This window comes from Chlamydotis macqueenii, chromosome 17 (genome assembly GCF_036417535.1).
Source record: "Chlamydotis macqueenii isolate bChlMac1 chromosome 17, bChlMac1.mat, whole genome shotgun sequence".
Lineage (NCBI taxonomy): Eukaryota > Metazoa > Chordata > Aves > Otidiformes > Otididae > Chlamydotis > Chlamydotis macqueenii.
The window spans coordinates 9,691,430-9,754,247 of record NC_141572.1 but is presented as its reverse complement, the minus strand read 5'-3'; the positions used below and the strand labels follow the sequence as shown (position 1 = coordinate 9,754,247).

Genomic DNA, 62,818 nt, shown 5'->3' with positions numbered 1-62,818 from the left:
GTATAGGACAGAGGATTGTCAACAACAAATACACTAAGCATTTATTCATTTTTTAAAATCCATTTTAGCTTTAACAACTTCAAGTGAGAGACATATAATTATTTAAAGCATTAATTATTTTTATCATTTTTTTTAATCTTAGTTGCTGCTGGAGATGAGCTTTGCCCATGGATTACAGGTAGATCACTTTAATGTGTTTTGCATGAATTAGAAGAATTTTGAAATCTGAGTTCTGTCTATATTCTGCAAACCAGCATATCCAAGGAATCCTGAATGTAGGGAGTGTCCTGTTGGACCAGAGCAGACGTCCATCTAGCCCGGTGCTCTCTCACTGTCCATGGCAGTAGGTGATGCGCTGTTTAGGAACCAGCATGCAAGCCCTCAGTCTATTCATCTCGTACTCCCAAGCATCCATCGTTATGACTAGGCATCAATTAGAGATGTTAGATGATGATTCCATGCCTGCTCTATTTTTCCTCTGTTTATAGACCTGTTACCTAGTTTGACTGGTTTCTTTTTGAACCTGCTGACTATTGCCTTTACTATGGCCTGTGGTAGGGAGTTCCAGGCACTAATTACCTGCTGTGAAAAAAGGTACTGACTTTTGGCTGTTAGTAATGCCTGATTAGCCTCACTGTGTGCACCTTTGTTCTAGTACTGTAAGATCTGATAAATAACAACTTTGTATTCACCTTAGCCACTGCCTTTGTGACCAAGGCTTATAAAATCATATCTTTTCTCAGCCTTCTCTGCAGGTGCAAGAGCCCCAGCTATTTTAGTCTCTCTTAATATGGCACTATTCCACCCTCTTGATCGTTGCCTGCCCTTCTCTTTACCTTTCCTAATTCTGTTGTATTCTTTTTGAGGTCTATAGACCTGTCCCTCTTGTAAGCAAGATGTGGGGGTACCAAGGTTTCGTACAGCAATGAAAATATTCTTACTCTTTCCTCCTCCCCTTCTATTTTCATGAGTCTTTTCTTTCAGGTGGCTATTTCATAACAGTAAATAAGCAAGGAGATTTTTTTTTTTCCCCTAAACTTTTCGAGGGCTGGGCTGGGTTGTGGCTCACCTGTTCAGAAAGTCTGTTTACATGATGTCTTTCTTCTTATGTTCCTTAAAACAGTGGAAATCTGATAGAAAGTTATCTTTGGGAGTGGGCAGGCATAAATGTAGTGTCCAGTCCCTTGATTATATTGCAAGGTAAGCACTAAAACCTGTATTCTGGATGCTCTTAATTGTCAAGTAAAATAATAGATACAACCTGGAAACCACACACACAAAAAAAAAAAGGTTAAAAAAATGCAGAACCATCTGCAAAACTCAGTATAACTAATGGCCTGGGTCCTGTCACTAACAGGAAAGTAAGCGGTATAATTGATGAAATTCTGTCTGAAAGGAAACTCCTGCTGCTTTAGCATGTCGTGACTGCCAGTAACCAGCATCCAAGCCAGATCCAGTAGTGAGTATGGCTGCACAGCCCTTGTTCATAAACAAACTATACATCAGTGTTAGCATCATGCCATCTGCTCTGGATCCCATCTGAAACAGGACACTGAAAGGACTCAGGATACTGGTGGCGGGTAGTGAAATGTGCCTGCTTCGGTGTAAACTTCTCTAACACCCTGCTGTAATAAAGGATTTCAACATGAAGTGGCAATTTGTGAGGACAGCTACACTCAACAACTATTTCTTAAGAACTGGCTGGGCTATTGTTAGTTATAGTGTGGGTGGTATTTTTTCTTGTCAAAGGAAATACGGATTATCTTATAATTATCCCAGATACTTCTGACACTCTCTTACAAGCTATAAATTCATGGATTAAAATTAGAGATAGTAAATTCAGAATTCCCTGTGGCGCTCTTAGTATTGTATCTTGTGTGTGGCAGCTGTGTGTCTCAGTGCAGGTGTGAGGGCCTCAATAACTGTATTTTGATGAAAAAAAATATTTAGAGAATACTCGGAGACATATGGTGGTCTTGCAAAATTATGCAGTCAAATAAAGAGGAGATGAAGATATGAATAGAGTTTTGGCAAATAAAGAAATCAAGTTAATATCTGAAACAGCTTGTTTTTCATATTTGTAGACATCTGGAAAGTAAGTTGTAAGAACTATTCTTCCAAGTTACCATGGTATCAGATTTAGATATTTCTAAATTTCAGAAGCACATAATCCGAAGTAGCCCTTTTGTCATATGCCAGCATTTTAAAGTCTTCACCACCAGCATCCCATTTCAGCAGCACATCATGAATCCTCAGAGAGTCTCTGCAGCTCCTGTATTCACACAGCATGTACCTGCCTGGCACGTGCGAGTTCCCTAGCCAGTCAGCACGCACGCTTGCTTTACATCTCTCTGCTGCTGCACCAGGGTGATCTGCCTCTTTCATTTTCACTTTGCTCTGACTCTGTTTTCCTTGAGTGAAATGGATGCAGTAATCTTTAAATATTTAATAGAATACAGTTCTCATAACATTAAACATCTTTGATCATAATACAATTATTCATAAACTATTCAAAAGTACCCATATGAAGTAGGCGAGTATTAAGTCGGTTTCTGTAGGTACTCTATAGCTTACTTCATTAACAAATGTTAATTGAGTTTTGGAGCAATAGGCACTATATTAATACAAAACGTTGATTATCACATAGCTGTTTGGGGAATAATTTTAAGATAGCAAACTAGAATCTTGTGCTTCATAATTAATTTTTGTTGCATTTTTACAAGTTTTTGAAAGCCTCTGGTAAAAACCACAACATTTCATTTTTAAGGTTGTCTGAGTCTTTAAAGCTTACTTTAGAGCTTAGAACTTTTTTCAGGGGACAAAAGTAGCTTTTCCATAGAACAAGTGTTAGATCAGATGAGGACATCAAGTGACATGAGGGAGGGGGAAAGGGGACGTAAGGCCATGCATGGGCAGAGCAGAGCTTGGAGTAATTCCTGAGTACACTGGGCTGACAGATGTTTCAGGGAGCAAGACAGGTGCGTGGACACAGATGTCAGGTGGCATTTTAGATGTCATATAGTATAGTAACTTATGTCCCATGCCATATCTGCCAGCCCTGTGTCTTGGGTACCCGAGGGCACCTGAAGTGACGCTGGATGCCTGTGGTGAGACATCCGAGCTGCTCCTGGAGTGGTGGTTGCTCGGGGCCAGCTGGGGAGGATCAGAGCTGGAGAGCAGCTACAGTTAGAGCTCCATTAAAGAGCTAAAAAGCACATGGCAAATTGCAGTCTTGATTAACACTGACAGTGACATTGTCTCCTCTCCCGCAGCTCGAGGAGGTTGCGGCAGGGCACAGCGGGCGGGGAGCTCGGCAGAGGCAGGGCTGCTCCTGGTCAGGTAAGGGCAGCGACGCGCTCGGGGCTGGGGATGGCTCCTGGGGGTCGGGTGCCTCTTCTGGAACCGGGAACGGCCTCCTCTCTCTTCTCAGAGCGTTTCTAAAGAAACTGAGAAATAACGGCTGTGAAGGGCTCCGAGTTTATTTGATAAAACCTGTAACTACAGGTTGTCGTCTCTTTCCCCGCAAGGAAGGGGATGTGAGTTTGGGGTGATGCACAGTCAATGAAATACGCCACACCAGCATTTTAAAGCAGCGATCGACGGTTAAAACGCACACTCGGACAAAAGGCGTCACCGAGCGCAGGCAACCGGCCTTCAGAGCGGCTCCGGGAGCCCGCGCTTCCCGGGCGGCACGGGGGCTGCGCGGCGGGCCCCGGCCCGGCCTGGGACCTCTCCTGCCTGCCGTCCCCGCGGGACCGAGGGCTGCGCGCCCAGCCGCCGAGAGGAGCGCAGCCCCAGCGCCGCCAGCAGCCCGCCAGCCCCCGGCAGCCGGCGGGGCGGGCCCGGCACCGCCCCCCGCCGCCCCAGGAAGCGCAGGGCTTCAGCGCCCTGCCCGCCGCCGCCATGCATTGTGGGGCGGCAGCAGCAGAGCCAAGATGGCGGCCAGCAGGAGGCTGATGAAGGTAACAGGCAGCGCCGCGCCGGGAAGGGCCGGCGGGCACCCCGCTTCCCCCCCCGGCGCCCTTCTGGGTGCAGGGGGTCGCCTTCCCGACCGCAGCCCGGCGGAGCGGCCTCCTCTCCTCCCCTCGGTGGCACCTCGGGCTGGAGCGACCGGGACGGGAGCAGCCGGCACCTAGGCCGCGGCCGTGAGGGGCCGCGCTGTCTTCCCCGCCGCCGCCCCGGGCTCCGGCAGCGCCCCGCGGCCCCCGGCCGCCGCCCGGGGCTGGGCGGGGGCGTTCGGCAGGCGGCTGGGGCCGCCGCGGGCCGCCCCGTCCCCCTCCCTCGGGGGGCTCCTGCGGTGACTAAGCAAAGACGAAGGGCCGGGGGGGAAGGAAACGCCGCTGCCCGGACGCCTGGGCCCGGGGCCGGGGCAATCCCCGGGGCGGCGTGAGGGGTCGCCCCGCCGCCGGCGGTGCCGCAGCCGCGGCGCGCTCCCCGGCCCTTCCCGCGGGGAGGGCTCGGCCGGGCGGCGGGGAAGCGCCCTCTCCTCCCTGCGGGTGGGGGTTCGCCGCTCCCCCCGCTCTCTCGTCGGTGAGGAACCCTCCCCAAACGCCCAAGGGCGAAATCATTTCGGTTTTGCTGTTTCGGAGAGGAACCTCTTCCTTGTATGAGTAAGAGGTTTATCGCACTGAAATATGGACCTGGGTTCAGAAGTTTGCTCGTTCACTGCAGACGTGGTAATGTTTTTGTCTTCGCTCTATTTGTTCTAAACCGTGGATGGTACTTGTAAACTCGGCCTCGGTTGGGTTTTTACCAAGAGCAGGTATAGTTTAATGTAAAACACTGCTTGGGATTATGTTTCTCATCCTTTTCCTTGAGAAGTGAGGTACTTCTTAGAAAGAAATTGATAACCCTTGCCCCCAAAGCATGCAAGTTTTATGTGTTGTATATAATTGCCAATTAACATAACAAACTATATGCGGTGGGATTTGCTTAGGACACGCATACAGAGTGGCATAAAATATAGTCGTCTGTAAAACGCTGTGGCAGTACCCTGCAATGTTTGCATGCAGAGTGCCTGTAACCTAAATCAATGAACTTTACAGGCTGGTCCTGTGAAACGTAGGGGAAAGGCCCTGCCCCTGCGAGGCGATGCTTTAGCCTTGTTGAAAAACCTGTCCCTGTGGGGTGCAATGTAACCACGCGCTAGGATTTGACAGATACTCGGGCAATTCTCTTAAACTTAGTCTAATATCGGATTTGCAACTGTCTTTGAGGGCTGGGCCCCTGATAGGGCTGGGATTTCACTAGGACATGCAGGTGGCAGGTTTTGAATTTGCATTTCCTTAATTGTGCAGGTACGTAATTAACCAGTATGATTTGGTCGTTTCTGAAGAAGCCAATAGCTCAGCAGTGCTTTCATAAGGCTAGTTTTGTTGTTTTACATGTGCTGTCGGGCGATTAAAAATTTAGTGGCAAATACAGTGTGCAGTGTCATTCGTATATACATTAAATCAGTAGATTTAAAACTTTAGCTGTCCTTAAGGATCCTGATGAGAAGGCATTATTTTTTTATTTCATTTTTGATAGCTGTTATGTTTTGTCACAGTTTTAGTGTCACAATCAATATGTCTGTTGCTTTATCCTCAAATAAGGTTCCCTTTAGTTTTACATAGTAAACAAACATTTAATTGTATCTTTTTGTAAGGCAGCTTTTCTGCCGGTTCTGAAAAAATCCATTAATTGTTCAAAAGCACCTCACTACTACTTTGGTAGGAGAAAAATATATTTCCAATTATTTTTTCTTTTTAAGTTTAAAGTGGAACATAAAAATCTGAAAGGCAAGAAAAATAGTTCTTAGTATCTGCAGTGCCTCTTGCTTTTCAGCCCACCCCTCAATTCCACTGTACTTCTAAAACGTTAGCATTTTAATCTTTCACTAAAATGCCGTAAAAGTGTTTTTTGACGATGTAACCTCCTTTTCTAGAAAAACGATGTGGCAGTTGCTTTTGAGAGGGAGTGGTGTAGGAAGGAAGGAGACATTGATAATTTCCCTCTTACATTTTTACTTTCATTTTTATTGCCTGATGTTTGTGCATGTTGCGTGTGGTTCTTGTGCCGGCTCAGAAGCTGTGAGATGCTGTGTCACACGACTTGTAAAGGCTGTTAGATAAGCAGCTACCTTTGTGCCTTTTGCAGAGTCGAGTCAGCCCAAATGGCTTTGAGTTTTGCCGTTCACCTCAGTAGGAACAAAGTAGAGCTCTCATGCGGAAGATGTAATCTGGATTGCCGCGGTGTGTTGTTTTGAAGGCATAAACTCGCATGTGTATCCACCTCGTATCGTTGCTTACGTTCCAGATTCACAGATCCACTTTAAATAGTCTTGCACTCTTGAAGTTTTGCGATATAGAAGAGTCTGTGGTGTGTCTTTCTCAGGGTCGTAGAATGATGAGTGATTGTAACTAAAGGAAACAGAGTGTTTCAGTGTGTCACTCAATTATATTTAAAGTAATTTAGGATGAGCATTAACTGTTCGGGTTTTTTGGTTTTTTTTGCTAAATATCAAGTTTGTCTTTGGTAAGTGAGAATAAACTTTGAACCTTTTATAGGTCACATAAAATAAAGCAATTCCCATTTCCTTAAGGCCTTGCCAGCATTTTGAAGTACCGCATTTTTTCTGGACTTGTGTCATGCATCATAGTTATTCGTATTAATCACAGTGGCTCAAAGAGAGTGGATGTACTAAGGTCATAATAACACACTGGCTGCCTGTAGAAAACTAGGAGTATGAGTATGCTTTCTGCTTTCCAGGTGGAAATGGGTGTCCTTGTCAGATTGTGGAAACCACTTGTATCTTCGGTTAGCGAGCTTCCTTGTGAAAGAAGTAGTACATTTTGTCGTTGTACTTGTACAGTTCAATTTTAAACGTGAAGTCAAGTTATAACAAGAATAAGATTGTCTTGTTATCCCAGACTCTGTTTGAGCAAATTATATTTCCTAGGCCAAAGACCATATTTATGGCCAATTTTTGCAGAGCTTTGTACCGTCAAATAGTCTAACTGAAATTTTCTCTACTGATTTACAAAAAATCAGTGGAGGTGTGCCCTTGCCAGGAGCACACCTAAGTTAGCAAAATGTGAAATAGCTAGTGAATCATATTCCAGCGACATCTGAGGTGGAGTTTTGATCTATGAGCCACCATTACACCTCTTCAAAGAGCCACAGTTGTCAGATCTTGACTGCTCATGGAATGTGAGAGGTGCGAATAAAGCAGTCTTTGTCAAAGATTTGTTGTTATGGACCATCTCTCAGGGTAAAAACAGGCAAATATGGAGTAGTTATATTTAGGAAAGGATCTAAGCCTTCGCTTTTAGGGGAGCTAATTTGCTTCATGACCCTTTCTCGTAAAAAGCAGGTTATCTCCAAACGTGTATGATGGGGGGAACATAGACCTCTCGGAGACATGCAAGCGGGTTCAGTGAAATGCTTTTCACAGTTACTACCCACTAACGTAAAACAAGCCGTTTTCCATGCGAGATGTGCAGCTAAATGCGATGTGGAGAGGTAGTGGGTAGTTGCAAAGGGAAGGCTATTTCAGTGCTGGATGCTCGTAGTAGCGACCTGGCGGTGTAGTAACGTGTGGTACTGGGATGTACCTTCGGTAGGCGGGCTGAGGTAGTGTTTGAGCAGGCTGTCCTGTCCCGTCCCGTGTGTGCAGCTACTCCCTCCTGTGCTGATCGGCGATACAATCCAGCTAAGGCGTCTGCAAGGTCCATGCTTTTGTTTCCCGGTTTTGCGATGTTCAAAAGTGTCTTTAGTCTTAAAAATTGAAAACAGATTTAAAGAGTAAATAACACTTCACATATAAAGTGAGGTGCATAGACAAGTATTTTAACCTTACTGTTTTTACTCTGCTTCCGTAATTGCATAGTCAAACATTTGTGCAACTCCATGATAAAACACAAACACAAGGCCACGCCCAGGTACCTGCTGTAGATGGCCTCCAATCCCCAGTCTGCTGTGGTCTTGTAAACACCATGGCCCTTCCAAATAAAGGGGTTTGAAACAACTTCAGTATTTGAAAACCAGTTGTAAATTGATCCAAACACGGGTTCTCAGTAACAAGGGAAGTGTGATTTTGAGCAGTGTGTGGTTGTCCTTATGCAGAAGTGAGAATACTGATTCATTTTCCCTTTTTGAAATTGAGAATTGATAAAAGGATTTTTAATCAAATGAAAATAGTTTGCCAGTAAGTAGCATTACTCAGTAAATGAAAGGCATGTGAGTATAGAGGGTTGTAACGTTGCAGTGGAAACTTAATAATAGTTCATATAAGAGCTAGAATCTGGGATTTTTTTGTTGTTTTTTTTTTTTTTTTAATTAAATTGGATTGTAAGATGTTTTAACGCTCCTCTGTACTGTACAAGATTCAGACAGTGAAACTGGCCAGTTCCTTATCAGTGTTTTGGAGCATATTTAACTCTGTCACACTTGTCTTAGTGTATTTATAAACAGGCAAACAAAAATTGTAAACAGTAGAGAAACATACTTTAGAGTTATTTCAGTAGACTTTTGTTTTTCTTTGTGCACTTAATAGCATTTTGGGCTTGCTGAAGAATGTGATTAAGTCAGCATGAGCTCTTACACATATTCCCATGTTCTTGGATTGCACTGTTACAAGTGTTTGTCTTCACTACGTTTTCCTATCTGGCTTGGGTTTTTTTGAGAAGTCCCAAAACTTGAAAGGTGCGTGGGCAAAGCAGTTGCCTGGTTTTTAAAATACTTACTACATTTTAAGCTGATGCCACTTTTCTTTTTAATTTCAAACATTTAATTTTTGCTTTCAACAGCACAAATGATTACACAATATTGAAAATCAAAACTTGAACTCCTTATTAGTTATATACGAGCGGTTGTCTGTACTTTTGTGACTACCTTCAGCATTATACTTGAAGATCAGATAGCACCTCTGAAACAACGTTTTCTCCATTCTGTGTGCTGTGTGTAACACTTCCTCTGAGTATATTCGAACGGCAAACAGCGCATCTCAAGAGAGCCCTGTGAAATAAGACATTTCTGTTTTACGAATGGGGAAACCAACACAGCAAGGTCACGTGCAAGGTTGATAACAGAGTGGGGAAAGAAGACTGATAGAAATTCTTACTGCAGTCTTCTGACCTTTAGTTACACTCCTCCTGTGCTCCTTTAATTATGTTACTTGACAAAATTAAGGGGTGGAGGACAAGAAAATGAATTAATCTATTTACTGTCTGCCTAGACTCTTAAGTATTATTTTGAAATACGTATCTGGACTATATTCTTCTACCTCTTAAAGTAATTTTTGTCCCTTTGGAGTCACTCAAGCTCATGTTAAATGTAGTATTAACTTTTAATCTGTGTTGTTTGAAAGTATTTAGTAGCTCATTCACTTTTGTAACAGTACGTTTATACCGTAGTTGTGTCCGCCTCTGTAGCTCTGAGGCAGTTAGATCTTTATTATGGCTTTTGGCAGTTGCCAGAAAAAAACAAAACAAAACAATCTCCTCTTACACCCTTAAATTGTGAATGCTGAATCTCTTACCACTCCTAATTCACTAAACACCAAAACCCTAAAAGCATGACCTGCAAGTGTAGTATTACATTGTATTAGTGGGGATAACAGTATGAAAAAATAAAAGCTATTTGTAAATAAGTCTAATGTGGAATAGGTTAATTTGGAGTGGCATATGGAATCTTAAACACTTATAGTATAAGAAAAGTAATTTCTCTTATAAATTGGAACCTGTCTTGAGCACGTAGTTCAGGCAAGCCCTCTGCTAAGGTAGGCTTGATTCTCCACGACCTTTGCAGTCATGCCTGTGTGCAGGGAAAATAATTGTGTGGTTTATACCTCTCTTCCCTTTTTCGGTTGTCGTTTACTACCACAAGACCCAAGGCAGCAGAAAGAAAAGCACAGAATATAGTCCTGATACACTGCAATAAATTTACCACTTGTTCGATTTTGAAAGTTAATTCCTGCAAAGGCCCCACATGTCAGTTTGAAGAGGAAGATGTTCTGAATAATTTTTTGCTAGTTCTTTAGTGTCTTCTAGGCAGTTTAATTTGCTCTCTAATGTGGTGGACTTGAGGGAAAATGAGGAGCGGTTTGCTTATTTGTTTTAAACTTTTCTTTGCTGTCATACAAAGTTTTTCTGGTTTGTAATGATCTCTGTCTTGGATTCTTGCGTTTCTTAGTTCAGCATAGACTTTTTTAACCTGAATCTAATTATAAAATGTAGGTGTTTAATTTTCTGGTAGTGTGAAGCCATGCTTTTCTAATTTGTTTTATTAGCTTAATAACATACCTGAATTATACAATCATAGTCCTCCCTGTTTCTGCATCTGGGCAATTGTTCTCTGGGTCAGAAGCAGTGTAGTGCTATCATCTGAACCTGCGATAAAAGCTTCTGCATGGAAGCTGCACTCCTGCTGGGACATTACGGGGGAGATTTCTGTCGTATGTATAATGTTTTTAATGTAGTAACCAGCAGATTGTCTAAACCCATTTCCTTTCCTTGTTTTAGAGTGAAGGCAATTGTAATGCATGTTTATTCATGCTTAAATACCTACTGGTTAATTATCTTATTTTGTTCCCAATGTTTGATTGCTCCATCCAGTGTGGAATGGGATTTATCCCTTTTACGTGCTGTGGAGTAGTGGTTTGCCAGGACTTCACAGTTCTATATGTGAAGAGCTCACTGTTCTGAGCGAGTTACTCTGCTGACCCTGTCAGGGAAGAGTCAGCCTGGTATCAGACTCTCCCTGAGCTGCTGCTGCTTTGTGTACTGAGCACTGGCAGCCAGCTGTAAGGCACTGTCTGGATTTGCAGATTCAGTCATCGTAAAGGATCTCTTGCAGCTGCGATAATAAAGGTTATTTTCCTTTGCATATGTTGGTTTACTCTGTATCCCTATAAATGTGCTTCATGGGATTATTTTTATGTGGTTTATATATGTTTTCCTGCTTTACGGAAATAGGATAATCCTCTTACCATTTGAAAAAAAAAAAAAAAGCCCAAACAGCAAACAGTCTGTGATATTGCATAAATCTAGCAGCAGTGGAATCTGAGGATTAATCCACAGATCTAGACTAAGTAGTTGGTTTTAGAGTCGTGAAGATTGAGTTGGGCATCAATTCAATATCCAAGACTCCAAGGTTAAACTTCAGTATTCTGAGTATGCTCTTGCTTTTGTTGGTGCAGTGGGTGGGGATGTAAATGTTCATCTTCTGATGTGTGACTGTCATGTGATTTTTGTTTCATGTGCAATTAGAAATCTCATTTTCCCTTTGGGTTAGCATTTTATCATGATGCTAAGTTTATGCAAGAGATTACTGCGCATATTAAATCTCTGCCAGTCAGATGCAGAAAGCTTTGATCTAAGATGAATATAGAGATATTTTAGAAAAAAAACCCTGGATAGTGCAGGACTTGTACCAGGAAAACGGATCTTTTTTGTTTTCAATGTATAGTACCTTTGGCTGTAGTTGGTGTTTTTATCATGATAATATACAGTCCAGTTTTGCAAATACGCTAGCACCCAGTGAAGAGCTCTGTGCTGGCGGAGTGCACCAGTGTTGCTGTATAAGCAACATTTTTCCTAACCTATGTAGACACACAGGCATGTCATTCATTTTTGAAAGCACTGGGAAAGTTTTGTATTTCACCGTGGATGACTTCTGAATTTGAATTCAGTTAAATTCTCTTTAAACTCTTGAATTCAACAGCAAAGGGCTGTAATTGTTACAGAAAAAAAAAGTGGAACCTTGAAGTATTTCTTTTTTCGTCTTATGAAATACTCCAGGAAACAGTTGCTACACTAGGGCTTAAAATGTAATTTTAAATATAAAAATGGCTAAATACTTGATCAAAAATGTTTTGACTGGTGATTGACTAGTGCAGAAAAAGACCTTGTTCAAGAGTGATACAGCTATAAAGAGAGGTATCTTAACATAAACTGGTAACTTTGAGGTTCAAAACAGAGATAAAGCTTATCTTGTCAAGTTATTGGTCTAAAGAAGGCCAGTTTGGCTTAGATTGATGGAAACCCAGAAAAATATCAATTTAAATTGGTAATGTAGGAGTTTGTTAGTTTTCAGTTGAAATAATTGGCCTGTTCAGTGAGTTTATCCATGTTCAAAACCATTATGAAATAATTCTTCCAAATCACTATTTTCCTCCAGACAAGTCCTAAGATGCACTTTATTTCTGTGCTTGAGTTATCAGTAGTCTGTTACCAAAGGCATTGATTTGCATTTGAGATATAAAACCATTTTAAATGCACTTTTTTAATACTTCTACTTCATTGTGTCTGTAATGATGCTAATAACAAGGCATTTTTGTATTTTCATGACATATCAAATAATGGGTTTTGATACCTTGTCTTAGAGAATTGTACTTCTCACAGGTGCAAAATTTTCTTTCTTATTTGTGTGGGTGGCCACTGTTAAAACCTCAAGCTTCTTTAACATTAAAGAAACCCACATTGACCTCTAAGCATTTTGGGGGAGGGAAAAAAAAAAAGAGCATCTTGCTTAATACTGCTATTAACTTACACTTTGCTTGCTTTTCAGGAGCTTGAAGAAATCCGCAAATGTGGAATGAAAAACTTCCGTAATATCCAGGTTGATGAAGCTAATTTATTGACCTGGCAAGGGCTTATTGTTCCTGTGAGTATAGACTACTCCTTATTCTAATGAGCTTTAAAATAAAATCAGGATCATTTGTATGTTTTTAAATCCACAGTTTAGTAGTGCTGCTGGTGACCATTAGATAATTTTTGCACTCTGACAAGAATCTCTTTTATTATTATAAAACCTGGCTTTCAGAGTTGTGGTTTTGTGCAGAAGCTAGTTGTTTAGGAATACAGCATAAGTTTCTACAGATCACGCTGCAGCATCTTAAACATACTCTGGGCAGTGAAGTGTCGCCCTGGACTTAATTCTTCTCTCTCTTCAGACATCTTGTGTAATCTTGGGCAAACAGTGTAATCTTCCTGTCTCGTTTTATTTGAGTGTGTTCTGTTTTGTTTTATCAAAGTCTGATAGTGTAGTAGATGTTTCTTATAACTAGTGTGAATTAAAATCCATACATAATTGAAAGGTCTTCTAGACTTCTCTGATCGATACCTGCCTGGATGCTTCATAATTGTAGGCCTGGTCCAACGCACGGTTGCAGCTGGCGAGGGCTGTGGACTTGGCAATGGCACTGAGTTACTTGGGAGAGGTGTTGGAAGGGGAAAGCAAATGGAATTTGTAGTTTTATTGCATTAAGGTTAAAGTACAAAATCTGTATCATCCTAGGAAAAAAAAGCTGAGGTATGAAATACTTTTGTTTACTTGCTAGTATATATATATATTTTTTTTATTGACTAGATTTGTTTCTAGGATAAAATTGAGTATTGGAAGAAGTTTGTGCAAGGAAAAGGTTTGGATTTTCAGAAGGGAACTCTTTGAAAGACAGTCTATTTATTTAGGCATTAATGAATGCAATCCTTCCTGCTTTTTTTTTTTTTTTTTGTTAAAAGCACTGCAGTCTTTTAAGAGAATGTTCAGTAGAAGTAGATAACCACTGTATTAGTCAGATAGAGAGGGATTTGTTACTAAGGGGAAAGCAAGATACCCAGTATGATAAATTCCTTGGTGGGAAGTCACTTGGATTTTCACCTCCATTACTTTCCGCTGGCATACCTCATGCTTCCTTCGTTACCTGAGCTACTTTTAATTAAGTCTGCAGCAGTGGAGGCTGTGCCACTAGAGCATCAGTTCTGTTTTTCCTTGGGTGCTACCTAAAAGGTCCCCCAACCAGTGTAAATCTGTCTTTTTACGATAAGACTTGGAAACATCTCTGTAGCAGTGCCTCTGCTTTGTTAGCTGGAGCCCATTCCCGAACTCAGATCACACAGGCTGAGATAATGGCCAGGCCTTTGCCCTTCAAATACTGCAGAATACATGCAGTTTACTTATGTTCCTGCAAGTAATTCCTTTGAGTGGTTCAGGCTACTTTTGTGAATAAAGGAAGCGGGATTTGACATCAAAATTTGACAGAGCTGAGGAACAGCACACTTTAATAAGCCACTCAGATATTTGTGGTTCATGTATAACAGTTTATTGCTTTGATTATACTTTGAAGCAGTATAAGGTTGGTAAATATGACTAATAAAGCAAAATACTTGTTTATTCCTGTCAAAATTAGCGATATATGGTGTATATAATCTATTTTTAACAGTCTCTGCTCAGCAGAGTATGAGCTTAGTGTTTGTTTTGCAAAGGTTCGCAACATCACAGGTGTTTGAACATTGCAGTGAAGGGTGCTTCATTCCTGCCTTCTGGTTTAGAATATGCCCTGTTACAGGAGAAATAGCCTTAAATTCACTGCTGGTGTACACAGGAGGGAGTTTTGTCATGAAATTATACTACCTACAGTGATTAATAAAGTGTTGTGTTGTACGTATTCAAAGAGTAGTGTAGCTTATTATTTTGAGGATATGCTATAGAAGATGCTTTAGTCTTAGCATAATTTTTCTTTTTTTTTTTTTTTGGTATTGCAATGCTGGAGTTGATGGCTCAAAAGTATAATAATATACAAGCTGGTAGCGAGTTTTATTTTTTTTTCTGAGTTCTTGCTTTTCAAGTTTTACATGCTGTTTCCAGTTTAGAAAATGTTCTTGCTCAGGCTTAAAGACATTTTACTTATACTTTAGTAGGACTAACCTGTTACAGATTATTAAACTCTGTAACTAGGCATTCTTTTGATCGGCTTCTTAATGAAGTTGTGAAAGATACAAAGGTTACTATTTTTAACAGTGTTGATACAGAATTACTGTGAAAGATACTGCTTTTAAAGTTTCTGTTGTATGTAACATATTTTGTTCTTCGGAACAACTGTTAGTTTTTAAGGGTGTTTGCTCAATTGAGAAGCAGATTAAAGATCGCTTGTCAGGTTTGTTTTTTTTGTCTCTGTGAAACATGAGCAACCCTTTACATATATTTTTGGTTCAATTTATTGATGAGTTATAGTGAAGAATTGTTCTGGCTGAAAGTCAAGCAGAAAAAGGACATCTTAAAGCCCGGTCAGTTACCGTGTCAGTTCACTGAACATCCTCTCAGATTATAGCATGTGATGGAGGTAAGCACAAGTGAGGAGGGCACTAACTGCTTAAGTTGTCACCACCACAAAAAAAGTTGTTTGTTACACTTAAAGCTTTTAGGATTGCTTGGATAAAAAGTGGTCTTAAAGCCACTCTAGTTACCCCTTCCCTTGGCTGCAAAAATTACGCTGTATTTCTTAGAAACACACAACCAGACTTCTGCATATGGATGAAACTAAAATTAAATGTTTTCTGTTGAAGAATATTTTAATAGAGCACTCCTCACCCCCAAATATTGGTAAATCTTTTTTAACTTCTGGAGTGGGTTTGATTGCAGGGAACGGTCTGGTTGCTAACGAAGAATGCGTGTGATTATACTTTACACCAACTGGAAACTCTTATCCTTTGTTTCTTGTTCCCAGAGTGTTCGGAAAGGCTTCATGCCGCAGTTACTGTTTTCAGTGCAGAATGGTATTTTCATAAGCTTTAAATGTAGCAATGGTTTATTTTCCTTCTGCCTTTCTTCTGCAGTTAGTAGTTGAAGCAGTATCGATAGTCTGATGGGTTTTTCTAAATGAGGTTCTGGGCGTTGTTTTTTCCTTTCAGCGTGAAGAACTGCTTTGCTTGCTTCACAGTTCTCTCATCGTGCTCCTTCAAAAATGATCTGATAAGAGCGGGTGCTAAAACTGCATACAAATTCAGAATGTTCTCATCAGCAGACACAGTGAATATCTATCTTTAGTACCAATGAATGCTCAGCAGATTTTTGCGTAGTCAGCATGAAAACGTCCTCAGAACATATAGGGAAACCTGACAAATCAAATTGCTTTGCTGTTTGTACCACCATGTTGTGAGAGACATAAAATAGCTAGGTTTAGAGAAACCAGTTTTCCTTGTCAGGTTTCCTGTTTGTATCTCGGAAAGAGTTTACAGTGTTTTTTGAAATACAAAGTTGTGAATAAAATAACTTGTTAGATAGGACCTTGAGCTTGGAGTAAATTGGATTGGATGCTTTCTTACCAGTTGAAATGTCAGACAACTTCAGAACAATGTTAATCTGCTTTTTCCAGGGTAAATACAAATGCTGTAGAGGTTGTGTTGTCTCTGTCTTACCAAATAGGTTTTGATGCTTCGTGACACATAGACTTGGTAACATGCATTGGAAGAAAGTGCCTTTAAAAGATGTCATTTGATAGGTTGAAGTGTGGAGGGTGCTTTTTCTTAATTGCATCCGTTACAATGTCAGATTCTTGATATTCTGCCTTCTTGTTGCAGGACAATCCTCCATATGATAAAGGAGCCTTTAGAATCGAAATCAACTTCCCAGCAGAATATCCATTCAAACCTCCTAAGATTACATTTAAAACAAAGATCTATCACCCTAACATCGATGAAAAGGGGCAGGTCTGTCTGCCAGTAATTAGTGCTGAAAACTGGAAGCCAGCAACCAAAACTGACCAAGGTAGGACTCCATGTGGAGAAAGAACTGGATATCGAGAAACTTTGTATTGTATTTAAATTTAAAGCTTGTTTCAGCTTGTCAGCTCTTCAGTTCTCTTACGCTGTATCTGTTGTGATTCATGACAAATGACATGTTGTGAGCACGGTGTGCAGCTCTTTGGGAATCTCACCTTGTTACTGGGATGCAAGGTAATGGCACTGACGTGTGGCATGTCCATCTCCAGGAAACCACAAAACTCTTCATGACTGAAGAGTTTATTAAGGTGGTGTCCTCAGCGTACATTAAAATTCTGGTGGTAGTTTGTGTGGGGGTTATTTTGCGTTTCTTTTTAAACAGGGACTTTATAGTCTAGAGGTGTTCGGTACGTTCCTGGATGTTTGAAAGAAAGGGTAAGAATTTACATTAAGAATGTAAATATTTTAAGGAAAGAAGTTTCATCGGCTTCGGTGGTAGACTAAGAGTATGATCTGAGTAGGTTTTCTTCTGTTGTTGTTGCTTCCATTAGTTGCTGGGGTGAGAATGTCATGTTTTCTGGCAGGTAGTGATTAGTTTGATAAGCATTTATTATTGTACATACAGAAAGAGCAATCATCCTTGCAAAAACTACGTGTTTTTTAATAATGTGAATTCAAATGAGAAGCAGTTCAGTGCAGGAGCGTCAGTGAAGTATCTTGCTCTGTAGGAGAAAGTACTTCCTTCTTCCAGACTCCTCTTTAAGGTTGTTTTCACTTGAACTGTGTTCCTGATAGTAAACCACGCGGTACTTAAGATTTCCTTTTTCTGTGTACTTCTGTATGCTAATAAAACGACTTACAGTTTGCATGATCTTGCCCCAAAGACAAAATAGGAAAATTCCTGTAGTTGTTTCAGAAAAGATCAAGCAGTTGAATGTTGGGGGGAAGCGGACGTGGCAGCAAGAAGAACCTGTTAAATCAACAACAAACCATTAAAATTTTCACCAATCTATTTATCTCAGATTAAACAGGACAAAGAGCCTTGTGAGAGATTAAATGGAAGCAATGTGTAGAAGGTTTCTCTTAACAGCTTAGCAGTTGTCTTAATCTTGCGAGCCTTCTCCAGTTAAGTAAAGGAACAACATATTGTCTCTACCTAGACTGAGGTGCTAGTTGGTATTAGTTGAACTGCTGAAGCAATCCTTTGCATGCAGGAAGTAGTCAGTGTCTCCCTGAGAAATAGAAATTATCTTTTTATTGGAGAGAATTAATAGAAATTTTGCTAAAATCAGAATTTGGAACAAACCCTGGGTACCAAAGTATTGTGAATCTCTCAATTTCTGTTGTTTTGTAGTCTTTCGTGTGTCTCTCCCCTCCCACCCCCCCTTCCTTCAAGAAGTCATTTTAGTGTCAACATCTGTTGTTATTACATTGTTGTATGAACCCGCAACAATATAATTACAGCTCTGCTGAAGTGTCTATTCCTGTTCCTCCAGAACTCTTCTGCACTGAAAATGAACTTCAGTCTCTTTGCAACTTAGGCCTTTCTCAAGGAAATAACGTGGCTGATTGGTTTTGATCAGTCAGATGTCAAGAAAGTGGAGAGATTAGGTTTATCATAAATCATTAACTCACCTTTCATGTAGTGCATCTTGCTGCTGTACTATTTATTAATTTATGCGTAATATTAGAACAGACTGTTGTGACAGTATAGTTGTAAAATGCTGTGGATATTGAGGCAACTCTTGTTATGACAGTCCTAATTTTTTCTGGCTGGTGTGTTAAATAACCTTAATAACACAGTAACACTTGCTCTGGAGTGTTGTAGCTCGTTTTACTGAGTGAAAAGGGATTGTCATGTGCAGTATTGATGCTAATTTTGTAAGTAGCCATTAATATGATGACAGTTGTCAGAAATCCAGGACTGGTGAGCTCCTGTGAATTCAGCTAGTATCAATTCTATGTTCCTGAGATGGTTTGTTCAGTTTAAACTCTGATTTGTGGTAACAAATGTTCCTGCTTTGCAATATAGTGACAAGCGTATTTCTCTGGCTTTTCAGTATTTGTTTTGAGGTACGTTCCCCATTCCTAGCAGGTAAGGGTGGGAAAGAGTATGAGCATGAAAAGGTTTAATGCTGGGAAAGAAGCCACTCTGGTGTTCTAGCCTCTACCCGAGTGGCGAGTACTGTATGAACTCTACATTGCAAAACGAGGGAGAATCCAGTTAAACTGCTAAGCAGCAGCTTCAGGACAAACGATAGACTCTGACCTCTAGCGCAAGATGTGGCTGAGCTGTGGAACCCCCTGCCGCTGGCTGGGGTGGGTGTCAGTGTTTTATGTGAGCTCCGGAGGAGGCAGCTGGCTCTAGTGTGCAACGCATGAAGTTAAGAGTTTTGTTATACTTGCTTAAAAACTCTTCAGGTGCTGCTTTGTACTGCTCTGGGCAGCCCAGACTTACCTCACACAAAGTTATTAATGTTGTCGTACAGTGAAATGTTTTTTCTGTGTACCCACTTCCTGTAGACTTGCCCAGCTACACATACACCTCTTAGGGGATGGACGTGAGAACTCCCGATTGTTGGAACCAGCCCAGCTTTCAATGGGTGTGAGAATGTATGTGAGGAAAATGTAGCAACAAATGTCATTGTAGTACGCAAGGCTCACTGCGTGAACGTCAAGTGCAGTTCAGTTATTTTAAGAATGACATTTCCTTTGAAAGTGATAGGGGAACACTGACGAAGCGGCTGTAAACAGCGGGGTGACAAGCATCTTGCAGTTCTTACTTGTCTGGAGTATCTCTACTAGTGAATGTATTTGGCGATTTAGAATAAAAGGACGAATTGTCTGTCTGCTGTTCCTCGGGGAAGTAAGAGTCATAGAAAAATAAAGCTAAAAAAACCTGTTTCCAAAAGCAGGCCCTGCCTGCATCATTTTGACAGGTGTTGGGAAAAAATGTTTCACGATGGAAATGCCACCTTTACCCAATCTCTCTCTGACTAACTCGTTTATGAAACTTGGAGTATTTCAGATAGGATGCCAGTTACATGGGAAATAATTTGTGGTGCATTTCGGTCTCTATTCAAGTTGATTTTGTTTACAAATATGACTTTGTGGTGTTCATTCATGGTCATTGAACTAAATCTTGGCATATCGCTGTAGCTTATTCATGCTCTGCTTTTGAAAAGACCCTACGTTTATGGGAAGTGTTTAAAGGCAGTTAAAGCTCTTTTCTTACTGGGGAATTCTGCTTACATTTTGATTTTTAAAAATTAACCATTGTGGTCTCTGACAGTGTTTATACTTCTTTTGACAGTAATCCAGTCCCTCATAGCGCTGGTGAATGATCCACAGCCCGAGCATCCCCTTCGGGCTGACCTAGCTGAAGAATACTCTAAGGACCGTAAAAAATTCTGTAAGAACGCTGAAGAGTTTACAAAGAAATATGGTGAAAAGCGACCAGTGGACTAAAATCTGACACAATTGATGTCAGCAACGTGTGATAGAAGATCGGAGCAGTGCATTTGAGACACCCCGTAAAGCAGGACTCTCTGGAAAATTGACAAGTGCCACCTTTCGGTGTTAACTTGTGGCCATTACTAACTTTCTACAGTTTTCTTAATCAAAAGTGGGCTAGGTAACCTGTAAAGAAAGGATTAAAAATTAAGATGTTCTAGTTCTGCTTTCTTTGTTTAAAAATCACTGCTTCAATATACTTTAAAGTATGCTGTTTTCTTTTTCTTGTCAGAATTTATCAAAAATATCTTAGACTTATATTCTGCCCTTAAATTGAAAAGGTTGTGGCTGTCATTTCTTATTTTTCCTTGCAGTTCCCACTATCTTGAGTTCATTTAATTCTTCATTGAATTTTATCCCCCTCCCCAAACTGATGTCTTAGAAAAAATATCCCAGTTCTGGCAGAAAATGGTTGAGTGTTTGGCAGTTTTGTTTACTTTTCTTTTTAAATGTTGCACTGTGCTTTGTGGGACTTGTTCCAAGTTCCCCTTAAAATCAGTTTGTAACATAATAAACAACAAACAAACAAACCCCACAAAAACAATCAGAAATAATGTCCAGGTCTTATGTAAATCTGGCTGATGTTACCACAAAATGTTTATTAAACGGGGAAACCCAAGTTTTTGTGTGCGTCATTGAATTAAAATATGAATTATGTCCTGCTTTTGGAAAACTTTGGGAAAAAAAATCTGTAGCAAATGAATAGTGGAATGTGGTTACAAACTTACTTCACTTCTATTCGCAATGCCTACGCAGAGCAGCTAGGGAAACGTGCACAGGACAACATTGCAACCAGTTTAGAAGAGTTTCAGAAACTGGGGACCAAGAGGTACCAAAGTGATAAACTGGTTTTTGAGTTAAAAATTGGTATTTTGGAAATGTTTGTTTTTAATTTGAGTACTAAATCTGGTAATCTTAGAACATTTTTCCAATGGAATGCGTAAGAAACATCTGTGTTTTATGGGATGGCAGTCGTGCCACTTCCCAGCGCAACTGCTGTACAGTTCTTACGGAAAATGGTATGAGAATGGGATTCAGCAGTAACCTGTGGTAGGGTACTATGGGCCTCTGTTTTAACAACACACAGGTTAGATGATTTAATGAGTACTTCAGGTATCACTCTGTCATTCTAATTAATCAGGCAGAGCTGTTTTCCCGTTGCGGCAGGGCACACCTACGCGTGCTGAAGGGAGCCCTTTCTGTTCAGAACCGAGCATCCTTTGCTGCGTCTCTTGCTTTTCCTCTGCCTGTCTGTTCCCCGTTCTGAAGTGTGATCATAGCTCCACAGTCAAACTGCCACACAGTCAAACTGCTGCCTCTCCCCTGCCTGGGTATGTCATAGAGCAGACAGATTTACCTCCAGAAATCCGTAGGTATCTGGGAGCACGTATCATTTTGATGTGCGGGAAGTTGAGTTAGCAAATCCCTCACACCCAGACGCTTGCCTGTGCTCCTAAATTCAGTTTTAGTGCAGCCTCTGCCTTTGCAACCTTTCAGAAGCAGTGTGGCAAGTGGTAGGTCTCTTTTGGTTTTAATGTCTTGTATATTTGCTATTTCTTCACCCATCCCTCTCACTTGGCTTTCGTTTCCCATTTAGTGTAAACAATGACAGCCCAGTACCTCACCTCTGTTGAAAGTAAATTTTTTTTTTTATAAGTTAGGGAGCTAAGAAATTTTATGTTTAAGTGTTCTTAGACAGATTTTTTTGGCAGGTAAATAAAGTTAAACCACACTCACCTTATTTACAGAAACTTGCATTTCCGAAGTGTTTTCAGGCTTGCGAGAGCACTGTCGATTACCAAATTTTCACATCTTTGTGTCTTCATTTGCAGAAACTTGGTACTGATTTTGTTTCATTCACGCTCACTCGGATTCATAATAAAATAATGCCAAATTATCTGTCAAACTGAAGTGTGTGTAACTTCTGCATCACATGAGTCACTGTACCTTTTGATCATGTCTGTTGGCATGGAAACTTGCCGTTTCTTTTTATTTAAAACAAAACTGTAGCACTAGTTTGCTGCCCTCATTACTACTAAATAGCATACTTTCTGGTTGTAAGCCTCAGGTCAAAGACTGCATTTATCTGAATCGGTGTGACTTGGAGGCCACGGAAAGGGAACTGGAAGGGCTGTGTAAGTCGGAACTCCAGTCGCTTCATACAGCGCTGTGCCAGCTGTGCCGCTGTCATCCGCAAAGGTCCCAGGGACGACAGACGTTGCTATCGGTTCTCTGGGTGTGTTCTTCATAGCGCAATTTCTAAACTCCAAGATGTGTAACCTAAGTGATGGCTTTTGTCTGTAGGCAGCCCTCGGAAAAAAGACAGCAATCAAATACTGTACTGTATGGTTGAAGTCTGAGGAGGAAAAAAAAAAAATCAAAAGTACAAAGTCTTACGTTAACTCAGGAAATCAAGCTCTTGTTCTCTCTGGTTCCCTCAGCCGTGCTGAATTCTAAACATGCAGTTTAATATCAAAATAAAAACAACGTACTGGTGAAACTACACCCAGGAGTACTGGTATAGGCTTTCTGCAATTCCATTCTGCTACCCTAATAAAAATTGCTCTCAAAGGCTTTGTGGCATGGTTTTATTTCAGAGAGATTTGGGGTTTAGACTTCTTTTCTGAAGTGTCCTGGTACAATGACAGTTGTTGGTAATGGTCTGAGTGTGTATTTAACGTGAACTCAGTGTTGTCTTTAAAGCTTTCATAGAACCACTGAGAAACTTCCCTCCTTGTCTGTGTACATCTTAAACAATTGAGAGGTTCCCTATTTAGAAGTCTTCTAGAAGTTCTTTATTCGTTTCTCCATTTAAAACTCCTTTGAATTTAAAAAAAAATTGGTGTTTAATGCTGTTCAGTGAAAAATATTAAGTTTGCAAAATATGGGGTTTTTTATTCACAATAGAGGACTAATTCAGGTAAGGCTGCTGTCATGTTTGCAGGAAATGCATGCAACGGTCCACAGCTGTGGAACGTCCTGAGGACTGGGATCAAAATTCCTTGGTTGGAATATGGAGAAATTTAAATGTTAAAAAATATCCATCAAACTGCGGTTTGATGAGATCTGGTATTAAGTAACGGGTGTTGCTGTCAGGCTTATCCCTGCATGTAAATAAAATATCATCAGTCACCAGATGGCACTCACGGGTCTGACTGCGCTCTGGAGCTTCAGCCGCTGTCTGCAGGTCCGCCGGCTTGGGGCTCTTACTCTCTGTTGTCACGAAGCAGGAACTTTGCCGCCAAACACCGATGGGACAAGGTTCCGAAATGGAGTCCGTCCAGAAGGTAACTACTGCTCTCATCCACCTTGGCTGTGTGCTGTGGCACTTGCACAGTACAGCGGATGGTTTTCTTAAAAAACAACCTTGTCATATATCAAATTAATTCTGTGACAATAACTTAGGAAGGAACCTGGAAAAATATTTTCTAAAGCATCCTTGATATTGTTTTTCCTATTTGTATGTAACAAAAACTTCCTCGGATGTTTTATAGGGAAGGTCAGATGGTTCCTGTGAGTGACAGAAAGAGGCATCCTTTCAGCACTCCACAGGTGGTCGCAGTGGGAGCCGATGGTGAGTGGGTGTAGGTTGCAGGTTGCTTTCCAGCCAGACCTAAGCCCAAAAGCCTCCTGAAGCATCACAATAGAAAAAGGCCTGAGTTTATTTTTCACTTAAAAGAGTTAATGATCATATTGAAAATTTTAATATTAAAAAATGCTTAACCGAAAATGATTATGTTAAATAAATCACTTTTTGCACAGAAAATGAGCATAAACAACTTAAAAGATCTTTTCCCATGTGAAAGTTATACGTGAGTGACAGAACTACAGTTAAGAACGCAGTTAAAGGTATCGGTATTACCAGGGCTTGTTGAAATCTGAATGCTTTGATGACAGGAATAAAAATGGACAAATACAAGGACCTTCTCCACTTGAGAACTTGAAAACTCGTAGTGGGTACACAGCCATCCCACGCGTTGTTTGTGAGAGGCAGTGGGCAGTGCAGAACAGTTGCTGGTCAGCTCTCGTATGCAGCAGTTACTGAAATAGCAGATGGGTCAACAGTTGCTGTTCTTGCAAAGTCATCAAGAAAAAAAAAAAAATAAAGCTTTTACTTCGCTTACTTTCCTACGGCAGCTTAGTGCCAAGAAGGAACATGAATAGGAAGAGCCGTAATGGCTGCGGGCTGAGGCTGTACATGGCATACAGCTGCAGGCACCACCAGGTGAAACCCATGATCCAAGTTCCCTGACCAGAGAAACGCCCCAAAGGCTGCCCCCGTGCCCCTTGCCACCGCTGAGCACGCATGAGTGGTGGGGAAGGGGCCAGGACGGAGTGCTTTAGGAAAACCAAATGCTGAAGGTTGCCAGGCCCCCCCACAGGCAACCTACACCGAGCGGTTGCTCCAAAGCAGCCCTTGCACCCCAGCATGTTTCTTTTTTTGCAGTTAAGTCCAAAAAGAGAAACAATCAGAGCCCTCAGGGCGCTACTGTGCTCCTTGGTCTTCGTGCTGCTCACCATCAGGTTGGCAGGAACTGAGCCCTGGAAGCGGGGCTGGCCCTTGGCTGCCACACGGTGCTGGAACGGTGTGCAGGTGGGTGACACAGAACAGGTTTGTCACATTCAGAGCAGATGCTGTGGCCTAAAAACTCCAGTCAGGGCTCTGGGGTATTGCCTGTAGCTGCTTGCAGGGCGCTGCTCTGCCATGAACATCCTAATGCTGTTCCCAGCTCCTGTCAGCTGTACCAGCAGGTATTACACTGGTAACTGGTCCAGCTTCTCGGGACATTAGCACCTGCTTGTCTCAGAATATGAAGAAATGTCTGTTACATACGTATGCGTGTTTGCTTAAAGATCTTTGAATGAACAAAGCTGGATGTTCCTGCTTTTGTAATGGCTCTGCAGCTCTGGCTTAATTAACATCTGGAGCTCATGGAGGCGCTCCCAGGACTGTGAGAAATCATCTGGTCCTTCCCCACAGCCGCCGATGGGTGGGACACTGGGGTACCCTGGGTGCACCATCAGTTCAATCGTTACTGTCCTGCTCTGCGCCGTCGGGTGCGCGGGCACCTTGGATGTGAACTCCACGATGGCAGCGTCGATGGCGCTCCAGATGTTGCTGACAGACATGTTCTTGCCCATGGTGCTCAGACCTATGTAAATGTCTGGCCACCTGTAGCCAGAGGAGGGAATGCTGATATTAATGCTAACGAGGCAGTTAGAAAAGTGTGTTACCTCCAGTGGATTGGGAATCAAAATGTACCTAAAACTTAAGATAGAAGAAAGGGGGAGCAGGAGGAAGACTTTAAAACTTTTGAACTATAAACAAAAGTAAAACCAGAACTACAAGCCAGTGTTGCTTTTTCTTTCCTTATCAAAACCAGCGTTCTATTTAAAGCAGTGGTTCTTCAGTCTGACAGAAAGCCCCAGCAGTGGTGCCGCTATTATTACTGTTTGGGTCACAGCACAAGGTTGGTTGGCACCTGTGAGCTTACAGAGCAGAACTAAACTGAGAAATGTGACGTTACCAAAATAACTTCATATTGCTGGGGCAAGTAAAACCTGAATAATAACCATCTCTAGATGATAACCCTCGGCCAAGTGGAAACAAAAATTGACTGAAGTAAAATGGAAACCACCCTGCTAACGAAGCATTCTGCTAGAATACGTACATCAAAGAGCCCCAATAAAAGACAGAACACTGGCCAAAGGGTTGTTACTGCTGAAGAGGATGCAGCTGAGAGGACACCAGCTAGAGGCTGTTCGTCTGTAGCCTCCACACAGTTCTCTGTTCAGCTCTGGCTACAAACCTCAGTTCCTCCAGCACGGTGCGTACAGGCCCAAGAGGGTCGTACAAATGTCTGTGAGGGCAGAATGAGGACGTTTTTGGAATACGCCAAGGCTGGGGTCTTTACCTGCATGATCAAGGACGAGCCCAGCTGAACACTCAGCTCTGAGAAGGGTTTACAGGACTTGGGGTCGGGGGGGGAGTTTAGCTTTTTTAAAGTGTAAAACTTGCTAGAGCCTCATTGCCCTGCAGTAAGTGCTATCTTGCACTCGCCAGTGACGAGACCGATCCAGGGGTTCAGTGCGGGGCCTCTTCGCACAGATGCTGAAATTGAGTTTCAGAGTTGGGGGTCCTGTGACTTCACCTGACCGCACTCTTCTCATTTTCCCGGGTTTCCTCCTCTCACACGTTTCCTTCGTAGGCGTCTGTCCCCCTCGCCTCCCCCGGCGCCAGGCGGCGGGGCGGGGCGGGGCGGGGCGGTGCCGCGGGGGTACAAACGCGCAGGTCCCGGGGCGGCGGCTTCTCGGAGGGAGGCCGACGCCGGCCCTGCCCCTTCGGTACCGCGGGCAGCCCTGCAGCGAGCGGGGTTTCCACCGCGCTCCCCCGCGCCGGCCCTGGTGCGAGCCTGCCCTAAAAGGAGGGTACAGTCTCCGGATGAACTGCGCTGTGAGTTGCTCTGCCCTTTCCCTCGCTGTTCGAGCGCGGCCCGCGTGCTCTGCCTGGAACGAGCACGGTGAAACGCCGGCCTTCTGCTAGTGTTGAGACCAATTGATGGTTTAAAAAAAAAAACCCAGATTTTCAAGAAAATATCTTTTTCAGTAGACTGAGTAAGTAATGAAATCTGCCCCCAAGGACAGGTGACTGCAAGGGTCTCGAATGAAATGTCTTTAAGCTATAAAACACTACCTATCTGGTTTAAGCTTTTAAGGAAAGTATGTTATTGGGGGAAGGGCTGAGCTTTTTGGGTTTGGCCCCTGAGATGCAGGACATTCCCAAGCCTGTTTGCTTAGAGCTGTGATCACCTGCTGTAGCACTGCAAGGTCTCTGAGTTTCTTGCCTGTCCTTTAATAACAAATACTTGTTTCTAATTAGTCTCTTTCCTGCTACTCAAAACCCTTTCTCCAGGAAGTTGAAGAGTTACTTACTGAAAGCTTTCCCTAGATCCTGCTGTTGAATTCCAGTGCTGATACAGCACTTGAGCCTCCCACCATGCCAGGTGCCAGGCTAATGCTGCTTTGGGGAAAGGCTGAGAAATGCCCTGAAAAGAACAATCCCCTTCAGGTGGGAAGTGAGTCATCTCTGTTCAATCAAAACTTCTTACTAAGCTTTAGTGCCCCCAGCACTTTTGTGCATCTCCTGAACCTTCTTGCAAAGCCCCAAACTGGAAAAAGAAAGGTGCTGTTCCATTCTGAAAAGATGCTCTCAGGAACTGGTAAGATCTTAAAGTTTTAGTACAGAAAGGATGAGTAATGCCTGTCTTACCTTATTCCATGCCTTGTAAACACATCCACTGTGTTAAAAGAATCTTCTTCTACTCCCAGATAAAAGTCCATCAGGGATGGTGGAATCCAGTCGCAGTTATGAAGGCCTGGCTCTATGGGGACACGTGTGTACTTAATCCCATATTCTTCCAACACCTCTGCAAATACGTGCCTGACCTCTGCAAGTGAAAACAGAGACACTGTAGTCAGGAATCGCATAACCAGCTCATTGTGTCCCCTGAAAGCTGCTAGCACAGAGAGGTCTTTCCTTTCCATGTTTAAGAAAATATAATCCCATTTAGCTTCTCTTCTGCTGAAATGGTTTTCTTCATCTGGATGGGAGTCTCCTTCAATATGAGCGGGAGCATGGAATGAGGATGATGAGGTGAATTATTAGTCCTTGGAGAAAAAGGTGTAACCTAGGCCATTTCTGCTCTTAATCCCCTTGTGCTGTTACGGGAGGACCCAGGTGCCCAAGGAGCCAATTTGGGCCCAGGCAGGACTGCCTCCCCAGGGCAGGTGGGAACATTCAAACTGCAATTGTGGAGGAAGTATCTTACGGTGAGGTTGATTGCCCAGGCATGATTCTATGAGTCCCCTCTGAGTGGAGATTGTGACCCTCACTGTTCAGTGCTGAGAAGAGGACTCCCTTCTTACCTGGGAGGACGTGAACGTGCTGGTGCCCATCCATGTGAGGAGGTAGGTGACCTGTCAGCTCCTGGAACAGCTCCACCTGGGCCTTTAGCTCCTGCTTCACCTGCACAGCAGAGAAGGGTCAGAGCAGGACCTGTCAGCAGGCTGGGATCAGGAGAGTGCAAGGGGGCTGCCGGAGACCTTGCTGGCCAGTACTTGGGACCTGGCCCTGGGAGGCACAAAGTGCTATGATGGATAAACAGACATGCAGTGTTGTTGGGTTGGCCAGAACCTCCCCTAGGCATGAGTTTCTTTATGTGAATGGTGCTGATACTGAGATTTTCCTTAAATACCTAGGATATTTTAATACCCATTTCCTTTTAAAATTAATGGGGAAGTGGGTTCTCATATCTCACAGGCAGTTTTGATCACCTGAACACATTCATCCTTATTCATGGGGCAAAAGCAGCCATCTCCCTAGAGAACAAAATCCTCTCATAAGGTGACAAAAAGCCGACAGCCTACTTGGCATTTCTCTGGCATTTTCCCTTTACTGATCTCTAGGGTTTTTTGTCTCATCTGTTCCAACGCCTCTTCTGCCCCCTCAGATAAGCAGTTAAAAGGACATTAGGGTATGCAGGCACTGAAGCAGGGAGGAATGGCTTCTCAAAGGCTGCAGAGCCTTTGGCAGAATTAGGCCCAGGACCTAGAAAGCGAGCTCCAGCTGCCCAGGCAACAACAGAGATTCATTTCTAAGCTTACTCACAGTTGGAACCTGGGGAAGATCTTCAGCAGTCATGTGCTGGGATAAGTGCAGGCTGAGCTGCATCAGGAAAGCAAGCTGCATGGTTGTATGTAGCTTTCTCTTACCTCTGACATATTCAGAAGACCTTTTGATAGAGCTGTTCTGAATCCCATTTTCCCATGAAAGAATCCATGCTGGTTGAGCAGAGAAGAGTTTGTCTTGAGCACCTCACATACAGGAGAGCCCTCAGAGAGGTTGGCATGCAGGCCTATTGGGATGTTATATCTGTAACAGGAAGGAAATATCTGTTAAACTTTGCACCTCTGCCTCCCACACTGCAGCCAAATGAGTAGATTTCAGTGAAAGACCTAAAAAGTTATGTTGTACTCACTGGAGTACATCTTCGTGCCCTTGCTCTTCTAGAAAGGAAAGCAGAACAACACCAACCAGAGCAGAATATCTCCAGGTAACAACCCTGCACGGTCTGTCGAGGGCCAGTCTGTGAGACGCCCCCCAACTCTGTTCTCACCCTGACTCGTGTGGAGAGAGCAGCCACGAGGTGTCTCGGGCTCAGTGCTAGCACTGCGTTAAAATGCTGTAACTGCCCTGCAGTCACCAGTGACGAACAGAGAAACCCGGACCTTGCAACCCTTTTCTGAAGCACTTCATTAGCCCTTGCTGGGTATTCCCTTGAGTTGTTTACGCTATTAAAGATGCTAGATTTATGAGACATTTGAGTTTTACTTGACAACTTCTAAATCTGCCCTGAAGTAGAACAAAGTCATAAAACAGTGCCCAAGGCAGCTGTTACGGCAATAGCATAGGCTACAAGTGTAAATACTGCCTGAGTTTAAGGGTTTCCTGGTCCAAAAGGCTGCAGCAGTGGCCAGGTTTCTGTCACGCTTCCTGAGTGACAAGGCTAAGCTGTACAAAGTGGCATCTCTTTGGCACAGAGGAAGGGTTCCTGCAGGGAGGTCAGCGTGTAAGTGTAGAGCCTTGCTAAGGAGTCACAAGGGTGCAATTTATTAACTAGTTGTACACTGCAACATTAAAAAAGGAAAACAACAAACAAACTGCAGAGCTCCTCTCAGCCACAGGGCTCTGCTGAGTGCCAGTGTTTCCTTCTGGGTCCATGCTGTGGATTCCCCTCCAATAAACACAGGACCTGTGAGTACTCAGATTTGTGCTGAGTTTCGTTAGCACTTCTGGAAATCTTCAGAAACAGTGGCCAAAATTATGCTTTGAAACTCTTTCCAAGGCAACCCCTGGCCTCTGGCTGACCCAGTAAGCAAATGACAGATCTGCAGCCTTCCTTCTGTGCTGCCCAGTCTGAGTCATGGTGCAAAGTTAATTTCAAGGCAACAAGTCTGTGGTGCTTTAATTCCTTCCTGGAACTTCTGCATGGAGCTGCGAAAACTGGGCATGGCCTGTCCCTGTTGCAGTGCTTACACCACAACAAGGAAAACAAAAGCGATCTCCATGTCAGCAAAGTGTGCAAAAACTAGATCTTCCATCTGCTGCCCTGAAGCTGACCAGTGAAGAAACAAATTATGGGGCACAGGAGGATTGTGGATGGATGGGACCAAATCAGAGTCATTTAGCTCCTTCAGGTTCTAAGGCTTTGGCCCTTGAAGTACTGAAATTCTTTTTTTTTCCTGGCTCCTCTGCGTCTTGTGCTCTGGGTGGAAGGTGTAGTCTGTTGCTAGATGCTGCTCATTCTCAAAGACATAAATGTTATGAGTCAAGCTGTATGGACCGCTCTGTGAAACAAAATGAGTGCATGTTTTTCCAGTTCACTGTGTGATTAGGGAGACTGAATGTTTGCTTAATGGAGTCAAGCAGGTTGTGGAGAGAAAGATCCTCTCTGGCTTTTCTGATTTGGTGATTTCTCTGCAGCAGGGTCTGATTGTGTAATTGATGATAAATGTTGATCTGGCTTTCATACACAAGGCCTGAGCACATGACAAGTGCACACTGACTCCTTGTTCATTTGAGAAGGAGTCAGCATCAGGAAGATGCTGACATTGGGAGTAGGGGCCCTTCAGCAGGCAGCTGATGGCAGGGCAGGAGGCAGCTACAGTGCTGTGGCAGGAAGGCTTCCCCTCCATCCTATGACCTGCTTTGTAACCTACATGAGCCTAAAAGCAGAGGGGAGCCTGTGGTTTTGTTTTGGTGTTTTGGGTTTTTTTTTTTGGGAGGGGAGGTTGGGTGGTAGTTGTTTTTTCCCCAGAAATCTGCCTTATTCTTTATCATGTCTCTGAGAAGCTGTGACTGCATCAGCTGACAGCATTATTTGTACCACAGCCACTGCTGTCTGCAAGAAAAAGGATTCATGTGTTACCATGAATCAGCAGATGGAAGACTTTTTTTTTTTTTTTTTTGTTGAGCACTTTCCTCATGTGTTGTGGGAGGGCAAGAAATGAACAGCTGAGCCTCTCAGTGTTGTGTCCCAAGGGCATCAAATGAACTACCTCCAATTGTGCAATGCCTCAAATGCTGTGAGGGAAGCTATTTCCAGGAACAAGCAAGCCCCTCTGACAGGTGTGGGACACCAAGGAGCCAAGCACTGCACTGTGTAACCTTAGAGCTGCTCCTCTGCCTGAGCTGAAACCAGCCCTGGAGCTGGGGAATGTGCAGAATGTGGAAGTGCAGAGAGAGCTGGCCTTGTTCTCACTGTAAGGGGAGAGCCTGACTGTAACATTAGAGCATGATTCGGAGCTTTGGCTAACACCAGCTGAATAGCTTAATAGTTTTCTCTTGGAGTTAGTCCTGGCTGGTTTGACAGACTGTCCGTACTAAGGCATCTAAAGAGCAACTGCTAGTATTTAATGGCTCTGGGATACCAGGATTGAAACCAAAACTCAAAACGCAGCACACGAGAAACGCGCTCAGAAGTATTAATCTGTGCGAGCTGCACCACAGAGGCAGGCATGCTGGGAAAGCTGTACGGATATGGGAAGGAGGACATCACAGCGACCACAGCGGGGTTCTGCTGCTACCTAGCGTTTTCCTGTACCTAAATACGTGTATTTCCTCTGGATGCAATGAGCCAGATGATGCTCCTATTCAGTACCAAATGTCCTGCTGCCCAGTATTCATTCCTAACAGTCCTGACACTGCATGAATATCTGATGTCTTAAGTGCAATTAGAAGAAAACAGGAGCAAAAGCATTGTAATAATTAGCTGGGCTGTACCTTGGAAGACAGGGCTTCAATCATGCTCTGACCAGATGCTTGAGCTTTAAGACTGAACCAACTGGCTTTTTTTTCCCCACTGAGTACTACACACACTGGACTGACTCTTGTTCCCAAGTGCCTCTCAGCACTGAAATGTAGCTTTGCAACCAAAGAGCAATGCCAAGGCATGCTGCATTGAAAAGACAGGGAGAAAAGTCAAGTTATGGGAGTATCTTGGAAGGGCCCCACATTTAACAGGGGGAGGGTTATCATTTCTGCTACACAAACATACTTTATAGTTGTCCACATCTTTTCAAAGCCTGTAAAGTTTCTGCTACTTTATTGGCTGAAATACTGAAGCAGAGACCAGCAGCTCAAGCAGCTTATATAGCATGTGATGCTACACACTGGAACAGAGCTCAGCTGCTGTGGGTTTGGCCTCATACCCACTCCTCTGCCTTAGTCCTTTATAGACGGAACAGGGTGAGCCCTGCTGGTCACTGCCACTCCAGTCTAACTGCTAATTGCTCCAGCCAAGATTCAAAGTAAAAGGATTGGCATTGAGCTTCAAGCAACAGTTTAGTTTCTGCAGTAAAAGCACTACAGTAACAGCTACTGTTGCCAACACAAAATTATGCTGAGGAATCTGGTTGGTCTCTCTAAACTCATTTTGGTGGTTGTTTTAATCATCCTTCCACAATCTGTTTGGAGAGATCCATGTCTAGGTGTTTGCAAGTCTGTCCCACTGCTGTGGAGAAAGCACAGATGTGAAGGGGGATTTAGCACGAGGGCTCAGCTCACCTCTGATAAAGCCAAAGAACAGTGTCCAGAAGTGCGTGCTTCTACAGCATAAGGAGCATTAGGCTGGGCTGTCTGTGTGTTTGTTGAGAAGATGTTCAGGCCAGTAGCTTCTGCAGCCACTAAGGTTACTCGATTAATGAGCTGTTACCACCCAGAGGAAGTTGGCTGTTAAAGCCAGCCTGGCTCTGTGGTTCTCCGCTCAGCATCTGCTGTGGGGAGGAGACACCCTTACAGCAAATGCTACAAGGGGCAACAAGGAATTCAGTCTGGAAAGATCTCTGAGTCAGCAAGCCCAGCCCAGTTATCAAATAGAGAGGAAATACAATCGGCTAAACTGCTTCCTTTTCAAGTACTTGCTTGTTTTGCCACATGAGTGCTCTGAACAAATGTCTCTGTTGAGGCAATGGGCTTTTGTGCAGTTGCAGTCCCTGTTCATTCACATCCTTAGCTGGAAAGGGTCCCTGGAGACTGTTACTATACTGAGTCACTCTTTAAAGTGCCCACCAGCTTTGCGCATTTCTGAGCTTGGTGGATCAGTAACAGTGCGCTGGGTCCTGCCTGGCTGTGGCGTGGACTCTGTGCAGTCCCTGAGTTCCTGGGAGCAGTTGCAGTGGCTGTGGGAATTATGTGATTCCCCAAGCCCAGTCCCAAAGGTCTTGTTGAAGGCTGCTGTGGCATAAGCATGGCACTCACTCTTTTCCTTGATGGGTAAGCAGATCCCACCTTCAGCATCCTGTTTCTATCCTTATCTGGGAAATTACCAGTTCATGAGGTTTCAGCCAGGCGTGACACAATTAATAGCCTCATGTAAATATCTGTATCTAGACATCCTGCTTCAGTAAACAGCCAAGTGCCTGAAGACAGACAAAGCAAAAAAGCATACCTCTTAGTTTCTCCATGTTGGCATTTGTATACTTTTTTTTTCCCCCCAGTTTCACTCTTTAGCAAACTGTAAGATCTAACTGTCTTTCATCAAATAGCATCTTGTCTTGCTCCATTACTGCTAGGGACTTATTTCTGCTGAAAGAAACACTCCAAAGCCTCTGCAGCGTTAAGAACTGGTACTGTAACATAGCTTAGGGATGTGACTTTCTTTTTAATTACATCTTTGTATTAGCTGAAGCTCCTGTGTCCATGACCTTACATCAGCAAAAAAGTGCTGCTGCCAGCAAAGTTAACATGATCTGGGGTTCCAGTTTAAGGCCTCAGATTGGGCCCCACTCCCAGTCGAGTTCAGCAGTGGAACTGTCTGCCCTGTGACTAACAGTCAGATAAAAGGGTGATGAGAAAGCATGAGAGACTTCCAGATTAATCAGATGTTGACTGGGAGGGTCAGAATTAAGTCACAATTTACACACACACTTTGCAATTAGTGTTGATGGGAAAGGAAGTGAAAACAGAGACAGCAATTAAATGTGGTTTTGTTGGATTCTTCTGTTAAATGGACCCAGATGTTGGGGGGGGATTCAGCTTTTTTGTAGCTGATGTTCAGCATTTAAACTGCTAAAAACCCAAGAAGACTGAGGTTGTGTTCTATAATATATCACTCTTCATCAAGTATTTAGATATAATCATCTGGAAGAAGGGTCCTAATACTCAGTCACAACTGAGCTAGTTGGTAAAAAGGGGGGAAAATACAGCAGTAAACAATCTTATGTCTCTCAATTTCTGCTATCTCCATATTTCCAAGGAAAAAATTAAGGGACCTATTAATTTCAGGTAACAAAATAACCCTTCCATTCTCTGGGAAAGGCTCTAGAATAAGCACCAGGAAGACTGGCTGACTTCAAGGTGAGACTTGATAAGTAGAAAATCAAGATTATATTACATGGTTAACGAGGAAGTTACAATCTGTCTATGCCCCATAAAGAGAAAAGTTTTGAGTCACTGGGGAAAAAACAAAGCCACCCCACAATGAAAGCCTGTTCTCCTGCCTCCTGTTGTGGTTACGTACTGCTCTAGCAGTTCCTATCAATAGGCTTGTCATTCAGCGATGAATCAGGCCTCTGCTGAAATTTGTCTTGCCTGAAGTGAGTCTCCTTTATTTTAGCTCAGTTGTGACAGTGAATGAGAAAAGCCCCAGATCCAGAACCTAGATGTTAGGGAAAGTGTATTATTTACTGTTTGGTTCTGCTGTTTTGCAATTGGTTTGTGTTAGAGCTGGTACAAAGATCTGCTGACTACCATCACATTTCTGCCAAGACTTCTAATCAAAACACAGGGCAACAGATGGTATACCCAGAGGCCAACAGAATTATTGTAAAAATGAAGGGAAGAATTGAATTCCAGAGGAACTGCGTTCATTTTTGAATGATGCCGAGTCCTAACATTGCAGGGCAGCATGAGGTGCTTAAGAAGGACTATCCTGCAAAAAAAAAAAAAGCTGTCTTGTAACTAATTAGCTTTGCCTGCATCCAATTAACTGAAGACCAGGTGAGGAGAGGGAGCTCAAGACCTGCAGTGACAAGCAACCATGTCATAGGCAGTTAATCAATAAACACCCAGATAATCTCCACAAGCCATAGAAACAGTCCAGCACTGACAATTCTAGCACTATGTGTGCCAAAGACCAACACTGAAACGCACCACAGGAAAGAACAAGCTGTTTCTCTCAGCTGGTGGTAGATCCAATCTCCCTGCTTACACCACTGTCTAGTCAGGGCTGAAAGGTCTGCTATGGAGTTGAGCATAAGTGCATGTGTATGTCTATAGTACTTGCTTAGTTGGGTATCTGTGGGGGAAGACAAACATGGGGAGAAAAAAAAACAGGGCAAACTTTCATCCCATCAAAGATAAAATGTTGCAAAGCCTCAGTATTCACAGTGGGATGGGAGACAACACCAAGCAGGGGGAAGAGGGAATAACAGTGGCAAGGCAACAGTGATACTTTCCCATTTTTGCACCACAAGATGAAGAGGATTCAATGGCATTTCTAGTGAGTTTGTGTAAACCTTTGCAATAGAGCAACAAATATCTTGGGGGTGACAAGAGTTTCTTTACATGCACAGGTGCAATTAAGTGCATGTGTACTAGCAGCACCTGCAGTGGGGCTTGCATTAGAACATGACCAACACCTTTCTCCAAACCTGCCCCCATTGCATGGGCAGGGCTGACTACAGCTGCAGAGAGTTACATAAATTAGGAAGTTCAGAACCTGGGCTGTTGATCTGCAGTGCTGATAGATGTTCCCCAAGTCACCCTGTTTATTTTCTCAGAAATAGATTTAAATCCATTTCATTCACACTTACAATTCAAAACTAACCCCTAAAAGAACTAAACAGTAGCAGTGTGTTGCAGCTTCTGCTGTCACCTGCCCTCCAGCCTGGCTTTTGACACCCATATCAGCTGTCAGCACAAGTGTCATGACCTGGATTCAAAGATGCTTTTTAAACCTCTGATTACATGACCTACTTTCTGGCTATGGAAATGAGGCCAGGTGGATTCTATATTTAAAAGCCTACTAAAGACCACAGCTAAAATAGCTGACAGCACTACCAGAGCATTGAGGTTTAAAGGGGTTCATGGTGCCTCTGTGTCTGAGAAGTGTTGGCTTTATCTCCTTGTTTTAAATTTCATTTGTTTCATTTACTAACAGGATTTCAGGCTTCTCAACAGTGTTGTGTTCTGCCTGTCCCCTTATCACCCCAGAGGCAGTTCCTCTCTCAGTGTTTGTATGTAATCTCTAACCTTTTTAACAGGAGACCAGTTTGCCAGTACCACTGCACCCTGGCTTTCCTGCAACACCCAACAACAAAGAAGCTACAGGCTGCAAGCAACGTCCAAGTACCTCACAGCCAAAGTGGGGAGAGATTCTCAAGTAGAACAAGGACGGCATGACTCCCATGAAACTGTCCCCTGCAGCAGCTGTATTTGAAACATAAGGTCTTAGTTCTTCTAGTACCAGTACAGCTCCTTTCTTTTTCTGCTTTCCTAAATTGTTTCTCAACCCTGCTGCTCTCTCTTTCAGGACACACTGCTGCTTCCGAGTGCCTGCCCACACTGGAGCTGAAGCATTAGCTGGCTTTTACCTTCTAAATACAAGTAATGCTTCCTATTAAAGGATTTGCTGGGCTAGTCCATGAGAACAACACATAGCATTTGATTTGCTACAGAGCCAACTGTGCCAGCAACCTCTGAGAAGTTTGTGAAGAAATAAAGGTGGTAGGTACAAGATATTGCCCCCCTCTTTATGTATGCAGTTTTTACAAATGTATTAAGCCTAGAATTAATGGAAATACTGAGGTGCTTTTTAAAAAGGTTTCTGGGGTGGAAAAATCAAGTTTTCCACTGTCCAGATTTATAACTTAGCCCTTGCAGAATCACACCTTTCCCTGATTCTGCAATGAACCTGGCTTACCCAACATTCAGCCTGGCTGAAATGCATCAAATTAAAAGATATTTAAAGATTTGTGCTCTTATGCTCTAGTAGTTTTAGAGGTAGCAGCAGCTTGGTCTGGGTATATAGCGTAGACTTTCATTCTGACGGTGCATCTTTTAGAAGTGTGAGAAAAGAAACTCCATAAAACCCAAACTCTACTAGTCAAATTGTGTAAGTGGCTTTTTATCCTAAGGAAAAAAAAAGGTGCAGGCAGTGGCTAATACCAGAGAAACAGCCATTATTGGTATGTTTGGCAGGTCACTGGTTTTACTATGAAGAGTTTTAGTAAATATGCTTGGAATCCAGTGTTCTTATACCAGCCTCAGCTATGACACAGTGTTTATCCTGGGGCTACAAAACACTAAATTTTGCAGGCTTGGCTTTCCGTGGATAGCCCGTAGAGGCTGTCTGCAAAGGAGCTAAAGAAAGTAGCTTACCTCCTTGCCAGCTTGGCTGCATCTGCTGCAGCACTTCCGTTGACTAGAAGGGACACGTTAGATATTGCACCAGCCAGGAAACAGTCCACGATGCCTTGGTTTCTCCGAGGACAATAGCCAAAGTCATCTCCAGTTACTATTAGCTTCACCTGAAGCATCCTTAGAGGTCATCCCTAGCAAAAAAAGTAAAGGAGGAAAAATTGGAATAATCGGCAGTCTGGAGATCACGAGCAAACAGGAAAAGACAGGCTCAACGGGGGCGAATCCAGTCGTGACTCAGCCCCTGACTAACTCCTCCTGCTCCACCTCAGCCTGCCGCTGGCTCGCAGCTTGCACGGTGGCCGGATTTGCCTGCGGCTGCCCGGGTCGCACCATACCTGCCTGCTGCTGCAGCAGTGAGAGCCCCACAGCCTGCTACCTTCCTCTGCGGGGGGTGAGGCCCGCCTGCGCTTTGTACTGCTGTGGAGGAGTGTGCAAAAGGTCAGGGACTTCGTGAGCTGATTTAATCGACTGAGGGGGTGGGTCAGGGGTTCAAATTCCTCTCCCCGCCGCACGCCCTCGCCTGCGGTGCCCGCTGAAATGGCAGCGGTGCGAAGCACCTGAGGCAGCCCCACAGCCTTGGCGCCTCGCTGTCACCGATCGCCGGCCCCATCCAGCGCGGCCGGAGCAGGGTGCGGGCCGTGGCGCGGCAGATTCCTGTCCCCGGGGACAACCGGAAAGGAGCGGCCTCCGCCGGCGCGGCTCGGGCCCTGCCCTCCCTCTGCGGCGGGGGCCCCGCCAGCTTCCCCCTCCGCCCCGGGGCGGTGCGTACCTCCGCTCCTTCCCGCTCCCGTGCCCGCGGCCGCTGCCAGGTGTGGGCGGCAGCGGTGCCGATCGCCGCAGCCCCGCGGGGGACGCGGGTCCCGGCGGCGGAGCTCTGCCCGCGCCGCCCCGCCGCGCATCCCCCTCCTCCGGCGCTGCCCAGCAGCCCCAGCCGGACGCTCATCCGCGCCGAGCGGCGGCCCCGCCGCAGAGCCCGGCCCCGCCGCAGCGCTGCCAGCACCGGGGCGGCCGCCCCGCCCCACGGCGGCCCCTGGCAGCGCGGCCAGGCCCGGCCCGGCCGGCGGAGTCGGGCTGTTCGTGGCCCGGCGGGGAAGGGCCCAGCGTTCGGCTCCGTGGCGTCGCCGCGGGGGCCCGCGGTTCGCTGCGCCGCCGGCTCTCGGCGTCGGCTGCGCCGAGCGGCGCAAGAATGGGGCTGTTCTGCTCCAGGCTCCCGATATGAGCCCTGTGCCTGTAGCTGCAGGTGGGATAAGGAATTCCGTTTGTGCTCTTCGGTTGCTTCAGTGCAAAATTAATCATCCCAGCAGTGCCGTGGATATAGAATCCCTCAATCTGTGACCTCCATAGTTGCCCCTCGCTTGTTTTTCCCCCCACCTTCGTTTGCTGGCAGTGTGAACTCAGCGTGAGTCTGGAGCTGCAGTTCAGTAAACCCTGGTCAGGAGTCCTCCCAGCTCCTGATGTGGGGCTGGGGAAGAGCAAGGAGAACAGAAGAGAGCTCCAGGATGAGAAACTTCTAATGTGCTGGATGTAAAATTCTGTTTGTCCTGGCATTAAACTGCTTTTTATTCCTGCAGAAAATCTATTCTTGAGCTAGCAGAATGAAAGTGACAGCACTGAGTAGCTTAAAAATGTGGAGTAGGAGATACTACCAGCCTGCATTTTTCACCTGTGGAAGCAGAAGATGAAGTTCTATCAAAGTAAAACACACCCCTTCCTGGTCTGTAATGTTATTCTAAAACATTCACCCAGGAGAAACAACAAACCGACGTTTGGGGCAGGGAGAGAGCTTGGGTAACACGTCCATGGATTCAGGGTAGGTGTCTTGGTGGTTGCTGTTAACCTGTCCCACAAAGCAGGGATCACACTGGGACTGGGACCTTGCACGAATGATGGTTATTTCCATGTCTGAACCTGTGCCAGCGTGGAGGTAAGAGGGGAAGAGAAGAAATAGCTGTCTGGCCAAGTACAGGCTTCTTGGAAGAGCAGCTGGGGTGGAACAGGTTGGAAAAGGCTTCAAGGGTTGTTTCTATGAGAACAGACTGACCATCCTGCTCCTTAATTCATGGCTAAGGCAGAGTCATTTGGGGTAACTTAGCTTTCTTTTTGTGCAACCACAGCCCTGTTCTCAGTTCTGGACAGTCCTTGCGTAAAGAAACCAAAGCCTCCAAGTGTTCTCTCTGCAGAATTCTATTCCTAAAAGCCAGTGTACACAAGCTTCAAAGTCAAGGCAATGATGTGCAGGCACAGCCAGAGACTGACCATCCTTCTCAGCAAAGGAAGAACCATCAGTTTGTGGAGACAAACAAGCACCGCTCGGTGGATGGAATTCCATTGCTTTCACACCCGGAGCTGAGGTATGAAATGTCTGTATGTGGGGGCATGAACACCTGTGTAGCCAGTGGTTCTCCATGTCTGTTTCCTCACAAGGAATTTGGAGTCAGTGAAACAAAGTAGGCTGCAGCCTTGCTGATCTTTAGGCTCTCATGAATTTCAGTCCAAAACTGCTACAAAATTTTGGAAGGGGAATGCCTCCGCCTCCCACCCTCAGACCACTCTGCAGCAGTAAAAATGTTTCCGTTAGCCTGAGAACTTTGCAGGGGCAGCTAAGATTTGGATGATTCTTTCTAATAATATTTTGATACTTTGAAGGAGGAAAATAAAAGTAGAATGGGTGGTAGGAACATTATTCATGGAAGAATTTGGTTCCTAGGCTGTGCTCTCCCTGCAGCAGCTGAAAGGGGCAGTATGCAGACTTGTCCCTGATCTAGAGTGGATATCAGCTGTCCGTCACTTTCTAGAGCTTACTCGTCCCTGATACAAACACTGACTACAAGAAATCATGGTGAGAGCTGGAGACAGCCTTCTGCCCCCTTAGTGACTCCTTTCTCAATTAAAAATTACATGGAATGAAATTCCAAACAGATCATGATAAAATGCTGTAGAAAACTTTCTAAATCTTCATTCTAGTAATTCCTGTATTTCCATAATTTACTAGTTGTATGTCTCTGTTACAGAAAAGTTTTTCTGCTCTGTAAGGGTTTCCAGTGCCCTTGGCATTTCAGAGTGGATATTTGTGCAACTGCTACTTCCTCCCCTTTCCAGGAGATGAACCTCACAGCCTGCACATATTCCCCCAAGGCTTCACCTGCTGATGAGGGCTATTACTGTAACAGATGAAATCAGCACAACTCTGAAGTAATGTCATGGTTCAAGAACAAGCACCTCCTGCCTCCTTACCAATGCAAACTCTGGGGTTTTCTGCCTCTTTCTAGCATTATCAACGCTGCACAGGTGAGAGGCACTACATAAGAATCTTAGACAAAGCTTGGCTTCTCAGCCTTCTTAACCCTAGTATGCATTTAATGCTATTAACTGTAACTCCTTCTTAAATATTGAATGCAGTTCCTGGAGGCTTTTCTTTTCTGATTTCATTCCTATTTATCCAGCTGTCCTTCCCATGACTGGAAGCAAACACTCCCCAGCAAGCAAATCTTGCCACTGTGCCACATCCGCCTTGGATCCCAGCACAATGGTTCCTCTGCAGCCTGCGTACCCCAGCTGGCTGCCAAAATAGCCTTTGCAGCCAACCCCCACATAGTCCAGAGGAAAGTCCCTTACAAACTCAACCTGAAGCTAAAATGCAAGGCAGACTTCCTCTGGCTAGTCTCTCCTCTTCAATGAAGACATGAATGAGAACACTGGCCAGCATTTCTGGTGGAGCTACATAAGCCAGGACATGTACTAAGCACAGGCTACATCTTCCAGATTAACTGAAACAAAACACAGCCCTACCTTATCTCAGTTGCAGAAGCCAGCAAGGGCTCTCTCCGTCCTCAAGCGCTTCACTGGTTTTGAGCTTGAATTTCTTTCCCCGAACTTTGAGTTATTCAGTAGTGGATTTAGAGTTTGATTTTCTAACAATTAATGCTTCCAACAAGCTGTCTGTTGACATGTCGACATAAAAAAAGAGTATTTTCTTTTTCTTGTTCCTTTGGCTGCAGTGAGCTAGTTCATTTGGGATTACGTTAGCCCAGTAGGACTTGGTTTGTCTTTTCCTTGCACGAAATTTTGTTGAAAGTGTGAATTGTAAAAGATGTTTGAATGAGACAAAGTAAAATCCATTTTAAAAATGAGAGGATGTTAACATTTTCTTCTCTTCCCCAGCCTCAAAGATCTACAAAAGCTTGGAAGTTCAGTGGCTTTTGTATAAATGTTTAAACGAAAGCTTTTTCATCCTTCTACGGAGGCTGTTTTTCAGAGGAAACAAGACATTTGTGTTCACGCTGTTGGCGCCTGTCTCAGTCTCCTCTTAGTAGCAGTGGGATGTCTTGGCCAGTTCCAGTCTCTTTTGCAGCAGAGATGGAGGTCCTGCAACAAGCCAATGCAGCAGGTGGCTCTGAGGCTGCAGTCTCCAAAATTATCTACATCCCAGGTACAAAACTGGCTGCTCAGTCAGCCAGGGCAGGAGATGAAGGAGGTTGCTGCATTGAGGCATAGTGCAGAAAGGGACAGGAAACGAGTGGGCTTTTCCAGAGCTTGAGGTGGTGACATGCAAGAGTGCTGCAGGGACATGTGTTCTCTAGCTGTAATTTTCAGCATCTGAGCTGAATGAACCTGAACAGAAACGAGGAAATGTAACTATGAGGAAAGCTGGACTGCAGATGCCTGGATTTCCAGACATGACCAGCCTTAGGTGAGACAGAAAAGTGGGTTTCCTCGGTCTTTCAGGCAACTTGTGTGCCGCCAGGGTAGGGATGAGGGCGTGGGCCAGCGCTCTGAGGCCACCGGACCTAGGGTGAGGGTGCCCGTGGCCCCTCCGGGGGTGCCCACGCCGTCCCGCTGCTGCGCCCGCCCGCACTGCAACTCCCGGCATGCCGCGCGGCGGAGGTGGCTGTTGCGCTTGCGCAGCCCCCGCTCCCGCCCAGGCAGGTGCCGCGGTGCTCTGTGGGTAGAAGGCAGCCAGGCACGTGGCGGCCATTTTGTGGCGAGGGAAAGGTTTTCTGTTCTGGCGTAGCTGGCAGTAGCGGTTAAGAGATGCCCGAAGAATAGCAGCATGTTTCCTTTCCTCCTCCCGCCCAGCTGCTGAGCAGTTCTGTAACTGTGCGGGCTTCCCTGCCAACATGGCTGTGTTAGGGACTGAGAGGGTCTCTCCTGGAGGGCTGGACCTGAGAGTAGGATGTGCAGGTGTAGGACAAAGCAGCATCACTTCTGCTGCCATCCGTTCCTAGCACACTCAGCAGACAAGGAGACTGGAAAGAGCAGTTCATGGGCAAATTGGGTGTGCATAACAGTGAGACATGCTGGATGGATTGGCTGCCCAAATCCCAACGAGGGAGAGGGTATGGGGAGTGGGTTCTGCCCAGAGGTAGCTTTTCTGGGCACAAGCACTGTTACCTAAGATGAAAGCAGCAATGAGTAGTGCTCTGAATTTATTCAAAACTAATTGTATAATGCTGGATAAACACACCAAAACCCTGTGGTTAGTTCCCTCACTTGTGACTTGCAATCTGCTCCATATAACAGCTTCCTCAGTCTTGCATCAAAAAGGGTTGAAATCCCCAAATTCTAGGATACATCTGCTAACCATGTACGATCAGCTAGGCAGTACACCTGTCACCTTCCCTCTCCATTTTTCTGAAATCTGAATTTACACCAGCACAAAATAATGTCACTACCTAACAAAAAGCATGGTGCTAGCAACGTGACTGAAAGTGAAAGGCAAAATTTGCCATCGTGACCTTATTACTAACTTGACACTTGCATTAAATTGTGGTGTACTCTTAAAGTACCAATCTCAAATGCTCCCTGATGCAGATAGCAGGCCTCTGGTCTTCACTGATACTATGTTTGGCTCACTGATAGTGAATTTTAATCTACCTTCCCATTTTTCAGAGCGGTATTTTCTCTCTGCTTTGTCTCCTTCAGAGTGTCTACTGTGGAGTAAAAATTAATATTTGAATATGAACTAAGCTACAGAATCTGTGATTTCTGGCAGGGTTTGAGATGATGTAAAGCTTGCCCATTCCTATTCCAGATGCCTCTTTGCCTGATGCTGAGGTCTATAAAATATATAAAGATGCCTGGTCTAAAAAGAGTTGGGACAGGGAATCCTTCTACTAGACAATTAAATTATGAGTCCAAAATAGGTACTGTTTAACTGTGGGGATTAATAGCTTAACCTAGACTATCTGTTTCCATTAACTGTTTGATTTCATAAAAACTCAGGACTTCAGTTTGCCCTCTCTGGAAGTTATTATACAATCTGGAGCTCATTTCTTTGTATTTATGATAAAAGTACCTAGAGGAAATTATCTCTAGGCAGAATAACACATTTATTAAGGTCAGTAAGGGTCAGATTTTATAAAAGATGCATAGATGTTCAGTGGAATTTTCAGAATTACATGAATATTTACCTACCATTGAAACAGATGGATGCCTAGAAGTTTTTCAAATCCTATTAAGCACAAAATTATTTTTAAAGCTGCCTGTAATGATGCAACATGCATTGCATTTTTACTTTCTTATACTGAAATAGAAAGTTAGTCATCAAACCTACAATTCCAATCCGCGTTTACAAATTTAAAATTTCTTATTCAGTTTCAATTTGTACTGTCTAAGTAAGAGCAGAGTTAAGCCTGAATCCAATTTTGACAAATGTTGATCAGGAGCCATTAAAATAAATTAACGATACCAGGGGAAGGTCCTCTTCTAATAAAAGGAAAATAAAAAGCTATATTTTACATTAAAGTATTAATGCACTTTTTTTTTTAATAGTTGTCTTTGATTATTTTATTTTTGACAGCTGGAAGTAGTTTGCACTTCCTCTGCTTCTAAGCGCACTGCTTCCTAACAGGGTGGAGCGTGGAAGCAAAAAAAGTAAAGTTGGAAGGATACAGGTTTTTCAGAAGTCATGAGGAGATTCCTGAGTCTCCTGTTGAAAATGCAGTCAGACACACTTTTATCTAACTGTGAAAAAATACTTTCCAACTATCTTGGATTTATGTTTTTTCCTGTGACAAACTTATGTCTTGAGATGATGTTTGGCTTCAAAAAACTGAAGGGCAATGGCATAAGGCTGTCGGCACAAATTAATAGAGCTGAAGCAAGGAAATCTGAAGAATTTTTGTAAGTCTCAAAAACTTATATCAAAAGTGGGGACAAAACTATTTTCCCTAAACAAAAATTTACTATCAGCAAAGCAACATTAACAAAGAAACTCATTAGCCAAAATATCACTCCTCTGCCAGAGATGACAGAACTACTGGCTCCAAAATTCCCTGGAAGTCTACCATGAGAGGTAAAAGACTCACTAAAGCAGGCTACTGCTGAACAACCACCTCTTTAAAAATCTAGTAGTACAAATGATGGCCAGGGAGAACTACCTATCTTATCAGACATGGAAGAAGAGACCACTGTAGAACCATGAGTATTCCTTGTCATCTCAAAAGAGTTCCTTCTACAAAAGAGTGAGTGTTACCAATGAGAACATCAGGAACTCCTCAGCAATGTTACTACAAATGTAAATTAAGCTGGCATGTCACTTACAGCGATTATTGTTGTCTCCCAGCATCACTGAAAGCACCTGGAAAATCTCAGCTGATTGAATGGAAATGGATGATAATTCTTTTGGAGCTCTGAGAGGAGATCCCATGTTCTTGAAGGACTAGCATCAGTCAGGAGAGTAGTTGAGAGATGCTGACAAATGTTACTGGACACAGATCACCAGGACTCTGCAGAACTTTCAGGGAAGTCCTCCCTTCCTCAAAGACTAGAAACAGAAGACAGCAATAAAAAAATCATAAACTCTTCTCCCCCAGATGAAAAATTCTTCAATTTAAATATGTATATGTTAATACTTTTTTTTATCAAATATCTTCTGCTTATTTACTTAACTCTGATTATTCTTACATTATATCTACTGAATGCACAAATCTGAATAGCTGAGTTTGGGTCACTAGTCCTTAAACAACATGGGCTAGATGACAAGACACTGTGTAATTCTATAAATTTTTGGCAAGCTGTCTTTTTTGTCATTTCGGTTTCTCCCTAGGTGACAGCATTTTATTATTTGTTTGCTATTTGTGTTATGCTTAGGGTCACTGGTAGAAGAGCTCTGTTGTAAGGCATGCCAACGGATACAAGTGTTTAATCTGAAGGGAGGTTTACAACCATCAGTTCATCAGTGTGGGGTGAAAGGAGACAGAAAGAACCATAGAATGTTTATACGCCTGATTCTTTACTGGTACTCCCTTGATTTCAGTTCAGTTCATCCTTATTGATATCAGAGAAAGGACCAGATGCAGAGAAAAGTCAATGGAAGAGCTCACATGGACTTATTTTTGTATCAGGTACTAGTATCTTCAGAACTGTGCCCTATGTATTTTGCCTAAGGTTAGTGACAGTCTGGGAAATAATCCAGGTGATGTTACTGCAGTGTTCTCCATAAATCAAGGGCTGTCTATACCCAGAGATGCACCAGTGCTTTTTGGGTTTAGACCAAGCCCAGGAGCTGCCCGCTATGCTACCTTAGTTGTCAGTCACTGCTTTTGTCATGCTAAGCAAACAGAAAGCTTAAAGCATGTTTAACAAAGCCCAGTATAAGAAGGAAAATCCTTTTCTAGAAAATGTTGCTTTGGGCCAGCATACATCTTTTCAAATTTTCTTGTGCGACACATTTCTCATTCCTGTATGCTAAAAGCATTTGGCACTGCCAAATTCACTAAAACCTGTTTTTCAGGGAGGGCCAAGTTATACCTACAGGTGCACCTGAGTGGAAATGGTAAGCGGTTTCAAAATCCTTGAAAATCAAATATGCACAAGGATTGCAAGGTTAAGTGACTGAACACAGAAGGCATTCTAGTTGCATTTTACAGTCTCCCCTTCTACAGCACTGTTGAATTATCTTGTTCGTGTGCATAAACAAGAATCATAATGAGATTCTTATAAAAAAAAGCTGATGTTTCCGTTACCAGTGTGCACTGTCACATAATTTCTGAGGCAATTGTACCTGTAGCTTACAGCAGTCTACTAGAAACAATAGCAGGCCCTGTAGCAATGAGGTGGCTGTTAATTGCTACGGGTGTTTGACATTGATGGGGTTCTTTGTTGGCAAGCGTCCTAACCCAATTATGTTTCTAAAGTAGGACTGAAAAGCATTGTAGGGAGCACCATGTAAATGGCACTAAATGCACTGAGACTGAGCGACCTCCCAGAAAGATAGACAGGTGCCAGCTAAAGCCCCATGTGATTGATTTTCCACGGCTAAAATGGCAACCACAGACATCTGGTTTTGCCCCATTTGTAACAGCAGCAGCAAATGCGAGCTGTTGTCTTAGTTGTAACAGTAGGGCTTCTTAGAGTGACATAGAAATATGGCATTTGACTATCAATGGGTGCTTTTCTGTGAGCAAACGTTTATACTTCCGGCACTAGGAAATGAGTTTTTAGTCTCAGAAAAGCACAGTGAGTCTGTGTATGTGTGTGTACATTTGCACGTATGTGATCGAGTTCAGTACTTGGGCTTGTTTTAATGCAGCTCTGACATTTAAGTCAGAGATATTTCTCAGATATGGGTATAGCTATAAAATAGGGGCCAAAGCCAGCATAAAGAAAACTAACCACTCCATTGAGTGGTATCACATGGGCAGGAAGAATTCTCGCAGATCCAAGACTGGTAGAAGAGACAGAGAGTCAGCTGAGCATTTTACGATGTTTTCGCTAGCCAGCAATATTAATGTACTCTCTAAATAATCCTATAATAGGAAGTGCAGTGTTGCAGTTCTTTGCTGTTGCACATGCAGAATACCATTGTTACAAAGACTTAAGTCCCAAGGCAGGTGCCCTCCTACCTGGTTCCTTGCTGCTAAGAAGGTCAAAAGCTTTTGCTCTGCTAAAGTACTTTGTATTTCTGGGAGTGTTACAAGAGATTCACACCAGACCCTCTGTGATGTGATACATGGGTCAACCTAATGAGCAGTTTCAGAGGCAAAAGCTAATGGGCTATGCAGGAGTTCCTGTGTCCTTTGTCTGTGGTTGCTTCCTGTTGATAAAGGAGACTTCTTCAGTCTGCAAAACTATGCACTGAAGGACAGTATGTATGTTAATTTATGCAGCTGTCTTGTATACAGACTAGAGCTTAAAAATCTTTTTGTTAGAACAATGCCACAAAAAAAGACTGAATCACAGAAGGTGAACGTCCAGATCCAAAAGCAAAGATGTGATCACTACAGCTTAATGATACAGCAACCATTGTTAGTTCTTCTTTGTATAGTATTTATGTCCTGTCATCAGAAGCTCTAATATAATCCAGAAATGACTGGATCAGTAGTGTATTATCATGCAAGACAGCTCACTACCATGAATTTCCTTTGGTTTTCAACATTATGTTACATTTGTCTGTAAATCCCCCAAATGGGTACATACTTACACAACTGTAAGAGCCAGAACTGCAGGGAGGAGCAGACCTAAACGTGCCACCTGCCAGCTCTGAGGCAGAAGTGCCCTGAACGCAACAGCACAGGCCGACTGACCTGCTTGTGCCAGTTCTGGCTCTTACAGCTCCCTGAGGCTGTATCTGGACCCTCACCTGTACCTGGAGCTGGTTTATGTCCGACAGCGCTCTCAGTGGGAAGACATTTGTTCTTCCCCAGCTCTGATAATTGATTGCCCAGTCCTACTTGCAGCATGTTTTCTCCCAAGACCCTTAACAATCACTCAGACTCACCCGGATACTATTTTTTGTGCACCCCAGACTACATGTTAGACGAGAAGGCTGCTGTAACAAACCTGGCCTGCTCTCCTCCCACACAACCATTCTCAGCAAGAGCAAACTCCCAGGGAGAGAAGCAGGATTCCCGGCAGCCGGGGGTGAGACAAGGCTGCAGACTGCGGCAAAAGGCACCCGGGGGTGGAGGCGCTGTGGGCCCCGCTGGGCGCTGGGCCGGCCGACGGGGCCCGTCCCGGACCGGGGACCCGCCTGCGGCGTCGCCGGGATAAAACCGTCACGGCCTTCGTCCGCCTCCTTCCCTGGGAGGTGCCACGCCGCTCGCTCTGATTGGTCGCTTTTTTCCCCTCGGCCCAATGAGCTCCTCCTGCTGGCGGGCTCGCGGCGGTGAGGTCACTAAGCCGTGGCCCAACGCGGGAGCCAGGCCGAGCAGAGGGCGGGCGGGGATTGGCCGGCCGCGGTGCTGGCGCGAGACGATTGGCTGGGCCCGCGGAGGGGGGTGCGGAAGCGCGGTCCGCTGGGCGGCGGAGGGGCGGCGGTGCCGGCCGGGCTGCGGCGTGATGCGGGGCGGCTGTCGCCTCTTCCCGCTCCTGCTCCTGGCGCTGCTGCGAGGGCTGTGTCACGGCAGGGAGCCGGCGCCGGGCGCTGTTACCTGCGGCTCGGTGCTGAAGCTGCTTAACACCCGCCACAGCGTGCGGCTCCACTCGCATGAGGTCAAATACGGCTCCGGTGAGCAGGGCCGGGCCGGGGGGGCGCCGCGCTGTGGGGTCCGCGGGCTGAGAAATGGCGGGAGGGGAGCTGGGCGGGAGGCTGGAAAATGGCGGGAGCTGGGAAGCTCTGGGGGGGGGCCAGGCAGGGAGAGGGGCAGGAAAATGGCGGGGGGACAGGCTGTGAGGGGGTCAGGGAAGTGGCGGGAGGACAGGCATGAGGGAAGCAGGGAAGGAGGAGGGGGATGGAGGTTGCTGAGGGTCGTGTCCCTGGTGCAGAGGGAGCAGCAGGCCGGGGATGGGGTTGCGGGGTGCACTGGAGGCCTGGCAGGGAGGGGGGGATGCTGAGGACTGTGGTACAGGAAGATGTGCCCCGCAGGTCCTGGAGTGGGAATGTGGCAGGGGTGCTTTGGCCTCATCCCAGAGGTGAGCCCAGTTTGTGTCTAGGGCCTCAGCAGTACCTTCCCAGTGTCTGTTCTGGCAGCGAGGGTGCTGGTTTGTTTGGGGACACAAGGAACTTGGTAGTATTTTTGAGAAAGGCAGGATGGTGTGAATAGTATCCATCACAGATCAGATTTTCTTCTCATGTGTTCGCCATGAACTTTGACAGTCTGCATTTACTAACACATGCTGTGTTTAACTTCTTTAATCTGAAAGATTATTTGGTACATACATTCCCACTGCAGTCAGTAAACGGACTGTGAGAATTAAAACGTCTCCTAAACGTGAAGGCGTGAGAACATTCAAGCAAATTTTCTAGTTCTTTCAGGAGTTTTTGAACTGGGGAAGTGGGTTAAGTCTCCTGCCATTTAATTCATTTGATTTAAACAGGAAGTGGGCAGCAGTCAGTGACAGGAGTTGAAGCTTCAGATGATGCTAACAGTTACTGGAGGATTCGTGGGAAGAATGATGGCAGTTGCCAGCGTGGGACACCAGTGAAATGTGGGCAAGCCGTACGACTTACCCATGTTAACACAGGAAAAAATTTACACACTCATCACTTCCCATCACCACTCTCCAATAACCAAGTGAGTTGTTTTACATCTTAAGCTTTTGTACGAATAGTGCATGCTATTGACAATCTTAAAAAGCATTAAAAACTGGATAGAATAATCAGGCGTGGGTACTAGCTGCCAGAAACAGTATGCGTATCCAGAGTTCAAATGTATGCCTTTCTGCATCTTGCATATTTTAAATTTTTGACAGTGGTAAAATTTAATATGTGTCAGTATTGGTGTTTCACAGTAGTTTTAACAAATCTGCATTTTTTTAAATTCTGCACCATTGCTAGAGGAAAGATTGTTCTGAAACGTTTAGCACTTTCAGGGTGTAGGAGACAGGGCATCTGCCTCAACATTGTGAAGATTGCTCTGGAGAAAGGCAACAAATCATGTGTTATAACACTAGGCATTCCTGTATCCAAATTCCGTGGTGATCCAGTCTATTAGTTTCAGTCATTTTCTCGCTATCCCCATTTTAGTTCACTATTCTTATTTATCTGTCCTCCTTCCACAAGAAAAATGAATCTGCTCTCACAATCGTATTTATTTATAATTTTGTACATGTCTAGAAGAGTGTAATTTCTAACTGTAATTAGGTCCCAGTCTTGTCCTTGAACAAATACTTATCCAAGAAAATCTTTCTTAAAATAAATAATGCAAACTTTTGGGAAGTTTGTGATTAGTAGTCATTTTAGTCTTCCTTCAGGCTATGTGGATAGGTCATTACGTTCAAAATTGGAAGACCACTCTGTGAAAAAGGTTTGTCAGAATAATTCTTTAAAGAACAGATTGACTCTAAAACCTTTCCCCAGTTTTCATTTGTCAGTGTAGACAATTTGTATAACATTGTCATTAATGTAAAAATGTTCAGCAACTGTCACAGTGTTTCTTTGGTTTTGCTGTGTGTTTGCACAGTACCTAAGCGAAAGGAAAGCTTGCATGACTTCTCAGAGATTGACAGGACCGTTACTTGTGACACTATTCAAATAATGATGTCGTTACGAACACAAACTTTTATTTCTTATTCTTAACAGAAGTTGGATTTTAAATTACTATGTTGTCTTTCACACTTTTTGGACTACGTAAACTTGAATTACCATGACCCTAAAATTTTAGGTAGCTAGGTACAAACTATTGCAGTTCTGTTTTCAATTTGTTCATCACTTCTGGTTATCAGATTTTTAAGAAGTAAAAGCTATGTAGAGTCCTAAACAGTTGGAACTTAGCCTACCCACTTTCTGGAAATGCTTGGATTCTTTTTTTTTGGTGCATGATGAAATCTAATTTCTAATTTTTGTTTTAGCAGGAATTAATTTGCTTTAATGGTTATCTTTATTTTATTTTAAAGAGCTATTCAGCTGTCTGTCTGAAGAAAGAGTATAAACCAGAGTAGTTGTTGATCAAACAGCTTGGTATAATTTAGTAAAAAAAAGAATATGATAAGTTGAATTGTTGGAACTCTATGATAAAAATGTATGCTGAAAAAAACTGTTGCAATGGTAACTATGAAGATGGCCATACTACAAGACCAAATATCTACAGTTACAAACTTTTCTGGATGGGAAAAATTTGCATCATGTTAGTGTTGTGTCTTTTGAATTTTTTCTCAGAAAGATTGTTCTGATCACTGTGTTCAAGTTCTCTTTCATTTCATTCATAATGTATGTTGGGGTCTGTCACTTTTTTGCTCAGATTAGATGTTGGAGTTTGTTGGCACTTTGTGTTCAGATTGTAGTCGTAGAAAGTTACTTCTGGATTTGATAAATGCTGGCAAAGCAATGCTGCAACACTTTTTCTTTCCACTCCATCCTTGTCTTTAAATACTGGTGACTTTGTGATTGATGTGTGTGTGTGTCTTGGAGGTGTTTGCTGACATTTTCACTTCAGGAAGTTTGTGTCTCTAACAGGAAGTAAGTGCCTTTGGTGATGATGGCGAAGGAGATGACCTCGATATATGGATTGTGCAATGCAGTGGGACTTACTGGGAGCGGGAGGATGCAGTGCGCTTCAAGCACGTAGGAACTGAGGTGTTCCTTTCAATAACAGGGGAACAGTATGGCCATCCCATTAGAGGCCAACGGGAAGTTCATGGCATGCCTACTGCTAATCATCACAACTATTGGAAAGCAATGGAAGGAGTCTTCATCAAACCCAGTATGGACCCTGCAAAACATGATGAGCTCTGAATTGACAGAGGATCCAAAATGCTTCAGCTTACTCCAATGTTCGGGGATGCTAATCCTTGGTCTCTTTTAACGTCCTGCCCTAAATGACTGACTTTCTGTATTACTGAAGGGCATGAGTTCGTTCTAGGAATGCAGCACTTCTGCGGGGAATGGTGTCTGCCAGGTTCAGCTATTGGAATTTATTTGGCAAAATCCTTTCTGAATTTTCAAGCTTAATTGATGAAACTAGTTCATACATCTGTTAGTTTTCGTTGTCATTTGTTTTGCTTGTTACTTTTTCTCACATTTGAAGGAAATGGAAAAATGGACGTAATGCATTTCTGTAGTCCCAAGTCCAATAAAACTTTGTATTTTGTGATCTTTTTCCAATTATAATTAAATATTTGGAAACTGATTTCTACTTCTTAGCGAGAGAATGTTATTAATGAGAAGTTGGAGTAAGTCCAGAAAGGGAAAAGTATTTCTAAATATAGTGTCTTTTGAATGGCTTGAAGTCAGCTATTCAGCCTTCAGGAAAAATGTGGTCCATTTGAAAATTGCTTCCAGTCTCTCTCATGAGTTTCATTGTGTACTGTATTGGAAAGAGTTGAAAATATTGTGTATGTTGGAGTAAGAAGATGAAGTTTTAATTTATTCACTTTTTCCCAGAAGTTTAGATTTTCTGATAACGGTGATACTGCTAATTGTCAAATGATAAGACTGTTCTGCTTTATAAACTGGTGCAGAAAGCTACTGTTTGTTTAACATTAGAATTTTATAAAATTCCATGTGATGCGAAGGAACGGTTGAATTTGACTTATGTTGTACTCGCATGTCACTCTGCAAGATTAGTATAAAAATCCAGATTAATAAATAGCAGGGCGTATACCCATGTGGGGTTTTTTGTGTGCATCCAGAAGAGGAGGAGAAAGAATCTTGGAGAATGGTTTGGTCCTGGATTTTTGACAGAATAGCATGCTCTAGAGTGGCAGCAAGAAATCTTCATTGAAGAAGTTACGAATTTCTGTTTTCTTCTTCCTCTGTGAAAAGGAAAAAACTAATTCTTGACTGTGTTTGTTACATGATGTTACTGGAAATACTGATTAAAATTCAAAGTACCATACATTTTCTAATTGCTTTAAACAGAAAAGCTCACAAAATGAGTGTGAAAAGTCAGAAAATTCAGGTGTTCTTGTCTCCATGTGTAAACAGTTTAGTGATTATGGTCTTAATTAGTCGATCAGTTAAAGAAGCAGGAAACTGATTTAGTGTTTTTACAGCTCCAGTCACATGCTGCAGTGTTAGTGTTGTGTTGAGAAGGTGCAACAGGCAATTGCAGTTGAGCTTTATAAATACAGCTACTGACACACGCTTCGTGCTCTGTGATGCCTCATGCAGTTGTGCTGTACAGGCTAGCTTCAGGTTTTATTTAGGTGTTTGCTACTAGTGAAGACCTTCATACCCTGTGGAACAAGAGGCCTCTGTTACAGTTGTCTTCCGTACTTGATTATTTTTTTCAAAGAAAAAGGTAAGACTGTTTTTCTATTAATTTTAGTTGCATGTGTGCATTTAAGGATTAGGAGCATTTTGGAGGTCAAGTAGATTAGCTTTTGCTGTTTTGTATTGGAAGTAAACTTTTATGTGATGAATGTTTCAAGTTCACTGATATTCCTGACTAATTGATACTGAAGTTGTAGCTATGAAGGATAACTATGTAGAAACAGAACAAACCCTCTGCATAAGAAAAAAGCTGGCTTTTCCTTTATTAAAAAGGAGGGCTTTTCTTTTGAAGTTGGTATATGAGTGAACGCAAAGAGTGGTAGCATTTGGCAGAAGGGAAAAATAAATTTGGCAGTGAGTTTTCTGTTACTAAGAACTAAATGCTTTATGCCTAAACCATATGGGCTTAGTGTTCGTGCAGCTGTGGAATACTGAGTTGGCTGAGAAGGGGTAGAGCTGTGTGGCTCATCTTGGTCTGTGTGCCAGGTACTGCCACTACCCAATCTTTCTTTCTTGCCTGGGTGTTTCTGTCCCTAGCGAAGGTATTTATCAGTCTTGTTTATTGTGCTTGAGTGGGATCTCACTGGACCTTCCTCTTTGTGTTCTGGTTTTGAGACAAATTGGTTTGGTGAGGCTGAGAAGGAACTGACTTCTAGTTCTTACTGCTTACTTTCTGATATGATCTGTTTTGAAAACATCTGTACCTTCTGTTCCTAAAGAACCAGGCTACCCCCCCACATGTATCCCCAAATGCTTTATTTAAAGACATATTCAACAATATTCCTGTTAACTGAATTTCCTTCACTTTTGATTCTGACTGAAGTGTAAATGTCACTTGGCCTTAGTATTTCACTTGTGCATGTGTCAAAATAGATTTTTTTTTTTTTTTTTTGTGTCAATACTTATCATTATGAAAGTTGTGCTGAGGGACTCAAATAAGGTCAACTGAACTACATCTTACTTTAGAAGGGTCTAATACAGTACGAAAGTAACTATTGGTACTTATAGCACGCTAAATACAGAATACAAAGGTTGTAACTTAATGTAGGAAGTGCAAAAGCTTATAGCTGTGAAAAATGATGGCTTGTGATAATGTGCTTTCCTTTCTGTATAGCTTATAGATTTACAAAACGTGTGTTAGTATCTATTTAATATCATATTTTATGCTTTAAACTGAAGTAGTGAAATTTCAGAATCTGATTTGGCTATTTTTATTTACTTTGGCTGCTTACAATTCAACTTTTCAGTCTTTCTCCCAGAGTTGAGGACTAGAGACTTGGAGAATCCCAGTTTTTATATCGTTAGGTTTTGTTGTTCTGTTTTCCATACGACTTTTATCATATGCCTAAAGATGTTTGGACTCTTGGGTAAAACATGAAATACTGATATATATATATATATGGTAGTTGGGAATACTGGTTTTGCTTTTTTCTTTCCCTTTATTTTAAGGTGATAAACTAAATTTGATAATACTTCTTGACAAAATTCTCTAGGTACACTGAGGTTAAGTGAAAATTCTCTATATACATTGAGGTTAAGTGAAAAGTATTTTGTCTTCTTATGCTAGCAGAAAATAATCCTTTTAAATAACTGTCAAGTGCTTTCCAATTTCTTGCTCACTACTGTTACAAGAGCTCTTTGAAAAGATGCACCAGTTTGTTACTCTTCCTTTAAGAAAGGCTTTTGGGAGAAGAATTAGAGGGATACTTATTTATTGTTCTCAGTGGGAATTGTTAAAGACAATCTACCTACTTTAAAATCTCTAATTTGAAAAAAAAAATCTGTCAAATACTGCATTTTACACACATGTATGTCTGGTTCAAAGTAAAATGACAGTTCCTTAGACATGTTAATTTTGGAGTCAAGTGTGTGTGTCTACAAACATTTTTACTCTTTATTTCCTGAAGCTTTTTAAAGCTCTGTTTAACTGCTCAGCACATGAACACTTGCCACGCGTTTTGATCTCTCAGTATGACTGAGAACTGGTGTTAGTGCTTCGAAAGTGCTAGAAGAGATGTACTCTGAATGTCGAGGCTAAAGATAAACTCATGTTTTAATTTCATTTACTGTGTTTGGAGATACTAATGGGTTATATCTGTTCTTAAGTTCAATTAGCATATATATTTTTTTAATTAAAAAAAAAAAGGAAAAAAAATTACAGTCAAAACAACCCTTAACAGTGATGCTTACTCAGCAGTATCTTTAAGCCTGTTAGTTTTGCTGAAGCTTTTCTCTCTGCCTCTCATCTCCAGCACTGAAGCACTAGCTAACATTGTAGATGCACCATGTTTTATACCTGTACTAGACAGGCTGAGCCTTAGAAATATCTCCTTCCAGCAGGAGCAGCAGCATCTTGCTAGGTGTCTGACCCCCTGGTTGGCATGCTCACTGCCTTTTTGGTTAGGTTCCCTACTGGCAGCTGGGAAACTGGCTAAGAGCCTGTGAGATTTGTATATGCAGGGTGCCATGCTGCTGCCTTTCCCTCTTTTCTTGTTTTGATTTCTCATCTGTGCCCTTATGATTTTGCAGTTCTCTCTTCAAAGACATCTTCCTGTAATCCAGCTCTGGGCCACAGTTCAAGTATATTTGGTATTAATTGCTTCTGGGCTTACAAGACAGCACCCACGGTTGTGTCATTAAGCTTTCTAAGGAAACAAGTTGTTTTGTTTTGGTTTTTTTTTTTACCCTTAAACTGGAATACTCAGAGCTAAGGAAGCGCTTTCTTCCTATAGACTCCTTCACTCTATTTTGTGGTAGGAAGCACAGGGGATGGTTTGCTTCCTCAAGGAGTAAAATGTTCAACCTTACCACCTGGAGTTGCATTGGAAACACAAGGCAATTCAAAATTACCTTAGGGTATACAGCATTTATTATGTATGCAATTCACAAACAATAATACATTTTAGGGTCCTAAGGTTATTTTAAATACTTAGAGGAATAAATACTTTCTACTGTCTCCTCTCCTCCCACCAACATTCTAAGCATCTCAGTGCTCCCATGCTTATGAATCCTTTAGCAAGACCTTGAGTATTTATACCTAAGAACTTAACTTTTAGTCTGTGCAAAAGACAGAACACCAGGGTTAGCTCCTAATCCAGTTCCTTACTCAAACTTGCAATAATCTTAGTGGTGTGTGGGAATTGATTCGGAGGTGGTCAACCAATTCGTCTGAGGACAGAAGTTAATTACTTTGGGTGTGTAGGAGACAAGAAGGAAATACAGTGCGTACCTTGAAAGTAGAATTCAGCAGTTGCTCAGTTCAATACTTTTTTTTCCTGTTCAAATTGCAGCAAACTCAACTGATTATAAAAACGTTTTATTGTATTTGGTATTGTACTAATTCGAAATTAGGATAAAGTTCACTGTGGAATCCTTCTATGACAGCTCTGATACTGATTCAAGCTCCTGTTCTGTGAGGGATTCAGCTGTCTTCAGTCCTTTGGGGAAAATGGTGTCCCAGTCTGTTAGGGTTAGAAGTGTTAGGAGCTGCATGACGTCTCAGGGGCAGCAAACCCTCATGAAACACATTACAAATTAATCAGAATGTGTGCAAGCTATAAACCTGGCTAATTAGTTCCTATCTGCTTTTTTAACTGTAAAAATAATGTGCAGGTGCTGGCTTTGCATGACTGGAGGACTCGAGCTTGGACTCGGATCTAAGGCTGTTTGCTTGATCTTGATGATGGTCACGTATTTATTTACCTAGGCTTTGTTTTCTGAGGATACTGAGTAGTAGTAGAGGGGTGTGCTGTGCTGAAAATGGAAGCACTTGGGGTGAATCGAGTGTAACTCAAACCACAGCTAAACATATAAGAAAACAAGTACCCGATGTTGCTGTTTCTCCTCTCCTCGGCCCCATCTCTCCCTGCCCGGCCGCTGCAGGCTGGAAGGGTCGGGCTGGCTGCGTGCGTCCTCCCACCGCTCCCTGGGTTGCGGGTGCCCCACAGGGAGCCCTGATCTCCGGGGGTCGCTTTGTGCTCGCTCAGCCCCGGATACTGCTCCTTCCTGCCTGGGAAGCAGCCCTTTAGATGACTTGGGGGGGGGGGCGCGGATGCGAGCGGGTGGATGGATCTGCGGAGAATGGACCAGGCGCATCTTTCTCCGTTCCTCCCTCCCGGGGCCGGGCCGGGGGCGGCCGCTAGTGCGCGCTGCTTCTCCGCCTTCCGCGCCCGCCGCTCCCCGGGAACCGGGCGCCCGCAGCCGCCCCGCGGTGCTTCAGCAGCGTAGAGCTTTGGTCGCCTGCGAATTTATGCTCTTGGGTGGGGGGAACGACACGGCAAATAACATCTGCTTCCCCCGCGTTACCCTGCAAAGGCGATCGGCTGCTGTGAGACCTCCTGTGCGTCTCGCCCTAAGTGCGCTCTGCCAGGTCAGGTACTACTCTGTTATTTGAAAGGGAAGTTTAAAACGTTAGCGTAGGCTATAAAGTGATGCTTTAGGCGTTTCTGTTTACTATCTTTCTATAGGATCAATAAAGTGCGGACAAGGCTGAAGTCTGTTTGCTTACAGTAGACACTTAAGGCAATTACCTGTGTCATAAAATTAAATACCGGTTTCCGCTCAGTGGGAGGAGGAAAGACACAAAAGGATCGTTAAACAGGGAGCTCTCCTCCTCCCGTTATCTACAACAACCCCCTTGCATCTTGCCAGATCTCAGAAGCAAAAGCTAAAAACCAAAAGATCTGTTTCCAGCCAGTGTAAGATCCGTTGCAGGTCAGTGGTAACACTTACATGAGCACATCTTGTCCCTGGTGTAACTAACACGGCTCTCCTCGGCTCCTGGAGCGGATCCTGTGCCACCCGCTGCGGGTTCCCCTTGGCGTTAGGACGAAAGCCGAGCTGCCGTCTCCTGCCCAGACAGTACCGGTTTGCGAGCAGCAGGGAGGCTGCACGCCTCGGCTCCTGCCCGCCATCCCGCGGGGCTGCAGCTCCCGCTGCCTGCGTGGGTCACCCACGTCGCGTCCCGCCAGCCGTCCTCGGTTGCTGCCAAAAGACGTAGATTTTTCTGCAAATCCGCCCGGTGGTGCGGTTTTGGTTTCTCAGCATCAGCCGCCTGCCGATGCTCGTCACGTCTGGCGGAAAGATGATCGCGAACGGGAACCTTCTGCCATCCCGGGTACCAGTTTTTGCGGTCCTCTGGCGATGGCAGGAGGCTTCCTCCCGAACCCAAAAGTGCCCTCACGCCGCACTCTGCCCCCTCCCCACCCCTCTTCTGTTCCCTGGCTCCTGCCTGCTTCGCCGGGCGCGATCGTCGCCTCTTTATTGAGCCTCGCCCGCAGCAGCGGGGCGTGGAGGGGAGCGGGGAGGTCCCGCCTCGTGTGCGCAGCCCCGAGCCACGTGTGCCCGCGCCGCTGTCAGCCGGCCCCGCCGGAGCCCCCTGCAGCGGGCATAGCCCGGCTCCTGGCAGCAGCCCCGGGGAGGCCGGGACACGGCACCCGTGGGGAGGGTTCCTCGCCGGCTGGATGCTTCGCCGCAAGGACGTGGCGGGTCTGAACCCCAGGGACAGGGCTGCGCTGGGCAGTGGGGGTCCCTTCCCGGTTCTTCCGCTGCCTCCGTCCGGCTTCCTCTAGGCAAGGGGCAAGTTTACAGCCCAGGGGCTCAAGAGCCCGAAAGGCTACGAACAGAAGCGATGGGCTGGAGAATTGCAGGAGAGCGGTGCCTCCTTGTGCCGAGAAAACACAGCAGCGGGTCGGTACCTGCCCGGGAGAGGGAGCCGAGGGGCACTCGGACACCCTGAGCGCTTGTTCCCCAACCAGGGCGTCCGGAGGGCTCCGTGCTTGTAGAGACTCTAACTGTGTTGCTGTAGGGCTTGTGAGAGGGTTTCCAGCCCTGTCCGGCTGCTGACACTGCGAGGGAACACGCCTCAGTGCACCTCCAGCAGCTCCCATTCCCGTGCAGAAACTGATCTAGCTCGGTAACTGGCTTCGCTGGGCACACGGAGCGTGGTGTGATAAAATAATTGCATAGGCACTTGTTCAGTCACCGGTCTGCTCCACTTGTATCCTCCCCGCTTGTTCAAAATGGAAAAGTTCATAATTCGTGCCAGTAACATCTTATACCGGGATTGTGTCGTGTGTGTTTGTGACTCCATCGCCAAATAAAAAAAAAAAGGCTCTTGTAGCATGAGACCTGTGCGGCTAAAACAGACATCGCAAAGTGCAGAAAGCGAGGCTTCTCCTGAAATTGCACCCAAGGGAGCACCATTTGCTGTCTCTCTTGCAAATATTATACTTTTGAATGTATTACCTCTGCCTTCGCTGGGTGCGGGTGTGGAGATTATTACTGCCGAGCTGGAGGCAATTTTCTGTAAAGCTGCACAGCAAAACACGTTTATGTTGTGCTGCGTTTCCTCGGCGATACAAACGCACGGTGGTGAGGGTGGCTCTCAGTCGAGCTTAGACTTCAGTCTCCGGGGCAAAATAGCTTGAAAGGTTGAAATTTTTGTCTGTCTCCCTACATGGCCGCTGTTTTCCCTCATGAGATGGGAGGCTGGTTACTGTGAGTGATTAACTGCAACCTTGCTAAAAAAATCCCGGCAGTGACTCGACAGCAGCCTTAGAGCCCCCAGCTCTCGGCTCTGGAATAAAATTGCTTCGTGTCGTCCCTTAGGAAAGCTGCCTTTCCTGGGGCTGAAGCCTGGCGCTGGAGGGCAGGAGGGATGCTGCTTGGCAAGGGGGGCTGGCCGGAGCGGCCAGAATAGGTGCATTTGATCCTTAGGGTATAAATTCTCAGGTGGGAGAGCACAACTTCCTTCCTCCCTACCCAAAAAGGAAGAGGTAATTGTGACTTTTTTTTTTTTTTTAAGTGGCAGCTATAGATGATGGGTAGCGGAGAAAAGCCTTGAAAAACCCTCCCGAGACTGGAAATTTCACAGTGCAGTTTTTACAGCTTCCTCCCCAGCGCCACCCGAAAGCCCTGCCAGGGAGCGAGCCCGCAGCGTTACGGGATGGCGGCTCGTGTTCTGCGGGGACGGGGGGTCCCGAGGGCGGAATATATCGGAACAAAGTGTCCGTGACGGAGAACGAGGGTTTCTACCGCTCCCTCGGGGAAGGAGGGTTTCCGAGCAGGACAGGGGCGAGGACCTGGGAGCGGGCGGGGGCTGCGTGGGGCGCGGCGCGGCGCACGCGTGGAGGGGCCGTGCGGTGAGAGCTGGCCGGAGGAAGGTGCCTCAGCATCCTCAGCCCTTCCCCGCCCGCCGGGGCAGCCCCTGCTGCGCCCCGCCGCAAGCCCCTGGCCAGGACCCTGCCGGGGGGGATTGTGGGGGGGATGCGGCACGGGAAGGCTGGTGCGGAGCGGAACGCTACATTAAAAATGCTTTTGAAGGAAAAACAGTAATGCAGAATGGCTCCTGTCTTTCCAGGCTGGTGTGTTGTTTTGGCTTTTTTTTTTTTTGTGATTTTTTTTTTTTTTGTGAGGTTTTTTTTTTGTTTGTTTTGTTTTGGTTTTTTTTTTTTTGCGTTCTTCTCCATAGGAAAGTTGCCCAGTCTAGACCCTTGTTGCCAGAAAACCACCTTGACACTAGATCGTATTTTGTTAGATCTGGTGCCTTAAGAAACCAATGGAAAATCATTATCTGTTGTTAGCTCTGAGATGTCATGATTCATATTGAAAGAATGGCTTAATACTCAACATTAAAAAAAAAAAAAAATCCATCCTTAGCTAAAGCCGAGGGATCTTTTGGTAGGAATCGGTGGAGCTATGCCTAAGGTACTGGACTGGGACTGATGACGGGGTCTCGGTTCCTAGCTCCAGAATCAAGTGATCCCAAGCAACGTGTCAGTACCTCTTTGCCCCACCTGGAAGAGAAAATGTCAGGTTTCCTTTGCCTTGTCGGCGAGCGGTGCGAGGTGACCCGGGGCTGGTGCCCGGGAAGCCAGCAGGCAGGAGCGGTGATGTGCCCTGGGCTGCCCGGGGGACCCCTACCCTCCTCGGTGTCCGCAGAGCCTGCTGACGATCACCCGCTGCCTCTGCCCGGTGGGCCTGCTCGGAGCAGGGTAAAATGGCGACGTCCACCCTGTCCCTCGAAGGCAGCAGCTTCTGCGTGGCCCTGCCCGGCTCCGAGGTGGCCGGGCGCAGGAGGGAGCCGGGGGAAGCCGGGTGCCCTCCCGGGGCTGCTCCGGCCCCGGCTCGGCGCTGTGGAGTGGCGGGGCTTCCCCGCTCCTTGCAACCCTTATCCGCCTGCTGCTTTCCGCCTCCAGGACCGACTGGCTGCGGGTGGGGGACCCGCCGCGCTCGCTTCTTTGCGGGGAGCGCTGCCAAACCCAGCGGGGTCGTCCCGAGCCCCGCCGGATGCCCGAGCGGGGCTGTGGGAGCAGCAGCGGGCTCCCTCCGAGCTGGTCTCTCGGGGCGTTCATGTGCATCCAGTGGGTTTAGGCGTCAACAGAGAAGGGCCAGGGAAGGACATGGCTTGGGTTTCAGGGCTGTTTTAGGCAGAAATAATCGGAAATGAGTACGTGAGTAGCCTGAGCAATACCTGCTGGACAGCCCCCTCCCGCTGCGTGTCTTCCTCCTTGCCCCAATCTATTTTATTGTTTGCCCACACGTTAATAAAAATATTTCAAGACGATTATGGCGAGAAGTGGCTTTAGTCGCTGTCCCCTTTGCACCGCCCTGAGCCTCCTCTCCTCATCCCTGGCGCGGCCGGTGGCTGTGATTTTTGGGGTCAGCCTCCCAGGGAGGGGCAGGCGGCGGTTTGGAGCGGGGCCGCCCCCCTTACCCCTCTGGCTCGCCGAGTGGAGATCCTCGGGCTTGGCCGCCTTCCCTTTGGACAGAGCCCCGCGAACAAAGCGGCGGGGCTGGCTGTCAGCGGGGGCCTTTCAAGAGCCACGAGCCGGAGCCCCTCCGAAATCCCCGTGCAATCCGTTTGCGGAGCTCGGTTTCACTCGGCAGCAGCTGTCGGGCTCTGCCGGCTGCGGTACAACCGTTCCGCGCCGAGGAGGAGCCCCCGGCACCGAGACCCTTTGACGCCGGCGGCTGGGCGCTGCCCGTCCCGCCCGCTCGGATGCTCGCCGTGCCGTCGGGGCGGCGGGAGTGGAGCCTGGGGACAGCCCCGCTACCCGGCGAGCTCGGCTGTCCCGGGGAGGCACCGTCTTGTTTCTGGTGCCGGAGCGGGGAGGCGGGCTGTTGGCTTTCACCCACCTGCGAAGGGTTTTCCTGCTGTAGTGCCAAGGGCCTTTCAGCTGGTCGAGGCTTTAAAGATCCCTCAGTGGCTCCCGTATACAGGCTACAAATAGAAAACGGTTCGGCTCT

General features: G+C 44.7%; 3 protein-coding genes and 1 long non-coding RNA gene across 6 annotated transcripts; 3 read left to right on the top strand and 1 right to left on the bottom strand.

The window, feature by feature from the left end:
- Positions 1-3,883: 3,883 nt before the first annotated feature.
- On the top strand, positions 3,884-20,613 carry UBE2L3 (ubiquitin conjugating enzyme E2 L3). Its single transcript, XM_086761216.1, has 4 exons — positions 3,884-3,962; positions 12,550-12,645; positions 16,341-16,527; positions 19,795-20,613. Exons 1-4 carry the CDS (start codon positions 3,936-3,938, stop codon positions 19,947-19,949), a joined length of 465 nt encoding a protein of 154 aa, XP_086617342.1. The 5' UTR covers positions 3,884-3,935; the 3' UTR covers positions 19,950-20,613.
- A 3,012-nt stretch (positions 20,614-23,625) lies between these two features.
- YDJC (YdjC chitooligosaccharide deacetylase homolog) lies at positions 23,626-45,161 on the bottom strand. Of its 3 annotated transcripts, none has more exons than XM_086761213.1 (6): positions 45,019-45,161; positions 37,435-37,607; positions 28,767-28,926; positions 27,921-28,020; positions 27,265-27,442; positions 23,626-25,167 (listed from the first exon to the last, which is right to left on the bottom strand). In XM_086761213.1, the coding sequence occupies exons 2-6, from the start codon at positions 37,590-37,592 to the stop codon at positions 24,843-24,845; spliced, it is 921 nt and encodes a 306-aa protein (XP_086617339.1). In that variant the 5' UTR covers positions 37,593-37,607; positions 45,019-45,161; the 3' UTR covers positions 23,626-24,842. The 3 variants fall into 3 exon arrangements, with proteins under 3 accessions (XP_086617339.1, XP_086617340.1, XP_086617341.1); XM_086761214.1 differs by lacking the exon at positions 45,019-45,161 and adding an exon at positions 38,246-38,391; XM_086761215.1 differs by lacking the exon at positions 45,019-45,161 and adding an exon at positions 37,812-37,875.
- LOC147598594 (uncharacterized) lies at positions 36,225-41,597 on the top strand. Its single transcript, XR_015260394.1, has 5 exons — positions 36,225-36,501; positions 36,587-36,780; positions 39,657-39,827; positions 40,488-40,764; positions 40,920-41,597. It is a non-coding gene; the product is annotated as an uncharacterized LOC147598594 (long non-coding RNA).
- Positions 45,162-48,714: 3,553 nt separating the features above from the next.
- On the top strand, positions 48,715-52,490 carry SDF2L1 (stromal cell derived factor 2 like 1). The gene is made up of 3 exons (XM_086761404.1): positions 48,715-48,925; positions 49,735-49,931; positions 51,812-52,490. The coding sequence occupies exons 1-3, from the start codon at positions 48,757-48,759 to the stop codon at positions 52,088-52,090; spliced, it is 645 nt and encodes a 214-aa protein (XP_086617530.1). The 5' UTR covers positions 48,715-48,756; the 3' UTR covers positions 52,091-52,490.
- The last annotated feature ends 10,328 nt before the right edge of the window (positions 52,491-62,818 follow it).

What these genes read in the sequence shown, in the direction of transcription:
- UBE2L3 (XM_086761216.1), top strand. Translation starts at nt 3,936, where the DNA reads ATGGCGGCCAGCAGGAGGCTGATGAAG. An exon ending in GGCAAGGGCTTATTGTTCCT is followed by an intron (nt 12,646 to 16,340) that starts GTGAGTATAGAC and finishes TTCTTGTTGCAG; the next exon opens with GACAATCCTCCATATGATAA. An exon ending in AGCAACCAAAACTGACCAAG is followed by an intron (nt 16,528 to 19,794) that starts GTAGGACTCCAT and finishes TTCTTTTGACAG; the next exon opens with TAATCCAGTCCCTCATAGCG.
- YDJC (XM_086761213.1), bottom strand. Translation starts at nt 37,592, where the DNA reads ATGCTTCAGGTGAAGCTAATAGTAACTGGAGATGACTTTGGCTATTGT. An exon ending in GCACGTTCACGTCCTCCCAG is followed by an intron (nt 27,443 to 27,920) that starts GTAAGAAGGGAG and finishes TTTCACTTGCAG; the next exon opens with AGGTCAGGCACGTATTTGCA. An exon ending in TTTACAAGGCATGGAATAAG is followed by an intron (nt 25,168 to 27,264) that starts GTAAGACAGGCA and finishes CTCTGGCTACAG; the next exon opens with GTGGCCAGACATTTACATAG.
- SDF2L1 (XM_086761404.1), top strand. Translation starts at nt 48,757, where the DNA reads ATGCGGGGCGGCTGTCGCCTCTTCCCGCTCCTGCTCCTGGCGCTGCTG. An exon ending in TGAGGTCAAATACGGCTCCG is followed by an intron (nt 48,926 to 49,734) that starts GTGAGCAGGGCC and finishes TGATTTAAACAG; the next exon opens with GAAGTGGGCAGCAGTCAGTG. An exon ending in CACCACTCTCCAATAACCAA is followed by an intron (nt 49,932 to 51,811) that starts GTGAGTTGTTTT and finishes TGTCTCTAACAG; the next exon opens with GAAGTAAGTGCCTTTGGTGA.